The 65,576-nt window shown below is 44.0% G+C and overlaps 1 protein-coding gene across 5 annotated transcripts; it reads left to right on the top strand.

The window, feature by feature from the left end:
* Window positions 1–11,403: 11,403 nt before the first annotated feature.
* Window positions 11,404–62,066, top strand: LOC119177192 (uncharacterized). 5 transcript variants are annotated; one of them, XM_075878238.1, is made up of 8 exons: window positions 11,404–11,553; window positions 12,558–12,745; window positions 13,242–13,310; window positions 26,570–26,721; window positions 37,865–37,925; window positions 45,155–45,417; window positions 46,735–46,857; window positions 58,966–62,066. In XM_075878238.1, the coding sequence occupies exons 2-8, from the start codon at window positions 12,569–12,571 to the stop codon at window positions 59,420–59,422; spliced, it is 1,302 nt and encodes a 433-aa protein (XP_075734353.1). In that variant the 5' UTR covers window positions 11,404–11,553; window positions 12,558–12,568; the 3' UTR covers window positions 59,423–62,066. The 5 variants fall into 5 exon arrangements, with proteins under 5 accessions (XP_075734353.1, XP_075734357.1, XP_075734355.1 ...); XM_075878242.1 differs by lacking the exon at window positions 11,404–11,553 and adding an exon at window positions 11,571–11,590; XM_075878240.1 differs by lacking the exon at window positions 11,404–11,553 and adding an exon at window positions 12,193–12,264.
* The last annotated feature ends 3,510 nt before the right edge of the window (window positions 62,067–65,576 follow it).

The raw sequence follows: 65,576 nt of genomic DNA, 5'->3' as shown, positions 1-65,576 counted from the left end.
GGTTCCGCTTTGCGGTTATTACCTGTCTTAAATATACAGTTTTTTTCAACTTCAAGTGCACTACTACCTATCTCGAAGCGCTGTTCTCTTCCGAGGTTGTTGTACATTACTTTCGTTTTCTGCAGATTAATTTTAAGACTTACTTTTCTGCTCTTCTTGTCTAACTCTGTAATCATGAGTTGCAATTCGTCCCCTGAGTTACTCAGCAATGCAATGTCAGCGGCGAAGTGCAGGTTACTAAGGTGCTCTTTATTAACTCTTATGCCTAACTGTTCCCATTACATGTTGATATTAATAATAGTGTTTCATTTTGGAGCATATAGTTTTGTTTACACAGGTATGTTTTTTAACTTTAGCTTGTATTACTTGCTCAAAATATTGCAAGATCAAGTTTCTTGCCAAAAAATACAAATTATTGTAGTTGAATTCCTAATGTGCTGTGTCAGTCCCCACTCTTATCGTTCAGCATGTCCCGTATTTCGCTGGCAGGAAGGTGACCACCTTGTACGTGAGAAGTGCTTTTGTAAAGGTGTGTCATGGCCCCTATGAAGTGGAGGCACAAAAGTGTGTGGAGATTGCAGCCTTATGACTAATGCTTTCTAAATATTGCTTTAATGTTTTACATGTGTGGTCATGAAAAGTTCTATTGGAGAGCTTCGCTATTACATTAAGCTGTCATGGTGGGATTATCTATCCACCAATAAAAGGCAGCTGTCTATGATGGCAGGAGACTATTTTTGTGCTACTACTCATGCTAATAAAACAAAATTCCATGTCGCACTATTCATAAGACTGTTTGTGGTCTAACTGGCCACTTACAGCACAGTATTTTGGTTTCCAGATATGGAGCACACTACGGTTGTATGTTTAAATCCAGCTAGAACTAATAGTGGCCATTACACCAGCATAATGAGCATTTTTTTAAAACACTTGAAACTAATTCGATTCAGTGGCAGATCTCATTGTACACAATTTCTTCTTACAGCTGGTCAAACCCTTTTTTTTTTTTTGTAGTTCCTATTTCGTATTACAATGAAGTATTCTGTATTAGAGCAGTGCATGAGCCGATTTTTCCTGCCCGGGCCCGGCGTTTTTAAATACAGCTTGTACCTGGCCCGAGCCCGGCCCGTTTCAGCCAGTTATTTTTTTTAACATAATCGAGGCACTGTGCACTCTTCGGTTATTGTGAAGATACTTTCCTTACACAATATGTATTCTAGTGCATGTTTTGGAACTTCTTTCGTTGTCACGACTTTTCACTGGTATACTCAGTGTACTTTCGGTTAATTAGGCCAGTAACACTTTTCAAAATAATTGCAGGGTAATATAAAATATAATTGTACTCATAGTTGGCTCTCACGTGCTAGCAGGTCTAACCATACAATCATATTTTTGCACTTAAAAAAACTACAAACTACACTACCCCAATGAAGTGGAAAAAATGGCAGAGATTTGTAGTTGGAGTCTACATAAATTGCATGAGAGTCAGGGCTGTTGAGTAAAAGTAACAAGTCTCCTGCAAACCTAATTTATTCCGCCATGCAATAAAAAAACGTGCTCTAGCTACTTCTGGGAGGAGAACAGCAGGCTGGGCAGCGTTGCATAAGTTAAAGCTATATCGGGTGTACTCCTCGTCTGTCTCCTACGTACACTATCTTTCCGAGCTCAAAACAAGGTTATTTTTCTCATGTTTTGATCTTTGAAAGTTTTATGCCTTTGTGGAACAATATCGCTGGAGACTTTATTGGCACTCAGTGCAGTGCCGTCTACTACATGGCGTACATTCAAACAGTCCAAGAACAAACATTTCTCTGCTTCACTACCTTTCTTCATCTCTTCAGTCCGTGTTGCGGGCAATTTTCTACACACTTTACATCAAAATTTCTCCAACATTTTCTTAATATTTTCTACAGGCAGAATTTTACAGTCCGCATCATCTTTCCGAAGCCCTCCCCACAATGAATAATCCACAGTTACAATTTTCACTGTACTTTCTCAAGTGTAGGTAAGCCCTAAAATAATGTGTCTCAAAAGCTTCAACTTCAGTTCAGGACTATCTGTCTGGAGCATTACTTCTTATCAGAATATGAAACTCTGCACGATAAAAAAAATGGAAAGCCTTCAAAGTTGTGTTAGCCTCAATAACAGTTCAAATATGTGCACCAATAAAGCTGGCTCATGTTTAATTAATGATGAGTCACAATACACCCTTTCATGGCAGTCATTCAGTGGCAGTCATATTGCGGCAGTCATTCAGGCCAGTTGCCGTCTTCCGAAGTTCTCGCGTTGTCGAAGGGAGAGCTGACGCTAAAAGTGTCTGTCTTCAAGTTGGACATCGGAGAGTACTCTTTCACTCTGCTCGAAGAGGCATCATACACAACTGGGGTTCTCGCCGTACCTGTTTCGCAAATTACTTTTGACATTTTATCAGTGGCAAGTGTTTCTCTTGTGTCGCCTCAAACTTTTAAAAAAGGTTAACTGTTTCTTTCTCAAAGAGGCCCTGCAACACTTTTTGAGCATGGGCAGAAAATGGTGCTGATCAGTAGTAGAGGCTCCCAACAACACCCGAGCCAAATATTATAGTGCAGCACACGGCCTGGAATTCACAATAAATTATCAAAGTCAGCTAAAAATTTCTTTCTCTTCTTTGACAAATCACACAATAAGCCCAAAAATCACTCATAGTAAGCCCATCTATCAGCCGTTGGCTGATTTGAACATAGCGCTCGGTCGTTACAGAGATTGCCGCGGGGGGCAGTCGCTAGTCAACTAGTGCGCGTGGGATCGCACTGAAGAAGTCACGTAATCGAATAAAAAAAAGAAAAAGTGCTCAAGGTCATGAGCCGTGCGTGATGTTTTTTGTTGGCCCCTCCCATCCCTCCCTGCTTAGCTTTCAGGGCTTTCGTCGGGATGAGAGAAGAGAGAATGTGATTGCAGCATGTGACCTTGACAGATTCTTAAAAATTTTGTGGCGTTGAGCTTGTGAGGCACTACGCTTATTCAGTAAATTAACTCCATGGTTACTCAAAAAAGTGTTTCAGGGCCACTTTAAAGAAATGGCAACACTGCTATGATTCTCCACTGATTTTATTCTTAGTGTAACTTCATCGTGACCTAAAAACCATCTGGAGAGCGCAACTAAACACGACACACAAGAAGAAACAGACAAGACCATTTCGGAAATCAATTGTTTAGTTGAAACCTCTTATGTTGATGTCCCGCTTAAGCAATGTCTATCGTGCAATACCACTCGTATCGAGCTCCGAATTATGTTGTGACGAGTAAGAGAAATCTTTCTTCTCATAGACATCTGTTCGCAGAACGCAGATATGACTGTTCGAATACGAGCACTGTCCACCCTGCTCCTCGATGGGTGATGTTGCTTGGAGGGTCCACTCCATTTTCGTGTTAATGGCGATTAACGCTGTGTTATTCGACACCCAATGCACTTCGCTGTTATTTGGCATTGCTTTCCACAATCGGTCCGACCCAGTCAGAAGACTTACTTCGGGTTCACACGTGACGCTTAGGAAAACAACTGCATTCGCCAATGGCTTACCTTCTGCAATAATGACGTCATCAAGTTAATTTGTTTTTGAAGATTCGATGATGTCGCCGCAGATAAAAGGAGCAATGAAAGCTTTTATCTGCACCAAGTATGACAGTAATTACATAAATGAAAACAATTGACTTTTTAACCAATAGAAATAGCCAAGCCAGTTGAGTCAAATGGGTCGAGTCTTCTTGCGAATGGTCTGTACGGACTTTGAAATTTCGGATAGGTGATGACTGTTAATCATCTTGGAGCGATGAAATCTGGCTAATTTAGGTGACAAAACCGGAAGTGATGCCCCAAACAGCGCATTTGCCATTCATATCGAAAACACCCTCAATGAAAAGGTAATTGTTTTAGTTTGTATAAAATGTTAATTGTGTTAATAATTTAATTACTATCATAATTTAATTATTGTTGTATATAAAGGGATGCCACAAGCAGCGTGCAGATGTCTGTTTTCTGTAATTTTAAATAATATTGTACACATTTCTTGAAACACCCTGTATATGAGACCGGGCCCATGCAGGGCTCTATTCTGTATGCCAAGACTGCATAACTCAATACGATTGAGGGCCAAAACCAAATTATGTGGAAGCCACACAGGCTTTACATCTCTGAGACGTTGCATGCGTTGCTTATTGAAAGGCACGCTGTCGGGTGCCGCCATGCTTGTAGATATCTGCAGCACATATTTTAATGTTATGTCATCCATTCAAAATGAATGTTTGGGCTTTTTCACTTGAGTTTATTAGTTACCTTGTTTATTGCACACCATATTAATAGTATGAAAAATGAACGGAGGACAAGTGAATATTCGTGCTTTCAATATCTTGTGCAATGGATTTGGGTGCACGTTAAAGAACCCCAGGTGGTCGAAATTTCCAGAGCCCTCCGCTACGGCGTCTCTCATAATCATATAGTGGTTTTGGGACGTTAAACCCCACATATCAATCAATATCTTGTGCAATGGAGTACCAGCCAGCCCAAACCTTCATGCTGTTAAGTCATCAATATAGAATTCGTACAAACATGGGTGTCTCTGAAAATAGCACTTTCTAGGCATTGCAAGTGATGTTTCTATTTTTGTTTTTTCGACAATGATTTTATGAAGATAGAATATTTCCTGTGCGTACCTTTCAGTTCCATTAATGTGTGCAAGCTTCTGGAACTCAAACTGTGTCGTTCAGTCACAGTCTTAGAAACTCATTATATAAAAGCATCTTTTGGCAGCCACTACCATCACAATCATCTAATTCAAAATATAATTGGCAGAAGGATTGTTCCTTCAATCTTGTGTGCTATATCAATAATTACATGTTGCAAATGGTAACTGGATGAATGTGTTCATTAGTCATGTGTATTTTTTGTCTGTTCTAAGCAAGAGATCATTTATTCGCACCCTGTTTTTGTCATTGTGAGATTGTACGGCACTGTTTTTACTCATTATTTCATGCCATGTATTTGTACTTCCGAGTTTCTGCAAAATGTATTGTGTTTTGAGCAACCAGTACACCACGGAAGCCTTTGTTTAGCCATGGGCCACCAGAATGCTTAGAGGCCGTATATGTATGCAGCCCTGCAGCTGTATATAATCTTTGGTATTAGTAGAGCTGTGCATGTAATCCACTAGCGAAGTTCTTTATATCCAAGAGGAGTGCAAGACATAAGTTGCTAATTTCACACTTTTTGCTTGTGTCCAGTCACTTAAGAAATACTATCAAACACAGCTGATCTCTACAGGCACAGCCACACAGTGGAGAACATTTATTATGCTAAGTCTTAAATGAAAGTTGGTGATCATTAAAGAATGATTAGAAAAGTGAATCCCTTTCACTCCTTTTTTAGTTGAAATCTTTATAATAGGGCTATAGTGTAAAAAAAAAGTGCATGACTTCCTCCATGGGCAACAATAAATTTTATATGATTTCTATGAACAGTTTGTGTCTTTTTTATATTTGAAATGGTTAACACTGCTTTGAATTTTAGACTATAGTTGGTGACAACTCAAGGATGCAAGAAATGCTTCACCCAGGGCTGTAACTAGGGAGTAGTATTTACACGCCTTCACATCGACCACCAGTTGCCAAAGTTAGCCGTTCTACTCGTAAATACACCCTGTAAAATATTTCTTCGTGCAGTTTTGGTTTCACCCAAAACAGTGTAATTCACAAGCTTTTAATCCTTTTTTAAAAAAATTAGTGCTTCTGCAAGTGCCACAAACGTATAGATGATGCCCAAGTTGTCAAGATACTCTGAGCATGCTGCAGTCTTATGCTACTGTACAAGCTGCAAAATTTTCTAAGTGTGACGATGAAAAAGATAGGTTGTAGCATAACTCTGTCATATAACTGACTGCCTGTGCACAATATCTTTTAGCAACAGCATGTCCACTGGTGGAGAACTACCATGTGGTTGGACACAGCCAATGAAAAAAGATAGTTAAGCCAAGGAAAGCACAACAAACATTCATTGTTGTGTTTAACAGTAGCAAATAATTATGACCTAAATAGAGAAGTGAACAAATGAGCACCCTTTGTCAGTGGGATCAGAACCCACAACTTTAAAATTTGCACATACAAAGCTCTACCAATTGGGCCATGGCAGAGGATGCTCTATCATCCACTCTCTTGGGTGGATGATAGAGCACCATCTGCCGTGTGTAATACCTGCGAGTATTAGCCACTGTCACTTGTAGTCAAGGCGGTTAGTGTGAAACACTTTGCCATAGTATGTTGCGTGGCACGTGACCTTTGCATAGAGTAGTTTGATCAGAGTAATTATCCTCAAGAAAATGAATTCTGCTGCCACAGGCAATGGGTGATTTTCAAAGCAGCCATTAACCCTTTTAGAAAGTAGGAAAGAGATGTGATCATATACAAAGAGCTGATAAAAATAAATGCAGAGGAAAGTACAAAACTTGGTCTGCAATGACAAAATGAAAACATGCTGCGCAAGATAGTTGTTCATTCTCATTCCGTGAATGACACGGCTATCAGAATAATAGATGTGAATGTTTTGTGACAGGCACTTAACCTTGCATAAAGAAAAGCTTGCATTTAAAATAATTTAAAATAAGCCTGTGTGATATCTAGTGTTTGTATGGAATCACGGCTATCCTTTCACGTTCTGTATTCGTGTTGCTCGGATTCTGTCGCTGCCTCTGCTCTGCCCTATTAGTCCGCAAGATACTCTCAGCAACGGAAGCGATAAACGCCTCGGGGAAACCCGAAGCCATAAGCAGGGGAACTTGAGCTTTGAAGCTCGCAGAGATATTTTGGGCGCATGACCTATTTAAGGCATTCTCAAGACAGTCCTTCAGTCCTTCTTGTCTCTGTGTCGTCGTTTTGTTTTCGCGCTATAACTATCGTCATGCCATACCAACTAGCTCAAGCTGCCACACTTCTTCCTTTCACTTTAAGCGCAGAAAAAGAGGGGCTGTCTGCGACAATGAGAATGCTATTTTACATAATACGCTTGGCATCGGAGAGTGGTTGCACACATCAATATGCTGAAAACAAAACACAAAGACAAAACTAGGCATAGTTAATGGTAGTAAGAGCAAAATAGTTATTTTAACTGTACTGTGAGAAGGATGTCATCCTTATCACTGTTTATTTATGAATGCATCCCACTGCTCAGTGAATATTCACGAGAAATACATGCTTCTTCATCGTTGTGTTGAAGTATATTCTCATTATGTACAAAAAGAGTATTCCCTTTCGACAATTATAGTTGTTGCAACTACGAACAAAGGTTCACACGGCGGATAAAGCAATGTTACTGTTCTTTAGTTTCGAATGCACTGTTGGCGTGAAATCCTGGCGTGGAATAGCTCGAAGCCACACTTTTTTCTGTCTGACGCGCAGAAAAAAGCGTGGCTGTCGGACCCTTGGCATGACGTAGCACGCGGGGATAAGAGGATGTGGAGAAGCCTGAAGAATTTTAGAGGGTGTTACGATAGCTCCTCATCCTGGACAGGCCTCGGTATTGGCCTGGTGCACGACCAATGGTGGCGCTGCGAACCGCGCCTGTTGTATATGTAAGGACGGGGTTCGTGCGGTTTCGAGGCCCAGCAGCTTATAGAAACCACCGCCGTGGTAAAACTCTACAAAAAAGCAGTTCAGTTGGTTATCTTGTGTGTGGTGGCTACCGACGCTCTTCGAACAATCGGGGGTCTCCGCGTTTAACGGTCATTTTGTAAGCACATCACTTTGTTTCTTATAACTGCGGCTGATTTTCTCTACAGTAATGGTGATATACTGCTCTGTGCCTTGGTACAATCGTCCGCCCGTGAAAAGGGCGTTAGCCTTCATAACTATCGTAAGGACCCGAAGCTAACGAGGTGGATAGTCAAGCACAGTATGGGAAAGCGGACGCCTTCATCGACCATGTGCGGCAAGAACTTCGCTGACAGTGACTTTTGCTGTACCCGGCCGCGCGTACGTGCCAGTCGTCAGTATGTGTGTTTGAGCACCTTGCCAGTACTTCAGCCATATATTGCACGCAGGCTACAAGCATAGACGACTTAAGACCAAAGCACACATACGCTGCCCGAGCGCGAGCAGGAGTGCATCAGCGGGCGTACCCCTGGCGCAACTAGCGAGGAATGGCAATTTCCATCCAGACAATACGCGCGCAGGTGTGCGCCGGCGTGCACTTACCCCAAGCAGGCGGGAATAGGCGGCCGCTGCAGTCTGTCTGTTTTTGGTGCCATGAGGAAGTTGAGAAGGTCAATTTAATTTGGTTATGATCACTTCCCACACTGAACTTCCCATCCTCGTCTATTGTGATTGATGTAGCGTGGTGGGACAGCTTTGGTGACATAAGTACATAGTCGATGCATGAATGGCTGTTCTTAGCACACCATGTGAATTCACCCTCGCAGTCAGAGTGAAGGTTGGCTATTTCCTAGTTTAGTTCACGCGCTGTCGGGTCCACCAGGTCTCCATTAAAGTCCTGAAACCCGTCCAGTGCCTGCAGGTGGCCATTGAAGTCGCCCATGAGTAAAACTTCTCTGTTAGCTGCCCATTGTTGTACATCTATTGACACACATTTCATAATTCGAGCATTTCCATCATGCTGGCCATAGCTCAATGCAAGGTAGACCACACCTACTATCACGGGAATCCCTAGGATGCTACCACGGAGCCACATGTGTTCAGTGCATGGGCAGGTCAATCTTTCCCACATCGTTCCGGACCGCCACAGGATACCTATTCACCCGCCTTTGCGTGTATTCCCTTCGCGGTTGGAGCCTGACCATTCCCAGTTCGGATGGCCCCGCCGCGGTGGTATAGTGGCTAAGGTACTCGGCTGCTGACCCACAGGTCGCGGGTTCGAATCCCGGCTGCATTTCAGATTGAGGCGGAAATGTTGTAGGCACCTGTGCTCAGATTTGGGTGCACGTTAAAGAACCCCAGGTGGTCGAAATCTCCGGAGCCCTCCACTACAGCGTCTCTCATAATCATATGGTGGTTTTGGGACGTTAAACCCCACATATCAACCAATCAATCAGTTCGGATGTACAGGGGGTTCCTACAGCCCACGAAAGTGCGTCTCTGCTAGCGCATAAAGTTTCATTCTTTCACTTTCTAGCATTGCATATAGCTCTTCCCACTTGCTCGGCTTTCTTGCGCCATGTACATTGAGGAGACCCACGTTGGTTTCTCTTACACGTAGGCTTGTTCGTGCCCGTCGTATTGTAGGTCCAACCGGCTGGAGTCCTAAAAAACACAAAGCCTGTGTCTCAGGCGTGTGCTCAGTTCCTCAGCAGCGCCGACCTTGTGGAACAAGCTGTGCACCCCCCACCCCCCTGTCGGCGCTCGTGTGGTGCTTAGAAACTCCACCTGTTGGCGCAGTCCGTCACAGACCTTCCTGAGCTTCTCGTTCCACAGCTTGCATTTGCTCAGCATTACGTCATTGCAGTATTCCGGTTCAGGAACACCGTATACAATGAAGCGATGCTCTCGCCTGCCCCATCTGCATCCTGGCCTTGATCCCCTGTATTAAAATATCTGGGGAGGCATCACAGCCCACGATATCGCTGCGTCCGCAATTTACGACCACAACTGCCTCTGGTGCGTTCCAAATGTCCACGGCAGCACCCATTTCATCCATCACATTCTGGAGGGTGGCATCCTTCCATGTGCATAAAAAGTAGCAGTGGTGCCACTTGACGGCATCCGCGTGAAAGCTGACGACGGAGCCCAGCCGGTCATGCCACTAGATCATAATCTAGTTCACTATTCGCCGCCAAATCGGGCTATAGGTGGCAGCACTGCCCCGCGAAAATGTGGATAGGCGGTCGGACACGCAGCGACGCTTCGTTGCGTGTGGTCTGAGCCGATTGTCGGCAGATAAAATGCGTTGACTACAGTTTACTGTTAATATCTACGCTCTCCACTACTGAATCGGTGCACGACTCCTATGCAACGTTAACATTACCCGCGAGTTAAACGCATTCTACCTTTCAAAGTGATGCTCGCTCTTAGTTGTCTCTTTTTACGCTTTCACACTAAATCACGCATTTGCTGTGTTGTTTGTTCGTGGTTAGCTTGTGTTCTGCCTGTTATGCACTGCTGTAGTGTGACTGAACTACTTATTTTCATCTTTGTCATCTACATACTACAGAAAGGTGAGAAAGGAGGACCGTAGAAAGCCTGCATATCTGTGCGATTCATTGAGTACCACCATTCGCACCTTATGTGCATATGATTTTCTTTCCAATTTGTTCACCTTGAAATGTGGGATGGTCGATAAATCTAATCAAGAAAGCTTAGTGGCAGACGGCGCTTTGAGCTACACTGCGTTAACCACGTGTATGCGCAGGTTCTTGCACCAGTAAAAATCTTATATAAGAGTTCAGCAGAAAGCTTTCATCGATGAACTACGTGCATGAGGGTGCTACGACGAAGTCCTGGTTAATAGGACAAGCATGTTTTTTTTTTTTTTTCAGGCGAAAATTCCTTCTGTCGGTCAATAACAATGCCACACAAACACTGAAAACAACAAAGTAAAAAAAAAGATGAAATTTTCAGTGAAATTATACGACATCATATATGGGGTGTGCCGTATGAATTAATTTTCAACGTCTGGGCTCTTTAAAGCGTTCTTAAATCTAAGCACACGGTTGCACACGGTAACTCTGTATTCAGTACAGTGTAAGTATACCGAAGTCTCACAGTTTGTGATAGTAATATTTCTATGTAGTGGTACCACGGCCATGTAAACACAACTAAGGCTCCTCGCGTGATCGATAAACTACAGTGCTGTAGCTGTATACCTTACAACAGCGTGCAAATGCATGACCTAGAGCCTTTTTTCTTTTTTTTTACTACCGAGTTGCTATAAAATGTTGCATTCACCCAGAATGTAATAGTCCTCATGTTTGGAAGGATGCCAAGAGAATTTTGCGATGTGCTAGAAACAGAAACCAGCACCCACTCTGAAATTATTCTGGTGAATGGAGAGTACAACGACAATACAACACTCTAGAAAGTTGCACTTGCCGATCTTATTAATAAGCATAAGCAGCCCAGAGAGACCAAATGCTTTCGTACGTCGGTCAAGGCATACGTAAAAACAGTTACATTCGCCCTGACATGACCGGACAAACCACACTTTGAGAACGTGCATGACGTACGCGCACATAGAAACACGACGTGGCTAGCAGACAACGCAAGGAGCAGTCCACACTTCGCCATTTCGGCCAGTTGCCGCCAGGCGGCGATTCTGCTCGAACTTGCGTAGAGTCACTAGAAAAACTCAAATCTTGCGGCCAACAACCAACCTGCCAGCTAGTCAGGTGACCCTGACGTCAAGTGAAAAGCACGCCAACAAACTTCGGGCGCTTTTTATTCGCCGCGCACGCCATGATCACTCCAGGCTCGCCGCTCGAACGCGCTTGAGAGCTTGAATTCGCGCGGCGCTTTGGACACTCCCCCTATTCTAGGTCACTCTACCCATGCGCTGCCTTCCGAGGTCTCCCGATTAGTGAGGTAGGCATGCTGGCCGCGCTACGCTTCGTCTGCAGCGGTTAGTGTGAAATTGTCTGCATCATTATTGTACGAAACTCCATGTTCTTACTGTCCGTGCCAGTCACGCCATTCATGACATTTCTTCTGAACCATGAGAGACGCAACTGTATTCGTCGGTCAATTTTGGTATCAAAGCTAGGGCAGCGAATTGACCATCGTGGCTTTCGTTATTACAAAACGACAAGTCATGAAAGTTAGAAGGTTATATATGCAGACTATAAAATATATAAACCAAATGTGAGTGCATTTTGTCTAAATCACCGTGGTCGGTCGAAACTCGCTCCTCCGCTGGCTTTTTTTTTTTTTTTTGACTCGCAAATCTCAAAGGCTATGCTTTTATGTATACCAAGCACCAAATTCAGTGTCCACAGGGGTTTGCGCCTCAAAACGCTCGTGCCACCCGGGGGCAGCTGACGCGGCCTTTCAGGAGTCAAAAATACGGCACAGTCACTACTTTTTTTAGACACGCCACTGTGTATGTCATAAATAAAAAAAACGGCTGTGACTTTTTAATTTATTTTATCTCACATCTTAGTTGGTAGAGAAAAAAAGAGATAAAAACACTTATTGTGTAAAACTGTGGCTGAAAAGTATCGAAAGAATTTGCGGAAAAAGCAACACTGTGTGGCATGTATCAACATCCTATTCATTTTTATAAAGCAACCCCTACTGGTAGGTGTTCTGTGGCAACCCGAAGTATTCGACGAACGTAAATTTAATGATCTCTGTGGCCTAAATGAACGTTGTTGCCGGTGATTAACCTGTGCTTCATTCCGTATCTGTTCGTATTACCCGTATAAACTTTAGTGTAGCAGGAATGAGTGTGCGATGTAGCTTCGTGGTTTCCTTTTCTCTGTCTTTTTTTTTTTTTTGCTAGCCCTAAGTGATCAGTGATGAAAAACTGTTTCGTGACGAATACTTATGTGCGATATTTGGTTAATTATTCTATGTAATGCGTTTCGCAGGCTGAACTAGCATGGCTCCCGGTGGACCTGCGGAGAAAAAGAATAATGTCCTTCCATTATGGGGCAACGACAAAACCATGAACCTGAACAATTTGATACTCACGAACATACTGTCGTCGCCGTACTTCAAAGTAAACCTTTACAAGTTGAAGACGTACCATGAAGTTGTGGATGAAATTTATTACAATGTAAGTTATGTATCTTTTCTTTTGTTTGATCTGTTAAATGTTTAACTAATTTCGTTCACGATAATCTGAATCACGTAGTGTGGCCACATTTATTTATGCGTGATCATAAGCAAGTGTGGTCATAGCAGTGGCGGATCCAGAGCCCCCCCCCCCCCCCCCCTTCCAAAAGCCTGTCAGCACCCCCTCCCCCTCTATTCAGTGCTTGCCGTCCACCTGCTATCACCAATTAGAACAAATGAGTGGGGTCCCTTTGAGCACACGTTAACAGTATTTATGCTATGTTCTTGTGCTAGTAAAATAAAAACATAATGACCAAGCCCCCCCCCCCCCCCTCTCTGGTGTTCTTTTAAGCAACCGTTTCCCCTTAAGATGAGTGGCTGAATCTGCCCCTGGATCGTAGATAAGCCTTCAGCTTTGATAGCAATTGTAATTGTCTATGTTTGCAATTTGAACCGTACAAGCGTCGTTTATTTTGTTCACTGAAACTTATACTTAGGTACAGCACTTGGAACCATGGGAAAGAGGGAGCAGAAAGACATCGGGCCAGACTGGCATGTGCGGAGGGGTAAGATTTGTGCTATTTGACAGCCTGCCTGCCTTCCTTTTGAAGCCTTGTAGCGCCCCACCACGGTGGTCTAGTGGCTAAGGTACTCGGCTGCTGACCCGCCAGTCGTGGTATCAAATTCCGGCTGTGGCAGTTGTATTTTTGACGGAGGTGTAAATGCTGTAGGCTCGCGTGTTCAGATTTGGGTGCACATTAAAGAACTCCGGTCGGTCGAAGTTTCCGGAGCCCTCCACTATGGTGTCTCTCAAAATCAAATAGTGGTTTTGGGTCGTTAAACTACATACATCTATCGTCAATCGAAGTTTTGTAACACCAGTGGACTAGACTTCATGTTGTCGCGATCTACTGCTGACGGTTGTCTGGACGCTATAGAAAGAATTCGTTGACAGTAAAGCAATCAAAATAAGCTTAAAGCACAGATCAGGGTAATCGTGTAGCTTACTACTAGTAGCTTATCTATACAGCAAAAAAAAAAAAAAACTCACAGTGGTGTTGAGATGATAATTTGCTGCAAGAGTTGCTCATTTTCCCCAATCAGTGTGCAGCAGATGCATGGACTGACCACATGTGCGCCAGCCTTTCATTAGAAGCTACTCGCGTTCCATCAAATTTGGGCCATAATTCTTTTGCTGTAGACATAGAAGGAGTTATTCTTGCTCATTGTACCGATATTGAAGGTTTTGGAAACGGGCCGTGTATAGTTGCACTCAGTATGACTCAAGCTGGGAGCGTCCAGCCTCTCCAATATCACCCATAGCTTCCACTAGCCTTTATTTCTATAAGGAGATGCTGTACTGAACCTGTTTATCGGGCTCCAAGCTAATGAGTGCGTTCTATCTATTAGTATTTGTGTGAAATAGGGATTAGACAGTACTACTGTGGTAGTGTGAAATATGAAGTGGGTAATGCCATATTGTGTCTTCAAATGAGTAATTAGAACATGTGAAAGAATAATATCAGTGCTTATGCTGCAGTGTCTCTGCTACAGAAGTCATGATAAGTAAAAAAATACAGCTTGAAATTGATTACTAAGTCGCAAGCACTTACCAGTTCAAGTTGCTTGCCATAGTCAACCGCTGAGTTTTTGAACTCGCTCAAGTATTTGTACATTTTCACGGCACTACCACAAGCCCCACATAGTCAATGTACAAGAGCATCGGAACTTTTGGATGCTGAAATTGTTCCGTGTCCACTTTTTTTCTGACTTTCTGCTGAAATTGCAGGTGCAAAATGCCATTGCAGCTGGCACCACTGCCACTTTAATCAATTCGTAGGCTCAAACTAGCTTTCCTTAAGTACATCTGTTTGAAGCCGCGGCAGGTTTCGAAAGTTAGCTGTGCTGCAATTTCAAGGTGCTATGGTGGCGAAGCACACAGATTATCTGAAGGCACCACTGACATGGTGCACTGTGGTAATACCTTCATGGATAAGCATTGAAAGACATGAAATCACGATGGCAACAACCATGCCAGTATGATTTAAAGGGGTTGTGAAACGTTTTCTGAAAACCTTCAACTATGTGTGTGTTCAAAATCTTGGTTGTCCATTCAGTACAATACCTTGACACGCTTCATCGTGGAGGCTCATTTAATAACTATAAAAGCACGTGATTACCCTCAACAGTACAGCTGACACCACACAAAGTGAACCGATGAAAAGTCTCGTTGACAATACATGGTGACGCTGCAATATTTGCTGGGCCATAGATGACTGATTCGATTCGGGTCCCCTGCGAGTCATAGTTGACCGAGGTTCATAGCATTGTACAGAACGTTGTTTCCACTTTGATAAGTTGTGTGGCATTGTCTGAGGATGCACATGGTTGGCATGCATAGTACTAAGCTGCAAAAAACATGTCGTAAGACACACCCTAACTCAACCAGTGAGAAAAACTGGAATGCCGCACCAAGCCAGCAAAGGCAACCGGGAAGGGAGGAATGCACAAGTGATAGTCCACATGTACTTAATAATTTATTAAACCTTTAAAGTACTTATACAAGGCATTACATGAAGGTGTGTGTGTGGGGGGGAGGGGGGGGGTCAGTAAATAGATAACCTGCTGCAGTGGTCTAGTGGCTAAGGCACTGCACTGCTAACCTGCAGGTCAGGGGATCGAATCCCGGCTGTGGCGGCTGCATTTTTGGGGGAAGTGAAAATGCTGTAGACTCGTGTGCTCAAATTTGGGTGCACGTTAAAGAACCCCAGGTGGTCGAAATCTCCGAAGCCCTCCACTACGGCCTCTCTCATAATCATATGGTAGTTTTGAGACGTTAGACCCTACATATTAACATTATTAGTAAATAGATTTCATAAGGACATGTCATGATACAAATGCAGTGCACAAGGGAGATGCAATTTAAAAAAGAAGTTTTGTGAATTTGTATGCCAGGGCAGTGCAATTTTTTTATGTATATGTAGGCTTTTATGCAGATTTCAAATATGTAATTAGTTTTGTGGTAAGTTGCACAGTTTTCATTTTGGACAAACTTTTTATGCCATTAAACTTTTGTAGTTCTGAGTCATCAATGTCTCATATTGCTCCTCATTATCTGTAGAATGCAAATAACTATCAAGAAAGTGTGTATAAAGGCTGTTTCACATGCCGCGATCGCAGCAAAAAAAATCGTTTCGTTCAGTCCAATCGCTCTGTTCGCAACTGCCGCTAATGGCGGTTTCATTTCACATGGACCACGAACACTCCGCGATTTTCGCTCTGCGACTGGGGCGGCAAGAAACGTTTGTTGCCACTGTTCTTTGTGGCAAACACTGTAAAATTTTTCAAATATAATGTAACACTGTGCGTTATGATATTATTAAGTTTCAATGAAGAGCTACAAAGTGCACTTGTGTTTCGTCATTCAAGAACACTGTCCAATCTAACTCAATTTTAAAATGCGCAACAGCTGCCTTTACTAAAACAAACACGTTGATGCAATTTCGACAGCTTGCCTGGCCCGGCCCCATTTCGACCAGTATCGACCAGAAATTGCTCTGCTGCTGTGATCAGAGCGAGTAATTTTCAACATATTGGTAGCTCACCGCAGACCGCTGCGGCAAAAACTAAATGTCCCCCCCCCCCCCCCTTTTTTTTTTTTGCTGCGAGCGAATTCGCAGACTGAAAATCGCTACTTTTTGGGTAATGTGAAACGGCCTCAAGGCATTTTAATGGACAAGGCAAATTGTAATATGAGAATGTTTTAGAGTTATCTGCCCATACTAATTGCTCACTTTGGTCTGGTAATAGTTAGGCAGGTGATATCAAGTTTTAAAAGAGATATTTCCGCCCTTTACGTAGTAATATCTGGGTAATAATTCAACTTGATCTGGCTATCAGAAGTATCAAAAATATGATGTCCAGAAGTTGGCCAAAAAAGATCTTGAGAAAAACTCGTCTTAAAGTTACAAATCAAAGCTCATCGATGTGGCAAAGATATGTTTTTTAAAATGATTTCTTTCATTATGAGAGCTTGGCAATCTGTGTTTTTTTGAGCAGGTGCCTTTAGTGAACTTTTAATGCGAAAGGCAATGACAAGCAGCAAGGGGATAATTTTCAGGGGACTCTAAACAATGAGCTCTGTTTAGTTTTTAGTAGTCACCTTGTGCTCTTTAAAAGTTATTTTAACCTACTTTGAGTTTAATTATAGTCCTCAGGTTTTTTTTTTATTATGAAATTGGAAAAACCAAACTTGTGAAAGCAAATGATAAATATATATGTAAGTTTTGAAAAAAAAAGAAAAAACTTGTTTTTCAACTTGCATCTCCGTTTCAAAAAATAACAGGGAAGCAAATATACATAGCATAGTGTTGAACATCAAGGTAAAGCATATTATGATAGTCTACTGTTATATTTAGCTGGTTGCAAGATGCAAGCACCATTGAATACTAGGTTAAAAATTTAAAATATATTTAAAAAACTTTTTTGAAGAGAAAGAGCTTTCTGAAACAATTGGTATGTGCGAGGGTCAGCTGAAAAGAGAAGACAGCAACACCGAATTTGACTGGGTTGCACTCTTAGAACAACATTCATGAAGACTGTTTCAATGTTCACTGGCTGATGGCAAGAAGGATTTGTTAAATGCTTGGGTTTAGTCAAGAAGACGAAGTACTTGAAAACAGATCACTTGGTGTACTTGCATAGTATGCAACTCTGTGTGCAAAACCTGCTGTGCTGTGGTATTATTTATTTTCTAGGTTCCTATAAATGTATTATTTTAGAGCAAAAGAAAGCTAACACCGTGTTCATAACTTCTAGCACGACGTCACACGTCGGTGCTTATGGGTGCCGGGGGTGCAGCGTGGTCGCTTAGGAGCCAAAGAAAACTGCGATTGCAAGTCATTGATACACTAAAGAATTGGAGGACGTTTGAGACTTGCCTTCAAGAGTAGGTCACGATAACATAATCAGGCCTCGTGCGCATCGCCTTCTGAACTGCCCCGTCGCAGTGGTCTAGTGGCAAAGCTACTCGGCTGCTGACCCGCAGGGATCGGGATCGAGAGATCGAATCCCGGCTGCGGTGGCTGCATTTTCGATGGAGGCGAAAATGCTGTAGGTTCGTGTGCTCAGATTTGGGTGCACGTTAAAGAACCCCAAGTGGGCAAAATTTTTTTAGCCCTCCACTACGGAGTGTCTCATAATGATGTGGTGGTTTTGGGATGTTAAACCCCACATATCAATCATTAGTCAGCCTTCTGTACTGCTAACCTGCTTGGTTCTCGGTCCATGCCTCAACCGTGCTATTAAGAAACGAATGACAGTGCACGTAATGTTGGCCGCTTCAAAAATATCACTGAATGCCTCTTGCAAGCACAGTTCTTAAGTGCCCACTATGCCATAATTTCCTTTGCGAGTCAGCGAGGGCATCCACCGAGATGCACCAGTCGCGTGTTGCCCTACGTATATGTTCACTTGATGGTTCTGCGGCTGATAATAATTAAATATGTCTGAGCTCTTTGTAATGAGTGGGCCTTTAAAACACCTACTCGTTACTCAATACCTTTTGATGCCTGGCACGATTCTATGCTTCTGCCATGCAATACTTGATGTATTAAAAGACTTCTTCTACTACATGACATTCGTGTTTTTTTTCTAAAGCAATTTCAACAAATGTCGTGACCCTGTGGTAGAACACCTGATTATCATGCGGACGCCCTGGGTTCGAGCCTCATGGATAGCATTAATTTTATTTGCATCTTTCTCAATTTTTCGGTCATGGACAAGGCGATGATCTTTCGCTCAAAAATGACGACGTCACACCAACACCTACTGCGGAATTTCTGCTAAACGAGCGCTTTAATGCTATCACGTTGATATTTCCCCAAAATATTTTGCAATCAGCATGTCTAATTCCGATAAAAGCAGGGAAAATTAGAAGCAGGCAGCTTCGTTTTTTCCATGGCCCCTTTAATTGCTGATAGATGGAGAGTGGGAGGATGTGTAACTGCTGATAACTCTATTACAAAAACATTTTCAACTATCTGCATAGTAGGACATGTGGCCTTGCACAGTTGTAAGCGTACCACACACTCTAATTGGGCGACAACCCAGACATGCTGCACTGCTGCTCATTGCTACTTCTTTGTATAAGAGCACTACATGCACTGCACAAATAAAGCTCAGTGACTTCCTTGTCATGAGTAGTTCCGGACAGTCATACCAGAGAGGCCACGCTTCGTGTGCGGTGCGTGTGATCGGTTTCGATATCTTCCTTAAAAGGGTACCGACACAAAAAAAATTTTGGCCTCATGTTTAATGGCTGCAATGTTTAGTTGGCCTGTTTGTCATAGCATAGCACATCGTTTGCTGCAGCATGTGACAGACAGGCCCCTTTTTATCGACCAGTTTCAATTTTGATTTAATAGAGCTCCAAACAACAACAAGCCGTCGAGTGCAACTACTGTCATCTAGCATGTGCCGCTCTTGACCACATCAGCACACAGAACTGCGACGCGCTTCTAAACGGTCTGCATCAAGAATTCCTTTCGAATACGAAACAGAACTGCAGTATTGCCAAACACGAAACTTCCAACGCGTGGCCACGCACTCATGACCAACTACACAGAAGTATAGACTGCTAGAACCAACGCGGCAAAAGGGTGGCTGTGACGTCATCAACTTATTTTATTTACTGCAGCGTGGTGACGTGAGTGAATTAAAGGGGCCTCTTTGGATAGTGTCAATACCTGCAGTTTTCAAACTTGAAAATACTGTAAAATACATTCCAAGCTTTATTCGCTATTAATATTTTGCAGACGATTTATGCATGTTCATGGAAATCGATCCCGTAGGCTGTTTTGGCCACGAAATTTCGTGTCGGTACCTTTTTAATTATAGGGGACCGTAACACCTTTTTAGCTTGGTCAGAAAATGCTGTTGATCAGTAGTCTTGGCTGGTGCAAACATGCCAGCCTAATATTATAGTGTAGCACCTTGACTGCAATTGACAACTCATTCTCAAAGTCAGCTAGAAATTGTTCCAGCTTCTCTCGGCAAGCGATGCCGTAAACCCAAAGTCCTCGTCAATTGGCTGATTTGAGCTTTGTGAGCTGCATAGTTACCATGGCCACTGGGGGATGCCGCCACGTGCCCGTGCGTCTTCCCAGCCACAATGAAAAATGAAATTAAAGAAAATGCTCATGGTCATGATGTGCACTGGCAAACATACACATCTTGCCCCCTTGTCAACCCTCCTGTGTACAAGCTTTCTGTGTGCTCGCCGGTACGAAACGAATATTAAGGGCGCTTGACGCTTGCGACAAATTTCTGTGATTCCCTCCGTACTTGACAGATTGTCGAAACTTTTGCGGAAGCCGATTCGTGAGGCAGTAAGCTCTCTTAATGAGGCTATTTGATAAATGCTTAAAAAGGTATTGTAAACCCTTTTAAAATTTGATAATGACAGTTTCAATTTAATTTTACCCTTTGCGATTTCTGAAAAAAATGTTTATGCCATAAACTGTCATGCACTACAACTTTGTAATATAAACAACTACACTGAAGTCGGAGAGTTAAAAGTTAATGGGTTGTTAACTAACCACATAGGCCTTATTTTAGCTCCAATAATATATTTCTGCCCCGACATGGAATTCGTGAGAATTCTTGTGCGAAAACAACTGGAGTCTTGTCATAGAATTTTTAATTAAAAATTTCTATTGTCTTAAAAAAAAGAAGCACCCTGTGTAAAGCTGAGCACTTGGGCAGACCTTCAGTCTGGCCATCGTAAGGGAACAGGGTAAGCCCTATTTCTGTGAGATCAGGCTATAGGTGGCAGCGCTATCCCCGCGCTAGTGTGGGTAGGCAGTCGGCGGTGCGTATGCACGGAGCGGTGCTTCGTTGCATGCGGTCTGAGCCGATTGTCCGGGGATAAAATGAGTTTTTGACAGTTTTGCCATTAACATCTACGCTCTTCTCTACTGAATCAGTGTACGACGCCTATGCAACGTTAACATTACCCTCGAGTAAAGTGCTTTCTGCCTTTCATAGTAATGCTCGCCGTGGGTGATTTTCCTCCCGCTTTCGCACTAAATCATGCCTTTGCTGTGTTGTTTGTACGAGGTCAACTTGTGCTCTGCCTGCTATGCACTGCTGTAGCGTGACTGAACTACTTATTTACATTTTTGTCATCTGCATACTACAAAAAAGAGAGAAAAAAAAATTGCAGAAAGCCCGTATATCTGTGCGATTCGTTGAGTACTACCGTTCGCATCTTATACGCATGATTCTTTTCTATCATTCTGTTCATCATGAAATGTGGGACAGTCGATAAGGCTAGTCAGGAAAGCTTAGTGGCTGTCGGCGCTCTGTGCTAAACTGCATTTACTACATGTACGCACGTGTTCTTGCACCAGTAAAAATCTTATATGATTTCAGCAGAAAGCTTTCATCGATGGATTATGTGCATGACGTGGCTACAACAAAGACCTGGTTATTTGGATAAGCATGTTAGTTATCACTGCCTTCTGTCGGTCAATAACAATGCCACACAAATGCTGAAAACAATGTAAAAAGGATAAAATTTTCAGTCTGAATTTTTCAGTCAGAATGCAGTCTGAATTTTCAACGTCTGGGCTCTTTAAAGTGTTCTTAAATCTAAGAACACGGTTGCATACGGTAGCTTTGTTAACACTTTCGCGACCGCGAGAAATTTGGCCGTTCTTGGGTAGTCCAGAAAACCTTAATAATTTAGGGCACCCAATGTTACTTTTGGTAATATTTATGGTGTCAAATTGTACAGCTAAATGTTATCTTTCAAACACGGTCAGTTTGAAACCACAATAAATTTAACAGTAGTATGTAAAAAATCGTGAAATGAAAAACATTGTAAACATGAACAAAGAAATTTAATAGAACAATCAACACTGCTCTGAGCAGGCTAAGCATATAAAAAAACAAAATATACATTTAAGCCCTAAGAGCACACACAATTATCCTGTAAATATAAGCGCTGTGAATACAGAGGTTGTTGCGTACATAAAATAACATTACACGGAGTGTCTTTCATGCCACCGTGCGGAGCAGTTCTGCGATGCGGTAAGACGCAGGTTTGCTACGCATGTTTCACGGAAAACACTTGCTTTCTGTTTAACTTTTCTTTGGTCATAGCATAATTTGCAGCTCCTGATATATATATATATATGTATATATATATATATATATATATATTGGCTGGTGCCGTTTAGCCCTGAGGAGCACTTCGTGTAGGAGCATCAAAATGGACTGTGGGACCTCCAAGAACCGTCTCTCTCGCTGTACGTTGGCTTCTGAAAAAAATGCGTCCAAGCATATTTATTTGTGCTTTTGCATAGCTCTCCAATAACTTGAACAGTAAAAAACAAAAAGTCGACAGCGCTCACGAAGCGCCGCGCGACGCTACGCAACGCAGTTCCAAGGTTTACTCCCGGCTATCTCCGCGCACAAAACTGCAGTCTCTGCGCTGCCGCCGGCAATTTTCGCCCGAAGGAAGTGGGCGCTCTGCAGATAAGAGCCCTAACCATCAGAACATGCTGGGTCCCAAGTCATGTTGGGATACCCGGAAACGAAAAAGCAGATAAGTATGCTTCCCAGGCAGCCCATAAAACAGTGACAAAAGTGAAAATTCCCCTTAAAGATATCCAGAGAACAATTCGCCTGGCTCTACTAGCAAAATGGCAAAAGCAATGGGACACCTGCATGAACAATAAGCTCCACCTGCTGAAACTCACACTCGGGGAATGGAAGACCTGCCGTCACCAGCAACGGTTTATTGAAGTTGTATTATGCCGACTTCGCATTGGTTACACACACTTGACACACAACTTCTTACTCGTAAAGGAAGAACAACCAACGTGTGAAAAATGTCAAGAAGCGTTAACACTTATGCACATCCTAATCACATGTCCTACCATTGAAACACAGAGACGAAAACATTTCAGCAAGCTATACAAACAACACGTACCTTTACACCCTCCTTTGTTCCTAGAAGATGACCCTCTAGTACCTCTGCCTGACTTGCTAAACTTTCTGAAAGAATGTAATCTGTTAAATAAGCTTTAAAATCTCATCTTTTCATTGTCCATTCCTGAAAGTCTTGTGTCTGGCGCAGCATAGCCTTAGCTGCTTTTGCGCCATAAAAACCAAATTAACTTAACCTAACCATCAGAACACTTCAGATCAACTTAACCGGCGCATGCTGGCAATAACGCGGCCCGAGAACAAAGCTAAACTCACCGTTAGACGGCCACTGATGTTCCGGGGCGGTTGGCGAACTCTCGTCGTCCGCGCAGAAATCAAAAGTGTCGATGTCGTTTTCCGGGCCTGTGCTGTTGTCGTCATTTGAATATTCCATTCCAGATGCACGAGAATCCTCCAAAATTCGCCGTTTTCATCAAGCGGTCACACGCGGTGTCAACGCCATGATTGAAACTATGCACGCTCACTCGCGCCCATGGAAAGGGGCTTTAAAATCACCTTACGGTTAAAAAAGGGAAACGAAAGCAAAACTGATATAATACTTTTTCTTTTACACGTTAGATAGCGCAAGGGGTCTAAAACTGTTTAAAACAGGGCAAATATTGAAGTTGTAAACATCGGAAACATAATATAGACGGGGATAGGCGCGAAAGTGTCAAGTACAGTGTAAGTACGAAAGTCTCACAGTTTATGTGATAGTAATATTTTTATGTGGTGTTACCACGGCCACATAAACACGACTAAGGCTCCACGCATGATCGATAAACTACTGTGCATTAGCTGTATACCTATCAACCGTGCGCAAGTGCATGACCTAGAGCCAGTTTTTTTTAACAGCCGAGTCGCTATAAAACGCTGCATTCACACAGCATTTAATAGTTCTCATGTTTGGGAGGATGCCAGAAGCATTTTGCAAAGTGCTTGAAACAGAAAGTGCCACCCACTGGGAAATTATTCTGATGAATGGAGGGTAAAATGACAATAAACAGCATTCTGGAAAGTTTCACTTGCCGATCTTATTACGTGCATTAGGAGCCGAGCAAGACGAAATGCTTTCGTACGTTGTTTCAGGCCTACGTGAAAACAGTTACACTCGCATTGACATGGCCAAACAAACCACATTTCCAGAACATGCATGACATTGGCACACATAGAAACACAACTTGGCTAGCAGACGATGCAAGGAGGAATCCACACTTCACCGTTTCGGCCAGTTTCCGCCAGGTGGTGACTCTGCTCGATCTCGCGACCAATACCTGCTATGTATTTTAGGCAAAGTTTATGTACCTTTGTCTCCATAACCATAAAAGCTATAGTAATTATTTTACTATCATTGTGATCATGAGCCATTCCTATTTTTACTAAAGCAGATTTAGCACTGAAAATTGTAATGCTCATTTTTTGCGAATTTTTTACTTTAAGTACCTAATTATACTCGATAATAGCTATTAGATGTTGTGTTGCACAAGAGCACTTCACACAACAATAATTCTGCTTCAGCATATTCCCTGTTACGTTATCTAAATACTGGCTGGAATCTATGATTCTAGATATTGTGGTTGCTGAGAAAAATGAACATGTACGAGAAAAGCTTGTTTTGAGGTGATTGCATTTAAAGTTGAAAATTGCATTATTCGGAGAGTTCAATGAGATAGCAGCAAATTGAAGAACTTGTTCAATATGCACTAGCCAGAAACCCATCACCTATATCATTTTTTCTTTTTGTGTTAAAACGTCTTGCCTGGCGAGCCTCATTAGTCGCCTGCTATACAGCTGTGTCAACACAGTACTGTCGACGCAGGTCAAGGGTACGCAGGCCGTGCACTGTGTAGTGCCCTGGCAAAATTACAAAACAATGCAGCACATTCACATGGGCTATATTACCATCATTTAAAGTGAACACAGCATCAAGAGTGCATATTTTCAGTGTTTGGTGCCAAGGGCAAACATTCTTTTTTCTTTAGCGTGCTACCAAGCGTCAATCCGACGACTCGTTATGGTTTTGCCTTTTCCCATGGAGCTATTTAGCAAGTAATTTTGGATGAACTAATTTTACATAATTTGGCTTAACAGCCTCAATAACAGATGCTGGAAAGTGTTCTTTATGAACAAATGGTTCACCATTCAACTGGGCTTTGTTGAACTTACACCAAGTTTCGGCATACTTGGAGCAAAGGCCATAGGCCTTGGGATTGATTTGTATCCTTTGATGCCATGGGAAAATATCTGGACCGGACAACTTTTCGAGTGTCCTCCAAGCTGGCTCTATTTCATTTAACGGCCCAGTGATAATAGTCTTGGTGCTTGCTAATGATGACACCACTAAGACGTCCCCAACCAGCTTCTCAACAGAAAGCTTGGTGCCACTGCTTTGTTTTGTTTTTCGCAGTTCTGGGCTTGTTATTTTCTGAATGTCCCAAATGTACTCCAGTTAGGAAACTGTAACTTCTCCCTATGGCTATGATGCTTGAACCGCAAGGAATCCATAGCTACGGAAGGCCACCGCACAAGTTTTGAAATCTGCCGTTTTTAGAGAATAGAGATCGTACTAAGACAGACAAATGACTGATGCTGGTTCAGAAAAGGTTGCAGATTTCAAATAATGTAAAAAAAGAAAGATTTAAAAAAATATTTTTCTCTCCTGTCTGCTTAAAGTGACTGATCTTTATTTGCACACTATTTGCACTGAGCCAAAAACAGCGCGTACTGACGTGTATGTCCACTGTCGTCTGTACGTGATCAACTCTGAAAAGAGTTAAAAAATTCTGTCTTTATCTCACTTTATTCTCTTTTGTGTTGTGTAGACCAACTAAAACGACATTTCGTAGTGTGCTGGGTGCGAGGGCACCGTGCGATCCAAGGATATGTACTGGCTGACCAGCTTCATTGTTCACATTTTAAATCAATCATTGTTCAATTTAAAGCAATCATTGTTCACATTTTTAAAGAATGTAAACAGTTTTCACGTAATATTTTCAGGCATCTCCGTAGTAAGACCTCTCTGAGGAGAGGTTGCTATTGTGTTGATACATTAAAATGGCACCTGCCTCGCGAACCTTGGAAACAAGGGCTATTTACGAGGCATTCGTGCTCATGCCATATACCTCATTACAGTATTAATTTAATTGAATTCTTCATTTGCAGGCGTAAAATGCAGAAATACCAAAACTGGTTGGACATCTCGCCACAGGCTAGTTGTGGGTCCAATGAAAAAAAAAAAAAAAAAAGACTTCTATGCACAAGAGGAAGGTACAGAAATATGTACTGTGAAATGTGTAAATAGAATACAGCAATCTCTTCCATTCATTCGTGTTACACGCATTTCATGTCACCCTCATGATTTTAAATACTTATCTATGTTTCATCTGCCTAATAGCGTGGAGTTTTAGGCCTGTATACAGCCACGTAACAGCTCCATAGTATGCATCTTCAACATATCACCGCAAACCACGCATCAAGCCATTTTAATGTAATTTCTTGTGGGGCTCTTTGGCCAGGTATTGCCCTTGCGCCAATAAAGACCATATATCATCATAAAAAAAGCCCGAGTTGATTCGAATTTGACTTGCTCGCAATTCAAAGGCAAATGAGCACCAGAGAAATTTTTTCCTGTAAAATTACGACAAATTTCAGCAGGACATAACTTATATATGTGTGTGTACACTTTTTGTTGTTGTTGTTTTGTATTGGGACTCCAATCATCTAAGGTTTTCCTAGCGACTCTGAAATGATAGTGCTTTGTAAGGAGCCATAGAATCGGGGGCCAAACACAGAGCACTGTGGACATGTTTAATATAACATTACTTTTACGCAGGTACGGGGAGTTGGAGCAGGCGGGATTGTGTCCACCGCATTCTGCATCCTCTACAAGCTGTTCACCCTTAAGTTAACTCGCAAGCAATTGGTTGGCCTATTGAACCATTGTGATTCCCCTTACATCCGTGCACTCGGGTTCATGTACATCAGGTATGCTATTTATTAGTTTGAGGAGTGAGAGCTCTAGACATCAAGGAGCTTTGCTGTTTCTGTTTTTGCCATAACTCTCGGTAAAGCATTTATTGTCTGCTGTATGGAAGGTTTTTCTCACTGTAAACGGCAGTTTCGAACATCAATTGTTACTGATACATGCAAGATTTCATCATAGGTCACCATAGAGTCTAGGCTGGCTTTCAGGAGTCGAAGTTTCTAATGGAACCACACGTCTTTTGTATTAGAGGTATTCAATGCTTATACAAAAAGGGATTCGGCTATCACTGTGAAGTAAAGCCTCATAAAAAACTAATAGTTGATATGTTTTCCATGGACATTGTAGGGATTAGTATAGCTGTTTTCTTCAGCACCTCATTTAAACGTTTGCTGTCTAGTACTTGCTCTGTGTATATACAAGAAGGCAAAAGTGCTATTATTTTATTTTTATTTGGATACATGAGTGTGTAGCTGTAAAAGAAGTCTAGGGAAGCATGGTGTACATGGATATTTGCATATTTTTTGGTTTTTGTTTTATTCATGTTGAACCTGTAGGATGCCATGAGGTTCGCTGTTCTTATTAGCAGGGGTGAGACAGCTGTGCATATTGCACATTTTTTATACATTTCCGCTTTCTTGCGCCAAGCTGCTCTAAAAGCATAAAACTTGCAAAAAATTACACCGAACTGCTTCAAAGCAGCCTCGAAAGCTAGAGCTTTGATGCCAACCTCAGCTTCAGTGGAGAAAAAACCGCCGAGATTAACTAATAAGATGCACCCAATTTTTTTTTTTTTTTCCAATTTGCACCTTTCTGGTGATGAAGGCTCCTATGATGCCGCCATATTCTCCTTTAAACTATTGCAAATATACGTGACCCCGCAAACATGTGCTGCCGTGCATCGAGCGTGCTGCTTCTACTAGCTAGGCTGCGTGTTCTGGTGCCACTATCGGCTAGTGAAAACCATATTCTCCTTTAAACTATTGCAAATATACGTGACCCCGCAAACATGTGCTGCCGTGCATCGAGCGTGCTGCTTCTACTAGCTAGGCTGCGTGTTCTTGTGCCACTATCGGCTAGTGAAAACCACCGAGCTGAGTGGCAAGCTTAGCGGAGTTGACTCTCAGGTTTTTTGTTATGCGTAGCGCGTTCCTCTAATCACTGCGGTTTTCATGTCGACGCTTCTCTGTGCGGTCACCTACGAGTGCGTGTTTGCCGTAAGCGAGTAACTGTAAATCTGGAGTCATTTCCCTGCAACCGAAGCGTCTCCTCGATGCTCTGGTGCGTGCACATTGGTTATTAAAATGGGTTTTATTAGTGGCAAAAGGTGTGCAACCCATTCCGGTTTATGCCTATTAGCTTCTAATCTATTTAGACAAGCGAGTTCTCATTGCATTTTGCATTTAGAAAAGGCCATCGCACGCGAAATACGCACATCGGTGTCTGCAGGAAAAGAGAAACACTTGGTTACATGTGAAGCCGTGGGGACAGAACGCGGGTTCAAACAATTGTAAATGATATTAATGGGCATCTCAGCCCTTTATTCATGATTTATGACGCATCGGCGATCACTTGGCACAGTTTTCATGAATGGTGATTTGCCACTGCTCTGTTTTGTTATCAAAACTCGCCACGAGCGCTTTAAGAGGCGTCACTGCATGCATGCCTGCCCTGGGCTACACAAGCTTTAGACTTATCTCGATTAGTGTTTCGGTCAGCGGCAGTGTGACTTTGTTTCTTTCTTTTCTTCTTTCTTTGCAATAAAACCTGCCTCTCTATGTTAGGTGGTTCATTTGCGTGGACAGGGATTTTCTTACCTGCGCGAGCGCTTACGCGAGTCACGGAGCAGAGCGGGCAGCAATCGTAAGTCGATTTATTATCGGGAGTTCTACATCGATGGTGATGACCTGTAGATATTAAAAAATAAATAGAACTGGCCAACGTGTGCCATATTAATTACACATGGTTGCTCACGTGGAGAGGCGTTATCAGTAACATTCGCTTATCATCATCAGCCTCACTACGTCCACTGCAGGAGAAAGGCCTCTCCCATGTTCCGCCAGTCAACTCTGCCCTGTGTTTGCTGCTGCCAATTTATACCCGCAAAATTCTTAATCTCATCTGCCCACCTAACCTTCTGTCTCCCCCTAACCCGCTTACCTTCTCTAGGAATCGCCCCGTCACTGTAGTCTAGTGGCTAAGGTACTCGGTTGCTGACCCGCAGGTCACGGGATCAAATCCCGGCTGTGGCGGCTGCATTTTCGATGGAGGCGGAAATGTTGTAAGCCTGTGTACTCAGATTTGGGTGCACGGTAAAGAACCCCAGGTGGTCGAATTTTCCGGAGCCCTTCACTACCGCGTCTCTCGTAATCATACGGTGGTTTTGGGACGTTAAACCCCACAAATCAATCAATCAATCAATTAATTCTCTAGAAATCCAGTTATTTACCCTTAATGACTAGCGGTTATCCTGTCTATGTGCTACATGCCCGGCCCATGTCTATTTCCTCTTCTTGATTTTAACTATTATATCCTTAATCCCGGTTTTTTCTCTAATCCACTCTGCTCTTTTCTTGTCTCTTATAGTTACACCTTCCATTTTCTTTTCCATTGCTCGCTGTGTCGTCCTCAATACAAGCTGAACCCTCTTTGTAAGTCTTCAGGTTTCTGCTTTGAGCTAAGTACCGGCAAGATGCAGCTGTTATATTGTGAGCGCGACAAGCGAATGACTCTTTATTCTCTTTGATATCATCATCACCTGTACATCTTCTTTATCTGAAAATATCATCACCAGCGTAATTTAGCCCGAGCCTGGCTGAATAAACCGGTTCCTCACAAGTGGTGGACTGTGCTTTTCGTTCCCTCAAGTCCTCTCGCCCGTTCTCGCTGGAGCTCCGCTCGGGTCGTCGCATACAACCCCCTGCCATGGCAGCCCAAGAAAACCCTGGCCCATCCAACGTCGCTGTCCTACTGCAGCCACCGCCACCCGCTCCGCCCAACAACATTTGCCTGCGTTATCCACCTGTGTTTTCCGGTCTCCGAGGCGATGATGTCGAGGACTGGATCAAGAACTACGACCTTGTCAGCGATTTGAACAGGTGGGACAATCCACAGAAGTTGCGCAGCGCCCCATTTTACTTGTCTGATGTTGCGAAAACTTGGTTCTGGCACCACCACCCGGATCTTCCCGACTTGGACACTTTCAGCAAATTCGTCAGGTATTTGGTGCCCCTGCAGTTCGCACTGAGGCAGCAAAGAAGAAACTCGCTGAACGCACGCAGCTGCCGGGTGAATCTTACACCTCTTATATTGAGGATGTCCTTGCACTGTGCAAGCGCGTTAACACCGGCATGTCTCAGAACGACCAAATACGCCACATTATTAAAGGCATTAACACCGTCGCCTTTAACGCCCTCGCCACGCAAAATCCTGCCACCACCCAGGACGTGATAACCATCTGTCAGCAACTTGACGAGTTTCAGTCTCTTCGCCTTTGCTACGATGCCACCGACGTTCGTTTGCCTGCACCCCTCGACTTGCGTGCGCTTATTCGCGACATCGTTCGTGAAGAGCTGCACGGGCGCTGCTCTTCCTGTGCTGCGGAAGTTACTTTCCCTTCTGAAAAAGATAGCTTGCGAGACCTGATTAAACAAGAGATCGCATCGCGTGGGACGTGTTCCAACAGTCCCTGCGTGCGCCAGACGCGCACGTACGCCGAAGTTGCCGCGCTCTCTGCTGCACCCACCGTTTCTGTGCCTACAACAGCAGACCATACAACTGTGGCTTCGTTATCACCGCCAGTGCGTGCACCACCTTACTACGCATCTCGGCGCCCACCTCGACCAATCTGTTACTACTGCGGCTATCGAGGACATATCGCTCGATTTTGTCGAAGGCGCCAACAAGACGAGCAACGCGGCTACGCTCCCGAAGAACATCGAAGCTTCCGTCCGACCATGAACTACCTACGACCACCCTCCCGATTGTCCTATTACCGTTCACAGTCACCTACTTACCATACGGACATGCTGGGAATTTCCGTACGTCGCGCCGCAGGTCGCCTTCGCCAGGTCGCCGTTCAGTGTCGCCTCTACGGCCCGCCTCCCATTCCACGAATGCCCACGCGGAAAACTCCCCAATGCAGTTTTAGGAGGGGAAACTGCATCCCTTGGACAGCTAACAATTCCTCTAGAGCGGCCATCAAATTTGATAGTGTTTGTAGAAGGTGTACGTGTTGAGGCTCTTGTAGACACTGGCGCTGCCGTTTCGATTATTCGTGCTTTTTGTTCCCGCCTTCGAAAGGTCACCACACCTTATGGCGGCCCATCTCTACGTGCGGCGACCAACGCTCTCATTCGTCCACTTGCACAGTGTACCGTTCGTGTCTGCATAGAAAGCATTCATCAGCACATTGTTTTCGCGGTATTTCGTGAGTGCGCCCATGCTCTCATTCTTGGGTGGGATTTCTTGTCTTCTGCGTCCGCTTTCATATCATGTCATCAGCGCCTCCTGCATCTAAATGCCACTGACTCTTCTCCGCTTGAACACGATGGACGCATCCGCCTTGTCACCAAGTCAGATTATGTACTTCGGCCATACATCGAAGAAATTATAAGTGTTAATTGCACCGACATTGTGGATGGCGATGTACTAATTCTCCCTTACGGTCATACCCTACGTAGGGGCATTGTGATCACACCATGGCTTATTCGCTTCTTCGATGGGTCTACGTACCTAACCGCCATAAATCAAACGCCCGAGTGTGTACTGCTCCCCTGTGGCTCAACAGTATCTTGCGCGGTCGACAGCGAGCCTGTTGCGATTGTTACTCTTCCGAACAACAACCACAACGGTGTTCCGAAGTCACAATCACTGCCATTCAATGCCTCTGCCACACCTGTGTCCGCAACAATAAGCAATGACTTAACACCTGATCAAACTGAAGATTTGCTCGCCCTGTTAAATAGACACCGTTCTCTATTTGACGTCAACTCGCCCGCCCTCAACATGACTACCACCGCTACTCACAGCATCCAGGCTGACGGCTCTCGTATTGTACATCGGCGTCCATATCGCGTGTCTCAGGCAGAACGCAACATCGAGGAAAACGTCTCGGACATGCTACGACGCAACATCATACGTCCTTCCTCGAGTCCCTGGTCATCCCCAGTTGTTCTCGTTCAAAAGAAAGATGGGACAGTGCGTTTCTGCGTCGATTACCGTGCGCTAAACAAAATAACGTGCAAAGATGTTTATCCCCTCCCTCGGATTGACGATGCACTGGATTCATTACAGGGCGCAGAGTATTTTTCTAGCCTCGACCTTAGGTCAGGCTACTGGCAGATACCAATGTCAGAGTCTGATAAAGAGAAGACCGCCTTTTCAACGCCAGATGGGTTGTACGAGTTCAATGTGATGCCTTTTGGACTCTGTAATGCGCCCGCCACCTTCGAACGCATGATAGACGGCGTATTGCGTGGTTTGAAATGGAAAACATGTCTGTGCTATCTCGATGATACAGTAGTGTTTTCATCCACGTTCTCGCAGCATCTACAATGTCTTGACGAAGTCCTCACATGCCTTGCAAAAGCCGGTCTACAGCTTAACACCAAGAAATGTACCTTTGCTAGCAAGACAGTCAAGGTTCTCGGCCACCTTGTAAGCAAAGAAGGAATTCGGCCCGACCCCGAGAAGCTTGCCGCTGTCCTCGATTTTTCTCGTCCACTACGTCAAAAGGACCTGCGCAGCTTTCTTGGGTTATCTTCTTACTTCCGACGCTTCATACGTGGTTTCGCGGAAATTGCGTCTCCACTCCATCAACTCCTCGCAAAGAACGTCCCCTTCATTTGGTCCGGAGACTGCGAAAGCGCTTTCACGGCATTGAAGCAAGCCCTCACGTCGGATCCGGTATTGTGCCACTTCGATTCCACCGCACCCACCATCCTTCACACCGACGCAAGTAGTCATGGTCTTGGTGCGGTACTCTTGCAGCGTGACAAAAACTCACGCGAACGCGTCGTTGCTTACGCAAGTCGTGCTCTTACCGCTCCAGAAAAGAACTACACTATCACCGAGCAGGAGTGCCTTGCTGTTGTTTGGGCAGTGCAAAGATTCCGACCATATCTTTACGGCCGTCATTTTACCGTCGTGACCGACCATAACGCCCTATGCTGGCTTTCATCGCTGAAAAACTTATCGGGTCGGCTCGGTCGCTGGGCGCTTCGCTTGCAGGAGTATGATTTCGATGTCGCCAACAGATCTGGGAAGAAGCATCAAGATGCTGATGCTCTATCGCGCTGTCTTTTGCCCAGCGGAAGCCACTCATCATCGATACTCCAAAACGACAGCACCTCTCCAATCGCAGTGCTAAGTTCATCACCTGCCACCCTATCCGTCCTTGTTTCACAACAACGTGTCGACCCATACTGCCGCACCATTGTTGACCGCTTGACCGGCTCTACTACTCCTCCAAACGCCAGACTCCGTCGACAACTTAAACAATTTAAGCTTGTCGGTGATGCTTTATGTCGCTACATTTACCACATCGATGGCAACAAGTGGGTACCCGTCATCCCACGTTCTCTGCAACGTGAAGTTCTGGAAGCCTTTCATGATGATCCAACCGCCGCTCATCTAGGCTATCACAAGACTTACGACAAAATACGAAGTCATTGTTTTTGGCCTGGCCTCTCTTCAGCCGTCGCTAAGTACGTCGCCTCCTGTGTCCATTGCCAACGGCGAAAACGACCGACAACTGCTCCGGCTGGCTTAATGCAACCTCTTCCTTGTCCCGCCTCGCCTGTTGAAGTCGTTGGAATCGACTTGTATGGCCCTCTTCCTATATCATCCAATGGGAATCGCTGGATTGTCACGGCCGTCAGCCACCTTACCCGCTACGCAGAAACAGCTTCTATACCATCTAGGACTGCCACTGAGATCGCAGATTTCTTTCTTCGCCACATCTTTTTGCGTCATGGAGCTCCACGCATTCTCCTCAGTGATCGTGGCAAAGTCTTCCTATCTTCCATTGTCGAGCAAGTTTTGCGTGCCTCGAACACTGTTCACAAGACCACTTCTAGCTACCACCTGCAGACCAACGGATTGACTGAACGGTTTCATCGGACCCTATCGGACATGATCGCCATGTACGTTCACCCCAGCCACACGAACTGGGATGCAATTCTACCCTTCGTGACATTCGCCTATAATATGGCTGCTCAACGCACTACCGGCTTTTCTCCATTTTTTCTCGTCCATGGTCGCTCGCCGAGTTTCACTCTGGATGTCTCTTTCCTTTCGGCCCCTGCACCCTCGACGGCTCCTTTCTCTGAAGAATTCCTATCTCGTCTCGCACACTGCCGTCACCAGGCCCGTGTTAACATCGGCCTCTCTCAAGACACTCGAAAATCTCGCTGCGACTCGTCTCGCTGTGTTGTGAGTTTTTCCCCTGGTGACGAAGTTCTTCTATGGACTCCACTACGCGTCCCCGGCCTATGCGACAAATTCATCAGCCGCTTCATTGGGCCGTACACGGTGGTCGAACAGACATCTCCTGTCAATTACCGCGTTTCTCCTCTTAGCGCTAGTCCTGATCATCGTTGCCGAGGAACAGAGATAGTACACGTATCTCGTTTAAAGCCTTATGCGCGACGCATGTCATAATACTGTCAAGCGACCAGGCGGCCGCTTTCACCGCGCGGGGGAATTAGTGTGAGCGCGACAAGCGAATGACTCTTTATTCTCTTTGATATCATCATCACCTGTACATCTTCTTTATCTGAAAATATCATCACCAGCGTCATTTAGCTCGAGCCTGGCTGAATAAACCGGTTCCTCACAATATATCTTCCTCTTGAGGGATAGTGCCAATCTACCTGTCATGACTTGAGAGTGGTTGCCAAGTGTGCTCCACCCCATTCTTATTCTTCTAGTTACTTCAGTCTCGTGGTTCTGCTCTGCGGTTATTATCTGTCCTAAATGGACGTAGTTCTTTACTCAAATGCACTATTGCCTATCTCGAAGCGCTGTTCTCTTCCGAGGTTGTTGTACATTACTTTCGTTTCTGCAGATTAATTTCAAGACCTACTTTTCTGCTCTCCTTGGCTAACTCCGTAATCATGAGTTGTGATTAGTCCGCTGAGTTACTCAGCAATGCCAGCAGCAAAGTGCAGGTTACTAAGGTACTCTCTATTAACTCTTATGCCTAACTGTTCCCATTCTAGGCCTCAGAAAACCTCCTGTAAACACGCGGTAAATAGCATTGGGGAAATTGTATCCCACTGCCTTTGCACCCTTCTTGATTGGTATTCTGTTGGTTTCTTTATTAAGCACTGTGGTAGCAGTTGATCCCCTATAGATTTCTTCCAGGGTATTTATATATGCTTCGTCAACGCCCTGATTCCACAGTGTCTGCATGACTGCTAATATTTCTACCGAGTCAAACGCCTTCTTGTAATCTATGAAGGCTATGTACCCTCGCTGTTGGTAGAAGGTATTCAAAATCCATAAATTATTGCATTCTGCAAATCTACTAGTAGCTCCCTTCTGTCAATTCTAGTATTGACATTCTAGTATTCTAGTTTTTTTCCGGTTGAGCGAGTTCATAAATCGCATGCGCGTTAGAATCGAGTACGAAAAAAAAAAAATGAGTACGGTCGTGCTATTGCCATCGGCATTCCGTAATGGCCGCCCCCTACGTGCGTCGGCATGGCGCGTCGGCCATTTTTGCCTATATGTTTCCCATGTGCGGCACTTCGTACGTGCGCTGAGGAGTTCGTCATCTTGGTGTGAATTAGCATCGACGGCATGGAAGGGCCGACTCCAAAAACTCGACGAGTGCACCACGGTGCCGCTTTTAAAAGAAAAGTCATCGCGTGTGCCGAAACTGACGTAAATCGGGCTGCATCGCGGTCGTTTGGAGTTTCCGAAACATGCGTGCGGGACTGGCAGAAACAAAAGCAGAAGATTGTCAATAGCGAAGCTTCACGCAAAGGCTTCAGTAGACCACAGCAAGGTCGGTTTCCGCAAATTAAAGAGCTGCTCTGCGAGTATGTGCTTGAGCAGCGAGCGGCACGGTGGCCCATGACGACAGAACTGCTCCAAGTGCGGGCTATGCAATTAGCCTTAGAAAAAGGTCTAATGTGGAGCCAGTTTAAAGCGAGCAGGTGCTGGCTAACTAACTTTATGAAGAAGGGGCATATGCGAAAAGTTTTGTGGAGGAGTACGATGAAAAGCTTCACAGTTTTTGGAGGTTCGTCTTAAAGTTGCGGCACAACAACGGCTACCTGCTTGGGCGAATCGGGAATGTCGATCAGACGCCTCTTTACTTCAACATGCCTGGCACCACAACTGTCGAGAAGAAGGGGGCGAAGCAAGTTTGCGTGCTGACATCGGTCCACGGTAAAACTACAGTGACGGCAATGCTCTGTTACACGTCAGATGGGCAGAAGCTTCGTTGTACCTCATATTTAAATGGAAGACGCTCTTGAAAGGAGTCGTTTTTTCGAGTGATGTGATCGTGCGGGCCAGCGAGAAAAATGGGTGCGCGTTGTAATCGATGTCTTAAGGTTTTTTTTTTTTTTTTTTAGTCGTGGAAATTGGGTGCGCGTTACAATTGAGGGCGCGGTAGAATCGAGTAAATACGGTAATCTCCTACTGTCTTGTCTCCAGCCTGTTTCTTCCCTACTTTTGCATTGAAGTCTCCCATCAGTATAGTATACTGTGTTTTTACCTTACTCATTACCGATTCCGCGTCGTCATAGAAGCTTTTAACTGATACGTCATCATGGCTGAAAATAGGCGCATAAACCTGTAATACCTTCATCTTGTATCTCTTATTGAGTTTAATTACGATACCTACCACCCTTTCAATAATGCTATAGTATTCCTCTATGTTGCCAGCTATGTTTCTGTGGATAAAGAGCCCCACTCCCAGTTCTCTTCATTCAGCCAAAGCCAGGTAGCAAAGGACGTGCCTGTTCTGTAGCACTGTGGCCTCATCTGTCGTCCTAACCTCACTGAGCCCTATTACATCCCATTTAATGCCCTCTAGCTCCTCGAATAGGACAGCTAGACTTGCCTCACTAGATTAGGTTCTAGCGTTAAACGTTGCGAATTTCAGGTTCCAATGGCGGCCTGTCTGGATCCAGAGATTCTTAGCACCCTCTGCTGCGTTGCAGATCTGACGGCCGCCATGGTCAGTTCCTTCGCAGCCGTTGGGGATTGAGGCCCATGAGTTAATTCACATATGCATGTGGGAGGTAGTGGCCAGATACTGTGCCAAGGTGGCCAATCCTTCTCTGGTGAGGAAGTGCGTTACCAGCGGTGGTCACCAGTGAGGCTGCACCCCAGGCCTCTTAATGCAGTTACATCACCACGCGAACTTTTTTTTAATCCGGTTGGGAACTATGCTGCACCGGGATTCGAACCAAGGACCTCTTGCATGCGAGGCTGATGTTCTAACCACTACGCCATCACTGCCATCACTTAGTGCCACACTTATAACTTAGTGCCAAACGCACACGCTTTACGAGATAGTCAGTGCGGTGAGGTTTCTTGGCTCTCGCGCTGCACTTTTGAAGGGGGTCGGTCCCACACGAGGTGGCTGTGAACGGCAGTGCAGCATGCTTTTGTTGCCTGTTAAAAGCTCTTGGCGCTATCATGTGACATGTGAGGCTTTTCTTTAAGTGAACGAACACTGTTACGTAAGCAAGATTCTTGTGCAATCACAATTTTCGAACTTCTTTTTGAGTGTGATTCATATTTTAAAATGTTTACAGGGAACCTAGTTTTAAACAAAACCTTCTTTAAATATTATTTCACATGTTACGGGGGCTAGGTAGGTCGCGTATGCAAAAAGGTAGTGCAGTTCATACCTAGCGATAATCTCATTAAAAACTTCCCTCAAAATCTGTTTCAGTGTTATGTGTATTATAAGCCAATGCACTGGTGCCCCCACGTTGCTAGAAATTTTTATTTTCAAGCTCTCAAGACGACATATTAAATGCCGCCAACTGGTCCAAAGCAAGGTTCTGCTCCAAAAATGAAATTTTGCTGCTTCAAAAGCTGCTCCCAATTTAGTTTTAGCTGTCTCACCCCTGTTATTAGAGAAATCTTGCTGTGTACTTAAAACAGCCTTTATTTTAGGTTCACACAGCCACCGGCAGACCTTATTGATTGGTATGAACCATACCTCGATGATGAAGAGGTATGTACATGCATTGTAAATATGGCCTTTTTTGGTTTTGCTGGCTCCTAACAAATTCACTAGAACTTATTGTGTGACATCTGTCGCAAACCTTACTGCTGCCTCAACAAAACACCCTTGCTACTCCCTGGGGAAGTATGCTACAATCAGAGATACAAAATGCATTGTGTGTTTCACCAATATATAAAAAAGTCAGATTTCTCATTAAATACTCTTTTCTGCATACAGATTTTTTTGCAGTTCACCACACCTCAAAGGTAAAAATTTAATTGCATTCTTTGGCATGAAAGAATGCTTATCGCTTAAAGCCTGCTCCCCCAGGTGGTCTTTACTCTAATGGATTTTTGTAATGTAGTACATATATTGAACAAAAGTCAACTGCTCCCCTTTCCTCCCTTTTCTCTTCTTTTTTTCTGCTGTTGCTGCTGCTGGTACTATTATTAATCTCGAGTTATTTGCTGAGACTGTGTGGCATTGGTAACGTCATTATGATTGAAAAACGTTATAAAATTCAGAAAAAAAATGTATTCCTGAAAAACATCACATGTTCTATAATACTAGCTTGCACTTGCAAAGAAAAAGTCATTACTATTATTATGTGCACGCCACTTAAACAAATAATTTGCATTCTCACTGTTTTTTGTTGTACAGCACTGATTACTTCTAGTGGCATTCTGTTGTTTCTGCAACAGTACGCTGTTTCTTGGCTTATTTAAAACGCACAGCTTTTTGTAACATGCAGTAGTGTCTCATTGATGGACATCTTGCACACTCATTCAAAAATTTCATAATAAAGTTGAAGTGTTGAGGCAGCAGATATGGATTTAAAGAAATTTACTCATATCTGGAAAGGCTCAGCACAATCATTGACTTATGTTTCGTACGCTCAATGTACTGCAGAAATATGTAAACAAAAGCATTCGGAAGGAAGAAGACGGATTTCTTACAGGGCTTTGCCGTACACTTTTGTTCAGTCTTGAACTTCTTCAGTTCGAGATCTTGCTGCATTTTACATGCCTGCTGTCATGGCTGAGCTCATCCTCGTTAATTCAAACTCACATAATTCAAATTGTCAGATAATTCAAACTGGCATATTAGTTCTAGCAATGTGACATGTATATGAATGGTGTAAAACTCTCCTTAATTCGAATTTGAAATGCAGGCCACTGTTGATTCAAACTAGGCTGCCCATCTGTGCAACCCAAAGTGAACAAGAAAGTATGGTGCATCACTTCTCGCTACAACTTTGCAAACCAGTAACCATGGGCTTGTTCCATGATAACTGGAATACACCTTGTTCGAAGCAGCTGGTGGAAATCGTGTGGCTGCACTTCACGTGCTGCTGTGTGACATCATCGCATACACTTACAGGGGCGTGGTCTCTTTCCTTCTTTCATGGGTGCAGATGCAGCCACTCTTTCAGAACTTCATTGCTTCACACAACCCCCCCCCCCCCTCCGCTAGACTCAGTCATGATATCATCAGCAAATAAAATTCTGGAGGCGAAAGGCATGATCTACAGTAATCTTTGTATAAAATTCTGTTGGCACCACAGTTGCTTGCATGACCACCACAGTGAAAATAAAAAGACAGCACTACAAGACCATGGGGAGGATGGACAAGAGTTCACACCAACACAGTGCAGCCGAGCACAGTCATACATTGCAGCCTTACAGCCAATAAGAGGGCCAGCCAACTTGGGAGTTACGCTCCTCCTTGCAGCAAGCAAAAGATGATAAAGGGCTTCCATCATATGTTGATGCTAGTGGTCATGGCTCTTGGGATCATAACCTCATGAATTGTGCAATATAACATTTATGGTGACAAACATTTTGAATGTAGAACACATTGTGTTTTAATTGGTTCAATTAACATTTTTGTATTCTTAAATTTATGTCAACCATGACCACATCATTTAGATTCTACTGTTAAAGTTTCTGACTGCAAGTTGGTGATAATGTGGGGACATAAGCTGTGCCGAAGTTTTTAGCTGTGGGAAAAATTGCGTTTGTTTGCTGGTGAAACTTTTCCTTTTTGTGCTCGTTCAGAAAAACCACTGAAGTACTTAGTTGTGAGGAAGATCTTTAAAAGCATTACATAGTTTTATGTCATGTATATAAATGGGAAAATGGGGTCAAGCCTAATATTTAGATCCATTCATTATCATGTGACTCCTTTTATGAAAGATAAAACCGGGTACTAATCCTATCTTCTGAGCAGCCACCTCATGTTGCTTGATTTATGCCAGAAAAGGTATCTCTAGTCGCAGTTTGTAGGAAATGTGTCGCAATATGACAGGCAACTAGTACCCAAGCTACTTGCAACATGCCAGTTGGCTTTTCGTTCTTGTGCTGCAATATTTTGCACATATGACAGCTGCATCACAAGTCGTGGCTCGGATATTAAAATTGTTTTGTGGAAGAGTCGACACATAGCCATTTATGGAGATTTTGTTTTTAATTGCAAATGTATTTAATTGCATTTACTTTTTGCTTTTAACTTTCGGTCTCAGGGTTTCACAGCTTGCAACACTCACTAGTCAAAACAGGCACTGTGCATGGCCCCTCTGGTGGTGTTTGCCCAGCTCAATCAGCAGCAGCAGCAGCAGTGCCGATGTTGCATGCGTAGGCTCTTTTAGGCTCACCGTGCAAGCACACTTGCCTGAACAAGCTGAAACGGAGGCAAGTCCACCTGGATGGTGGTGGCTGCGCCAGCCAAGCAAGGCAGCCCTGCAGTAAAAGTAACAATCCCCCCTTTGCGGCGAGTGTAGCTGCTGCTCTTTATGTACCTCTGCCTCTTTTTTCAGTGGTTCCGGGCTGGCTGCGCCCGCACACCCACCCGTGCCTTGCGCTCGAAATCGGGCAAGTACCTGGTGGGGAGGCAACACAGCAGTACAGTATTTTTTTTAGCAATGGGGTATGATGAAAGGCAGCGAAACAGAGTATTGATAGGCAATTTAGAAGATTTTGCTTGATTAGGTAGAGGATGCATGTGTATGGAATAAGGAAGGGTTTTATGTATCCTTTGGTAGCCAGTGGTGTTGTTGTTGCAGGTTTTTGAGCATTCTGCTAGCCTGGCCTGTGGGCCTTGTGTTTCGATATAGTGACCTGAAAGGATGCGTATGCACGAGGATTGTTACCTGGCAAATTTTCCACGAAGTTGGCAATTACTACATTTTAGATTGATTCATGATTCTGTTATAGAGCCTCTGATGCTTCACTTATTTCATTTCTGGGTATAGTTTTAACGTACATTAGATGCATAGTTGTTGCAGTTCTCATAACATCTGCTTTATGCAAATGTGGAATAATTTGTAAGTAATGAGAGGTGAAGCACCCATTTTCAATAGATTGAGGTGTGTGGCTTGGTGCTATGCTGGTTGTTAAAAATGTTTGTTGTTATGTCTTTTTGTTCATCTTGCCTCTGGATTTTTTGTTCTATGAACAATACTTGCGTTGATAGGCTTGTGTAAACTTACATTTTTGAAGTGACTCTCTAGCTGATTGTAGAACATAACTAGCTCCTGTCCCCTTTTTAGGGCTTGTTCCCTCATAGGTTCTTCAAGAACGCATTACTTTTGCATGAATGAGAACTGAAAGGGAATGTTGTGATTTGTTTAACAGCAGAAGAAAAAGTTCCGGAGCCCTCCACTATGGCGTTTCTCATAATCATATCATGGTTTTAGGACGTTAAACCCCACAAATCATCAGCAGAATAAAAAGTAATAAATAAAATAGCAATTTCTTGGGGGGTTGCCACTTTCTTAGGGATTTCATTGTATAGGTGACATACATTAGTGTCTCACGCTCCCTCATTTGCAAAGGTACACAGGGTTTTCACTTTAGTTATGGTAGCACTGATCTTTCAGTTTTCAGTGGGAGCTTATTGTGAAGGAAGCATGTTGGTCATATTCTTGTGAGCTCTTAAAATTGTTGGTGAAGTACACATGTAATTGCTAATGTGCAGTGTTTCATTGTTGGGGGTCTGGTTATCTATATGCAAACTGCAGTAAGCATCATAGATATGGTTTGATTCAACAATCAGATTATAACTATCCAGAAAGCTATTTTGACAAAGAATTGCAGGAATGTAGAGGAATAACAGTGGTGCTATAGTAACTTGCAGGAGCAAAGTACCCTTAGCACCTTGCATGCAGTTGGTGAGTTCGATTTTTCGCATTGCATTACGTGGAGCGTGAACGCGCTGTTTCATATCTGTACCTTCAGCCATTTTTATAGTCATTGTAAACACATTGGGCTGTATTTCATTTGACTGTAGGGCAAAGGGCTGCCTTCAAAAGCATTGGAGTTTGCTGTTTCTTTACTTACTGAACCAAAACTTGCTAGCAGCGTACAAACATAATGCATGAAATTTCTGGCTGCCATCAAAAGCATTGGAGTTTGCTGTTTCTTTACTTACTGAACCTAAACTTGCTAGTAGTGTACAAACATAGTGCATGAAATTTCTGGCTAAGGAAATGAGGAGTTCAGGAAAAAAAGAAAACAATGCAGGAGTTTGTGTATATCAAGCTCATACCCTAATGGTTATATTTTTAAATAATCATGCACTAATATGGCATTTGTATGGATGTTTTTTTCTTTCTAACCATTTCTGAAATTCCAACTCCTTTTAACTGTGATAGCATTTGTGATGAGGACACCTCTTATTCATCTCACATGAACCAAAGTATAACACATCATTAATGGATAGCATGATTCTCTATTGATGAAACATTTTCGAGTTTTGCAGTAGGAGCATTATTGATATGCATAGTAATAGTACAGTGTATACGCGCTGAAAAGAGATGATGCTTTGAGACATGAACGACACATCATTATGTGACAAGTGTTTCATGTTTGCAATCATTACTTTTTTGAAGTCGTATTACAGGGTCCCCTCATAAATGATATACAGTACACTCGCGATAATTCAGACTCTTGTAATTCATACTTTAGGTTAATTCAAACAAAGTTCAATTTTTCGGTTGGCCCTTTCTTTTTTTTTCAATGTATTTAAAAGCCTCTTAATGTGATAAGCCACTCAAAAACAAAAATTTTTTTAGGGGCCGGCAGAGTTGAAATAATTTTTTCTTCAAAACCAGCATGTCTTATTTAATTTACCCAGTTATTTACAGTGCAAAATATTGAATATTTATTTATTGGGAGGTAATCTTTGTCAAAAATTGCATTAAAAGTGCTAGCCATGCCAGCTGTGATAAATGACTAATGGGTGGCTTTATTCAGTAAAGCTTTGACATTTGTGTAACTAATGGCTGGAGCTATACAGTGAACTAGAATAAATATTATGCAGTGAATATCAAGGAAGTAATGCTAAAAACAAAAAAAAAACGGGAAAAAAGAGCCAATTTAGACTGAACCTGTTGGTGAATTCAGCTGTGAACTGAAAAATACTCGATGGATTTCTTTAGTTCACTGCACAGATATATACGTTGTAAATCATTGTGCAAAATTTCAGTTCAACGTATACGCTGGGAAATACGTTATGAAAGTTTGCATCGCAACATTTGGAACAAATTGTTATTTTCAGAAAAACGTAAACAAAGATTTCCAAGCTTGTAAAAAGGGTCACAATGACCACAGCACCACTACGCTAAGTCTGTTAAGTGCAATGCCTTATAATGGCTCACAGCAGAGTGCACCCGGTAGACTGACCATACTGTGGCTGCTCAGGCATGGACGGTGTTAGTACGTGAATATTCTTGCACCATTCTCCGTTCAATGGGCCAAGTAGAGCACATCCATAGGACCTATAGAAACTAGAGAATGTACTTAACGCATGCATCGAATCTCTGTTACTCCTTTAAATCTTGACAGATTCAAGATATTTTTTGCAGTAATTGGTTTTTTTTAGCAATAATAACTAATACTGAGTTTATTTTATGATGACTTGGAAAAATAGTTCAGGAGCCCTTTAGCAACATTCTTTGCCTTGAATTTTGCTACCAGAAGAAAGTCATGCTTATTTTCATCCATTAAAGGCACACTAAAAAGCAAAACGATTTTTCGCACACTAGTAAAGTACATTTTCACAATCTCAAGAACACCACTCCTACTGTGACACAATGCTTGGTAAGTGTGAAAACGCGTGAAAATAAAAGTGAGTAAAAACGCCACCTTGAGATTCCCGCACCAAACACTGTGACGTCATAAATTTTGAAGGTGTCTAGTGGGTCCTAAGTAGCTTCTAAACGATAAAGATGAAGTGCATTGTCATCTGGGTACCTTAGACCTAGCATACAAAGTTTCAAATGTCCTGAAAATGCGAAAAATACATTTTCACATTTTCGATGTCACATACCGAAATTTGTGTGAAATTTAAAAGTGAAACTTCAATCTTGATTTTTTGCTAATAATGTATTTATGATAGTGGAACATATGGCATTAGAGTTGCAGAGTGCTGTTTCTCAACTTAAACCAAATCGTTGTTTCTCTTTAGTTTCCCTTTAAGTGCAATTATGGGTTCTTTATAGAAACCTTTTATGGATTTCGAACACTTCAAGTCACGATAGAGAAAGGGTAGAGGGGGCACACATATTGCCAGTACGTCCTTCTTGTGTAGTACACGTCACTATTAGCCTCTACAGCTCTGTTGTGTTCAAAAATTATAGCAGTAGCTCTGTTACCCTTAGTCATAAGGTATTTTGAGGATTATGTTCTAAGATTCTAACCCCGAAATTCTTTTCTCTAGTGTAATTTAGCATACCAGTTATTAAAAACTAGTTAACTAGGTACATTCCTGCTTTTCCTTTTTCTCCTGTTCCTTGCTTCCTGAAATCATAATGACATTCTAGAATCAGGCAAACAGGCTCTTCTCACATGTTATTTGTTTCCTGTAATTCTTGCAACCTTTTGAGTGAGGGTTTTCATGTTCTTGCATTTTATTGAAAATTATGCTCTTGACTTTTTACTTTGTCATGGTTTGGGCAGGGATTATGGGTGGTAGTTGTTTATTGTGCAAGATATGACAAAAGCTTATTCATTTTTCTATTAATAAGAAACAAGTGTAAAAAATAAAAAGTTCCTGCTGACTGCACTGTGTCATACATTCTGTTCTGTTAAACGTTGCCACATGTAACTCGGCGAGAGTCACACACCACACGGCTCGTGCATACGACAACCTTTCTGTCAAAGGTGCTGCCTGCTTTTTGCTCATGTGTTTGTTGCTAGCCAGACTTCGATGCTGACCGTGCAGTGGGAATTCTCTTGCAGGAGCTAGATGTGAAAGCAGGTGGTGGCCAGGTTCTGCGCATTGGGGACATGCTACACCACATGCTCACCAAGCTGGAATGGTTTGCCACCTTGTTTCCTCGAATACCAGTGCCCATTCAGAAGGAGATTGAACAGAGGCTTTCTTTGCGCCCACCCACATTGGCCCCAGCAGCACATGCATCAAGTGAGGAGCCAGTGGCCACTGAACCAGAAACAGCTGCTGCAAATGAAAGAGCACTGTCACCAGAACCAAGGCGTAGGAGGTATGCAGGGCGTGCTGAATATTGCTCTTAAAAATATTTTGTGGGTATAGATTCTAGTTAAACTGTGCTGCATGCTTGTGTAGTTACCCTCTGAGGGTAAATATTGTTTCGTAGGTCGAACCCCACTGGGCAAAGTTAAAAATGTTTGAGTGTTACCGATATAAACAAAAACAAGTTCTCTCTCTCACTTTGTGTTTTTAAGGTCCTAGGTGACAAATGTGTTTTTCGTAGGTGTAGAAGCTGCGTTACTATGCATAATTTCAGCATATTTATAATTTCATAGTGTTTGCATTCGCTTCTTTGCCAAAGAGCAGTGAACTTGGGGGGGAAAAAAAAGGACGTTCAAGATGATCCAGATCAAAGCAGCAGCCTCCACCATTTGGCCCTTACCATCACATTGTGCCAAATGCACACGGGGAATGGGTCGCTTTGCGTGTGGAAAGTTTCGTTAGTCACGTCATGCCATGTTCAAGCTCCAATATGAGAGTAGGAAGATTCTGATAGCAATAGTGGGTCTCTATTATGCATGTTGAATCCTTGTACTTCTAGCTGTGCTGACTATTATGCCCTCAACCTTTGCATGTTACTTTACCAAGCACTGTGAGGGGATTGAACATTGAATTGGCACATCACTTTTAAATAATTATAATAGCAAAAGACTTGCTGCAGTAATGTTCGGTTATGTTAGCACTTTTCAACTCGTTTCGTTCTTCTCTCGTATAACCGCACTGTTTTTTACAATGAATCCATGCCAACAAGCCCAAGTTTTTACCATTCTAAACTTTTCAAGAGTTTTGTGCATTCTTGCTTGACATAGCACAATTTGTTGTTCAGCAATGCCCATATTGATGACCTGGAAAGACCAAACAGTGAATCTGGGAAAGAGTGCTCTGAAGTAGGGGCCCCGGAAGGCGGGGGGGGGGGGGGGGGGGGCTGTGTAGAACACGAAAGAAATGCCAGAAGTACTATGCTGCTTTTATTTTTGTTTTCATTGCCTTGTACTGTTATCTTCAGCTTGCATTTACTTCTCTCTCATGTCAGCATGCTATGTTGCCATGTACAGCCACCCTTATGTCTTTCAGGTCTAGCAGTCAGGAAATGGGCCAGTTTTGTTGGTGCATTTGTTTGTAACACTGTTTCATGCTCTCAGACCAAAAAAAAAAAATGTGTATCGGAGTGGGTATACTTGCACTTAAACATCCAATATTGTCTGTCGTTTGAATGAATGTTTCCGTGTTTAGTGAATAAATGGCTAAGCATCTGGATTGTCATGAGTGTGAAAATTCTGAACTTACTTTATTGCATCTTATGGTCAAGGAGCCCCTACACACGTGAATCTCCCAGTGACCGTGAAGTACCAAGAGCCTCTAGCTGGGATCGAGATCGTCAGAGATCGCGGAGAAGCAGAAGCAGAGAGCGCCACCAGGAGCGACATCATAGGCAAGTTCATTGTTATCACTATAGGTCGGATTTATAGGAACTAAAAAACCGGGTTTCAGGCACCAAAAACAGGCAGGCAAAACACTGTTTTAGGCTCCCAAAATCGTAAATATAGGCACGATAAACTTTGCCAAAATTCAAAATTTTGAAGAAATACCTATGGGATCTGTGTTTATGACTGGAAAGCAAACGAAAATGCTTCAGTTTATGATGGTACAAAGGCATAATAGTTAAGCATAAGTTATGGGCAGTACCAGCGCACAAACTCACGGGACGAAGAGAAGACACAAACAAGCGCTTGTTTGTGTCTCTTCTCTTCGTCCCGTGAGTTTGTGCGCTGGTACTGCCCATAATGTATCACCAACTAGCCCAACTATCAGTCCTGCTTCAGTTAAGCATAGCCATGTATTTTTTTCCCGCAGGGTTCACAGAATACGGTCTCTCCATTTCTAGTCCAGCATGTTGAGTTAAGTGTCCATCGTCAAATAGACATGCTTCTGAGCATCTGTCTTTTCAGCATGGCTGATAAGGGCTTCACAGGTGCAAATAGCCAGAGCCCAATAGGCCAGAAGGATTTTTTTGCCTCATATTAACTTGGTCTAACCGCACAGGCTCAATTTTTCTTCTGTGTGTAAATACCTTGAAGGGCCTTTACGCAGGTTTGAAAATTTTGAGAAGCAAAAAGGAATACATGCACTGTGCGCTGATGATCTCATCTTTCGAGATTTGCAGTGCTACCGTATTTACTCGATTCTACCGCGACCTCGATTGTAACGCGCACCCGATTTCCACCGCGAAAAAGAAAAAAAAAAAGTAAGACATCGATTGCAACGCGCACCCATTTTTCTCGCTGGCCCGCACGATCACACCACTCGAAAAAACGACTCCTTTCGGGAGCGTCTTCCATTTAAATATGAGGTACGGGCGAAGCTTGTGCCCATCTGACATGTAACAGAGCATTGCCGTCACTGTAGTTTTACCGTGGACCGATGTCAGCACGCGAACTTGCTTCGACCCCTTCTTCTCGACGGTTGTGGTGCCAGGCATGTCGAAGTAAAGAGGCGTCTGATCGGCATTCCCGATTTGCCCAAGCAGGTAGCCGTTGTTGCGCCGCAAGTTTAGGACGAACCTCTGAAAACTGTAAAGCTTTTCATCGTACTCCTCCGCAAAACTTTGCGCATATGCATGTTCTCCTTCGGAGGGAAAAGCCTTTCCTCTTCATAAAGTTAGTTAGCCAGCACCTGCTCGCTTTAAACTGGCTCTGCATTAGCCCTTTTTCTAAGACTAATTGCATAGCCCGCACTAGGAGCAGTTCTGTCGTCACGGGCCGCTGTGCCGCTCGCTGCTCAAGCACATACTCGCCGAGACTCTTTAATTTGCGGAAAGCGACCCTGCTGTGGTCCACTGAAGCCTTTGCGTGAAGCTTTGCTGTCGACAGTCTTCTGCTTTTGTTTCCGCCGGTCACGCACGCACGTTTCGGAAACTCCGAACAACCGCAATGCGGCCCAATTTCCGTCCGTTTCTGCACACGCGATGACTTTTCTTTTAAAAGCGGCATCGTGGTGCATTCGAGTTTTTGGAGTTGGCCCTTCCACGCCGTCGATGCTTATGCACTACTAGATGACGAACTCCTCAGCACACGTACGAAGTGCCGGACATGTGAAACACATAGGCAGAAATGGCCGACGCGCCATGCCGACGCACGTAGGGGGCGGCCATTTTGGATTTGCCGATGGCAATAGATTGACCGTAATTTTTTTGTTCGTACTCGATTCTAACGCGCATGCAATTTATGAACTCGCTTAACCGGAAAAAAGGTGCGTGTTAGATTCGAGTTATTACGGTATGTGCGCCATAAGGAGGTGAAATGTTAGTCTGAACGCTGCTTGACCTTCATCTCATAAGGGTGCACTCCAACATGGTGTATGTGATGAAATGGTCTTGTGTACGTCAAAGTAGTACCTGACATTGCGAGAACTATCCGAGATGTATGTAATTTGTGCAATCTGTTGCCTGAATAGAAGGTTAACAGAAATATTAAAACAAACAGACGGAAGCTATGCATGTTTTTTTATTTAACTTCGTATATAGCGATAATGTGAGACCAAGCTGCCTCTATTTCGTTTGCGTTGGTGTTCTCGCCATTATCGCATTGTGCCAGTGCCAGCATTCAAAATGCTTGGCGTGTTTTTGGTGCATCGTCCCTTAGAAGAGTTGCAGCGGTGTGATGCTGTGTATTGTGGTATGGATACGTCATCCATGGCAGCCTTTTCAAACGTGTGCGCATAGAGGGATCCATCCTACAGAAACAGGCAGTACAATACAGAGAACATCAAAACGACAGAACAGCGCTTGCATGCATGGCCTGACATGTACCTTACGTGCGAATGACATGTTGATGCGTCCGCGTCGTGTGATCCTCCAGCTCCAAGTTGCTCCGATACCAAAAAGGGCAGGGTAGGAATTGGGCAGGCGAAGTCTACATTGAGTGAATGGAGAAGGTTTTAAGCTCACCTCCTCACATCATGCTTTTGCAGCTTGTAATGAGCCAGTTAAAAATTCTACTGATACAAAGCTTTTTATTGGGCACTCAACAAGTTCCTTTGTATAAATAAAATTTTTTATGTGACCTAGTGAAGTGCCATTCAAGAAGTAAATGACAAACAAAACAAAAACAACATGAATATTGTTTTTTTTATCTGCACTTCACTTTCCCCTGATGACACTCCATGGTTTCGCATTCGTTCTTCATCATCCTGCCACTGCACAGAAGCACCTCCTGCTCCCTACACTAGCAAGCAAGCGCTGGAGAGATGCCGAGAAGACGACGCGACGCAGATAAATACATGTGTAGAGGCTAATCAACCTTTCTATTGACTAAGAGGCCTTGTAGGCTTGACAGTGCTGAAAGTAGGTTGCACGCCACAGTGTTATGAAAGCTCAATTTCGCGGTTAACATGAACACCGTACTCAAGCCATACTTGAAATGAAAATTTGAGGTTGAATGAAGTTTATATAGGCACCGATTTGGAAAACAGGCATTTATGGGCACTTATAGGAATTAAGGCACCAATGTCGAAAAATAGACATTGATAGACACTATAAAAACACTATAAAAGCTCTTCCTACCTTGGCTACGCAGCTTTCCCGATCACCAGCAGTGGCAGCCGCTCTGTGCCGGTCATGTTAGCAGCCAGAAGAACTATCACGCGCTCTTTACTTCGTTTTCCACTGATGCACGGGTCCCTCTTAAATGCGATTGCCTTGTCAGGCAGAGCATTATAGAACAGCGCTGTCTCGTCAGCGTTGAAAATGTTGCACGGCTTGTACGTGGAAAGGCACGCGGATAGTCCAGACCGCCAGCCCTGCACAACACTTTCGTCAACCGCACCTCTTTCACCACACACGTTGCAGAACACCAGCCCAGCCTTCTGACGCATTGAAGGAGTCAATGTTCATGGTCACCATGAACTTCTCTGCTTGTGCGCAGATAAGGGGGCCACTCAAGGGCAAACGCGCATCGCGCGAAATGGCAATCCAGCGCAACAGCGCATCTTCAAGCTTGGGATGCACTGACGTTCGAAGCCTCTAGTTCGCCAAACATGTCCCCGTCATACGCTTGCATAATCTGCTTTTCGTTCCTTACGTAAGTGCTCAGCGTGCTTTTCTTCACACTGAATTTTTTCTTCTTGAGATGCTCCTGCTTGCAACGGCTTCAATATTTTCACCTTCACAGCGAAATCCTTTGCTTCGTACTTCGCCCTCTCTTCGCTGCGGAAGTTGGGGCGGTTGGGGCCGCAGGAGACAGAAGGGAAGCAATCCCAGCATCGCTCGGGCGGTGGTCACGCGCGCATGCACAAAGTAGACAGCACAAACACACAAAAAAATGCACAGTGATCAAAATAAAATAAAAACTGATGAACTTTTCAAAAGACAACAAATAGTAAGACTGTAGATGGCAGAGATCACGTAAAGATAAATAATTTAAAACACACTAGAGGTGAGCAATCCAACTCAACCGTCACGCAAACGTGTTCGACGCGCAAGAAAAAAGAAAAGGCAAATCTATGCCCGTTGCTGATGACAGTAGCGATGCACTGCCTTCCATTTGGGTTGTTTAATCCACCATGTGTGTGTGTTTTTTTTTTTTTTTTTGTGCCTCCGAGATGTGTACTACCCATGGACGAAGTTTTGAATCTCAGAGGCCGCAATCCAATCCCAAAGTTGTATAGGTGCGCCGTTACAGTGTACTAGAATATGGGGTAGTGTGTTCAGGCACCCTCTTTCGCCATGCATGGCGTGAAGCGGCGCACGTGGACAAAAAACCGGTTCTCAAGGCGGCGCTGCCGTAGCATGGGCTGGCAGGATTGTCAGCTCCACGCCGCTCTGCCTGGTAGGTGTTCTGTGGCTCTGCCTTTTTGAATGCTGTTCAGTGACTCGTTGCTTGTGTTCACGCCTGCATAACGAAAGTTTTTCTGGCAATGTTTTTGCTGGCCACGCGACAGTGAGGCGATGCCGAGTCATCGGCGGCAACGACACTGCCTTGCACCTAGGTGCGAAACAGGGTATACGTTTGGAAAAAAGGTGAGCAGCCGTCGCTTTACACTGCACCCAAGGACGAAGGACGGAGGAAGGTTCGGAAACAGAATTTACATCGAAAGGATGGTACCCTGAACGAAAGCTGCTCTGTATGTGACTGCTCACTGCAGTATGCGTGCTTGTAAATAAAGGGTTTCTTCTTACATGACGATAGTTATAGCGCGAGAACAAAACGACGACACAGAGACAAGAAGTACACGAGCGCTAACTTCCAACTGAGTTTATTGTGCAGAGCGGAAAAATATATAGAGGAGACAGTAACCATGTGACAAAAACCATATGACACAAATAGCGAAACATGAGTAAGGGAAAAACAAAAAACAAAAGCACAGAAAAAGGCAAAGAAAAGTCTATAAGGACACGAAACCGAAAAGTAAAGGTAATATAACTTCTTGCGCGCACCAAAACCTTCGAGAAACCTTAGTTCCTTCTCGGACAGAGACACGGAGGGCTTGCTTGCTAATGCAAGACACCTGTTCGCGTGCCATCTGCGCGGCCTCGACAATGACTCGGGTGCGCTCATCTTTGTGCTTGTACAGCGTCGCTGTGTCCTTGAAAAGGGGCACACAGTTGCACTCAGTGCAGTGCTAAGCAAGAAAGCCATCTTTCCCATTTCTAACATTGTTAGCGTGTTCTGTCGGTCGATCGTTCAGACACCTTCCGGTCGTTTCGACATAACAAGCACCGCATGAAAAGGGTGTCCTATAGACAACTTCCCAAGAGCATGCCGCATACCTGTTTCTATGCTGAACTCTGCATTCCGTTGATGACTGCGTTTTCAGGGGGTTTGTAGATTTGGTGAGGCTGATTAATTTGAACGGTGCAAAGTACAGGACACGAACGTCAACTCGTTTTCCGATTTTCTTGAGCCTGTGTGATATCAGGTGTTTGTATGAAATCACGGCTATCCTTTCATGCTCTGTATTCGTGTTGCTCGGATTCTGTCGCTGCCTCTGCTCTGCCTTATTAGTCCGCAGGATAGTCTCAGCAACGAAAGCAATAAACGCCTCGGGGAAACCTGATGCTTTAAGCCGGGAAACTTGAGCTTTGAAGCTTGCAGACAAGTTGTGGGCGCACGACCTATTTAAGGGGAGATGCTACTCGAAAAACGATTTTCTTTTAATAAGAGTCTGAATTTTAGACAAATTGGCATGCTAATAGAGTTTTTTCTCCTCTTTTCAAATATGTCATTTATTTTCATGTAGATTGCTTGGTTTTCTTTCTCCAGGCCGGATACTGCAAAATTATGGCCATTGTTATGCAACAATTCTGACCTATAAAAATTTGAGATAAAGCATGCAGATATAGCTGACTATGATCCTTTGGAACTGTAGAGTGCAAAAAACTATATAAATTTGTGTGTAAAAAGGTGAAATACAATAACAAAATAGAAAAATTTACTATGGCTCTACTTGCCAAGGGCTTTCACTGTTATGTAATTTTTGAAAAACATAATCAAGCAGCACTGACAATCTGGATAGATTCTTGCACTCTATGGGCCTTCATCATGCTATGTGCAAAATTTCATAGAGGTATGACAATTCTAAGTATACGAACTAACGTGTATAAGAAGCACAGATCACACAAAACTGCAAAAGGAGAAAAACGCATTTGAAAGTTTGAAACCTTTTTTTTTTTTTTTTTTTTACCACAGAGTTGTTAGAAATGCATAATCTTTGGCCATAATGTTCAACAGAACTTTGAAAAGCACTGCAAGTTACTAGAACTGTCCTGCAGCATAGGTTGTGCCCTCACGGTCCTTGCGAGCACTCTCTTCTAGCCGTGCCCTTTTTACTCCACGACGACGGTGGGCCCTTGCTTCTGCTGTCAGACGCTCGGACATTCTCTTGATGCGCCTCGCATCGCGGGAGTCACTGAAAGTAACCCGACCTCTAGATGGCAGTATGTTGAGCTCTTCCAGGATGTGCTCGAAAGTAGCATGACCCTTGTTGAACCAAAGGATTACCATAGCTGCGGCAGTCTCGACAACCGTTCGGGAGACAAACTTAGTCTTGGGGCAAAGTAGCCAAATTTTGCTGTTCAGGGATTCCGATGCGTTCTGGTGTTCTGGTTTTTTCCCTTTGATGCATGGAGCAGGGAGTTTCTAATCCGTTAGCCGCTTATAAATGGGCAAAACAGCCAATCCCTGTGCTTTTGTCAGGAGAGGTGTGTGGCGTGGTGCAGGTTCACCAAGTGCTTCAGTGCGTTGATGTTTGCACCACGACTCTGTTTCTGCAGGGCAAAACTTGTGGCTGCCAGCATTGTCAGTAGAGCATGAGTGGAAGTACGAAGCCCATACTGCAGTGTACATATCCCGTACACTCCCCCTGTTGCCTGTTATGGCAATCTGATAGTATGTTTGGAGCTTCTGAATGGCTGGCTCTTTCATTTTCTGCCCTCGTGGTAATGGCACATGCAGCTTCCGTAGCGCGGTGCCAAGTCTCTTGGCCACATGATTAGTGCAGTCTTCTTTTTCTATATTGACAGCACCATAGACTTTTGACTCTGCAACTGCACTATATGCTTTGCTGTCACCGTCACTCAAGAATGTCATGAAATGCAGTGGGGTGTCATAAGTCAATGTTCTCTGCCAAATGCGCATTGGGGTGTCATAAGTCAATGTTCTCTGCCAAATGCGCATTGCAGCCTCCGTTTCCATGGCATGGGAGGAACAGTCAGCATTTTTTTCACTGACTGGGCCATGGAATGTCTGCCACACTTCCTCTTCTGGGCCCATATCCTTGTGCCTACTGCATGTCAGGCAGTAATTTGATATGACCTCGAAGTCTAAGCAGAGGCCAGTATCTAAGGAGATAACTGCACCAATCCTGTTGTGGCTTTTGTGGCCCCTCTTCTGCCAAGTGCCGTCGAACATAACAGCCACATCAGTTTCGCCTGCTATTTCTTTCGTCAACTCTCTGGATCGGCGCAAGTTTTCACTCACAGCTGCCATGGCAGCAGTGTGCACCTTCTTTGCTATCGTAAAAAAATCCTCGTTGGTGCATTGGCTTTGGGAGTCCAATATTGGAGCAAAATCTCGACAATTGCTCATGCCCAATGCCGACAGCGCGTGCAGCCACCACCGCCTTCACATTTACAGCGAAACTATCTCGGGAGCTCCCACTGTCGTACCGTTGGCTCACTCGGCTGCTGTCGTCCGCCGTAACACTCAGTGGTGTATAGGAGCACGAAAGAACAGTCGCTGAGCATTCGCTGTTTTCGCAATGAAGTTCGAGGAGCGACGAAAGTCCCTTGCGCTTCTCTGCCGGCTCCCGAACGGCAAGTTTTTGAATACCGCAAGCAGGGCATGCCGCACCTGCCACGAGTGTCGTCAGCAAGACGGTGTCGCACAAAACTGTCGTGGCACAAACCTCATCGCGCTGTCTTCCGTCTTTTTCGAAGAAGCCAAGCTTCTTTTCCGAAGCGCTGACGAAAGAAAGCGCAGCGTCAATCCCTTCATCGCAGTCACTGTCGCTCGCGCACTCGTCGATGCCGCCGTCTGGCCTAGCACACGTAGGCGCGTTCTCGTTCGTCGCCGTCGTTCGGGGCGCTTTACGCCGCCTTCCCTTGAACTTGTGCTTCGTTCGAAACTTCTGCGGTCTCGCGTTGCACTTTTTCGGGCTTGTCATCGCGGAAATATGCATAGATGCGCAGAAAAGCAGACGGACCAAATGCCGATGGCCGCCACCAACACAGCTGACAATGACTTGGTAGCCAATGGCGATGCGGCTTAGGGTGCCGCGCGTTTCAAACCGCTCAAACCACGTGATAAAAAGGCCTCTTTTTTTTTTTTTTTTTTTTTTGCCCATTTACGAAACTGGCGGTCGTCGGAGCTGTAAGAAGAAGGCCGGACGCAACTTTCCCAACCGATCGCGATGGCGGGTGGCACTGCGACGGGGAGCAGCGCGTAGTCAAAGATGGCCAATATCGGCGCAAATTCACGAAATTTTGAGCCACCGCGATGCCTTCATACACATTTTTTTTGCATTTTGCGGTTCGAATTTAGTTTTGAAATTTTAACAGATGAAAGAAGGTTTGAAGATTACAATGCAATAAAAATCAGAAATACGAGAAATTTCGCTGAAAACGCGATTTTTCGACTCGCATCTCCCCTTAAGGCAACCTATTTAAAGCATGCCATACCAACTAGCCCAAGCTGCCACACCACTTCTTACAGTCTGACAGTGGTGCCAAGTGATGTTTCGTTTTTACTGTACAGTGCAATATCCCGGCCATAGCAGCAGTATTTCGGCAGGTGCCTAATCATTTAGAAGACCCAAGATTGTCAAAATTAGTCCCAAGTCTTCAGCCACAGCGTACCTCTCAATCAAATGGACATTTTGTCACCTTAGCAACATAATTAAAACCCCATGATGCAACTACCGACAAGAACAGTGCCACGCGCATAACGAAGTCGGAGCTGTCGCAGTGAGCAGACTACGACTCGATATAGCAGTAATATAACAAGAGACTTACGGGTTTATAGATGCTCCTTCGATATCTCAATCTTGCTAATTTTTTTTTTCACCAACCGAGCTTTAAAAACTGCAGGCAGTTTCCCCAGGGATGGCTGCTTCGCCGTCGTTTGTTAATACCTGCATTGGGACCGTGTGTTGCAGCTTTGACATTTCGTTTTTTTTTTTTTTTTTTAATGCCGTGCGAACAAACCTATTAAAAAGCTTTTCGTGGACATGTCAGCAATTAAACACAAGACTATAAGCGCGCAGTATGCAAGCGCATATCACGGGATCGAATCCCGGCCGCGGCGGCTGCATGTTTGGCGGAGGCGCAAATACTGAGGTGCTTGTACCTAGACTTAGGTGCACGTTAAGCACCCCAGGTGGTCGAATTTCCGGAGCACTCCTCTACGGCGTCTCTCAGAATCATATGGTGGTTTTGGGACGTTAAACCCCTGCTACTACTAATATCAAAGCACAGAAGTGCATGAAAAGCAAAGCGTGAGGTGACAGGATGGATGGATGAATGGGTGGATGGATGGATAGATATGGCTGTACCCTTTAGATTGGGCGGTGGCTAGTGCCACCAAGCCGTAATACTTAACCAAAAACTAGATTTATTTTTTTTCCCTTTAAGTAGTGAGGTTGAGTATTCGTACTTTGCAGTGAAGGGTTTAATTTTCACTCGTGCCTTGACTTTAGCTGCCATTCAAATAACCTCCTTCTAGTTAATTCTATCCGCTTAAAGAAAGTCTATTTTGCCCTCCCTGTCCCTAAACCCCAGTGCTTTGAAAAACTCTGCGTCACCATCCTGAACTATACGGTGAAGCCCTTTACAGAACATTATCAAGTGTTCGGCAGTCTTCTTCTTCCTCTCCACACGCACTGCATACTGTGTCTACCCCTTCATATTTGGCCCGATATGTCTCAGTTCGCAATACTCCCATCCTGGCCTCAAACAGTAGAGAACTACCCCGAGTATTATCATAGATCCTTTCCTTGGCAATATCCTGCTTAAAAGTTCGATGATCTCTAGTGTGGACCTCTTAATCATGCCGATTCTCCACAGATCAGTCTCGGCTTCCTTCACCTTCTTCTTAACCGATAATTCTTTTTGGTTTGGCCCCCTGCTGTTTTCTAAATATTTACCAGTCAATTTTCTGGTTCGCTTCCTCCATTTTATATCGACATTCTTTATGTACAAGTATCTGAATACCTTCCTAGCCCAACGCTCCTCCCCCATTTCTCGCAATCGCTTCTCAAATTTTATTTTGCTGCTAGCAAGATAAAGCAGCCCATGCTAAGGTGGCGCCATCTCGCGGCTGTCGATACCAACTGCATTAGCGACGGCTCCCCCCTGAACACACTACCCAATATTCTAGAACACTATAGCGCCGTCGATTTCGCCGGCAGAATAGGCTGCTGTTTCCCAGTCGTGACTCGACCGTGGTCGGGCGTTCGAATTAACCGAAGTGCGGCCAAATTTGTCCAAATTAATGAGAATTTTCAGTCATAGAAGAATGTACATTTTGGACGGGACCAGATGCCATGGCTGAATTAACGGGGGTCGAATTAATGAGATTTTACCGTACATTTCTTTGGTGGCTTATACAAAATAGATAAGGCATGAACACAGAATAAGATAATAAATTCGCCTTCAGTGCGAGGAGGGAAAAGCTGAATTTAAGCTTATTAGCACATGCATAGCAAGGTATCGAGTTTAATTCCTGATGACATCTCATTGATGACCTCGGTGCAAAGTTAGTTATATACCGTAATTACTTGAATCTAACGTGCACCTTTTTTCCGGTTAAGAGAGTTCATAAATTGCATGCGGGTTAGAATCGAGTACGAAAAAAAAAATGAATATGGTCATTCTATTGCCATCGCCACTTACAAAATGGCCACCCCCTACGTGCGTCGGCATGGCACGTCGGTCATTTCTGTCTATGTGTTTCCCATGTGCGGCACTTCATACGTGTGCTGAGGAGTTCGTCATCTTGTAATACATTAGCATCGACGGCATGGTAGGGCCGACTCCAAAAACTCGACGATTGCACCACAATGCTGCTTCTAAAAGAAAAGTCATCGCGTGTGCCGAAACGGACAGAAATCGGGCCGCATCGCGGTCATTCGGAGTTCCCAAAACGTGCGTGCGGGACTGGCGGAAACAAAAGCAGAATATTGTCGACAACAAAGATTCACGCAAAGGCTTCAGTGGACCACAGCAGGGTCGGTTTCTGCTCGGCGAGTATGTGATTAAGCAGTGAGCAGCACAGCGGCCCGTGACGACAGAACTGCTCCAAGTGCAGACTATGTAGTTAGCCTTAGAAAAAGGGCTAATGCAGAGCCAGTTTAAAGCGAGCAGGTGCTGGCTAACTAACTTTATGAAGAGGAAAGGCTTTTCCCTCCGAAGGCGAACGGGCTTATGCCGGAAGTTGCCGAAGGAGTACGAAGAAAAGCTTCAGAGTCTTCAGAGGTTCCTCCTAAACTTGCGGCACAACAACGGCTAACTGCTTGGGCAAATCAGGAATGCCGATCAGGCGCCTCTTTACTTCGACATGCCTGGCACCACAACCGTCGAGGAGAAGGGGTCGAAGCAAGTTCGTGTACTGACATCGGGCCACGGTAAAACTAGAGTGACAGCAATGCTTCGTTGCACGTCAGATAGGCATAAGCTTCCCCCGTACTTCATATTTAAACGGAAGACGCTCTCAAAAAGAGTCGTTTTCCCGAGTGGTGTGATCAAGCGGGCCAACGAGAAAAATGGGTGCGCGTTGCAATCGATGTCTTAGTTTTCTTTTTTGTCGTGGAAACCGGGCACGCGTTACAATCGAGGGCGCGGTAGAATCGAGTAAATACGGTACGTTGTCATTTGAGTAACTGAACAACCTGGCAATGCAGGGTAGAAAGTTTCGCAGTATTCTCAAACAGCCACTATTAAAGCTAATGAGAACCATTGCCCATGATGGGCTTATTTGTGGAGTTACTGTAAGTGTGTAGCGAACATTTTCTTCCTTCACTTGTTTCAATCTTGTTTCAATCTTTTTAGGAGCCGAAGTCCACGAGATGCAAGACTACACCACAGCTATGAGCGGCAACGTGATGAAAAATGGCGTGAAGAATGGCCACGTGAGGAAAGGGTTCGGGATGAAAGATCTCGTGACGACAGGTCCCGTGAGGACAGATCACGTGATGACAGGTTCCGCGATGATAGACGAGATGACAGGTCCCGTGAGGATAAACTGCGCGATGACCGGTTCCGTGAGGAAAGGTCACGAGATGATGGATCGCGTAGTGACAGGTCACGTGAAGACAAGTCTCGAGATGATCGCATGCGAGATGATAAGTTGGAACGCCGTAAAGAAAGCACAAGCCACCGTCATCGTTCCAGCCCCGAACACAGTAGACATAAAGATCGCTCCCGAGAGCATACCTCCCACGATCACCGAACATCATCGCGGAGGGAGCGTTCCTTTTCACCCGTGGCCAGGAATCATCACAAATAAATCTGTTTGTGCTTTGCTTGCCTCCCTCCCCCTTTTTTTTTTTCACTGCAGAATTTTGGCTGCTTGAAAGTCTTTGGCTATTCATACATTATTTTTCCTTTTATTGTTTCATTTCTCGTGCAACATACTGCTCTAAATGTGTTGTAGTGGTTTATAGTAAATCGATTGATGTTATTGTTTTATTTTAAATATCCTGAGTTTGAACAAAGGTAATGTCTGTAATAGTCATGGAGGAAGGAAAGCGTAGGAGAGGCCCTCGCAATGAAAGCTGCAGAGCAAAAAGTGAGGCGGAAGTCACGTGCTTTTGCACGGGGGTTGTGGGAATAGCTTGGCACGCCAGCGTCTCATGCCTGCATCACCGTCTGCATCACCACTCGTATGACCGTGTTGCTGATTGCCGGCTGGAGTTGTGAATGTGCATTTTTATGCAGCTATTGCACTTCAAAGATTTGTGGCGCCAAGGGCTATGTTTTCCAGCAAGACCTGGTCACAATTTTGCCACAAACAAGGGGGAATTCCCGGCCTAGCCCCTGTCGCCGAAAAAAAAATAAAAAACGTGATCAACTAAAATGTGTACCTGTGAAAAAAACAAGACATTTTCACCGCAATACAGTATTGACATGCAGGAAGCATGTCGCCTGCTTGTAGCTGCGCCAGCACGTCATGATGTGACCATTCACCCATTCTTTTTGGTTAAAAAATTATAAACAGACAGTGTGATGAAATTCGCGACGTGTTTTGGCTGAAAAACATCACTATTGATGCTTTCGGCCCGAGTTTTCAAAGTAGGTGTTGCAGGCAAGAACTCCGCCAGCAGTGCAAGTGCTCAATTCGATAAAGCGACCGGCACTTGGAGGTTCGCATACATCACAGATTTCTCCAGACAGACCTTTATTAATTTCTTCAAATTCCCAGAAAGAATAATTAAATCGTGACGCACTGACGTTGCGCCCGAAATCTGCTCGTGCGGCTCTCCTCCCTTTCACTGGCGCCCATTGCAAATGCGCAAGCCACCGTAGCGTGCCCACCATTGTGAGGAGGAGTCCTCTACTCTTCCCTACTTCCGGCTTCACAAAATATGACGTAACCACCTCTTCTCAGTACATTCCTTCCTCCATGGTAATAGTGAACTTGTCTGGGAACATGTAGCATCATCAACTGCCAAGAAGGTACAGTGTTGAATCTAATGTCTAAATGCCGATGCTTTGTAACATGGTTTTGTATTCATATTCAGTTGGAACATGCAGACAATTTTGTTGTGTACTTTAAAGGAAAAAAAAGTGTATTTAGATTCAGCCTAATGCAGTGTGGTCATTCTTAATCTCGTAATATAGAAGATTTTTTTCTGTACACTGTAGGGCTGATAACCTTGTGTGAGAACATGCAAATGTTTGTGCCCTACACAAGACTTCAGCCATTTTATTTTTTGTTTTGTGATAAGTAATCAGGCCTGTTCAGATTTTTTCTGTAACCTTTAGGGCTGATAAGTTTGTGTGAGAACATGCAAATGTTTGCGCCCTACACTAGACTTCAGCCATTTTATTTTTTGTTTTGTAATAAGTAATCAGGTCTGTTCAGATTTTTTCTGTAACCTTTAGGGCTGATAAGTTTGTGTGAGAACATGCAAATGTTTGCGCCCTACACTAGACTTCAGCCATTTTATTTTTCGTTTTGTGATAAGTGGTCAGACCTGTTCAGAAGATTTTTTTTCTGTATACTGTGGGGCTGATAAGCTTGTGTGAGAACATGCAAATGTTTGTGCCCTACACAAGACTTTAGCCATTTTATTTTTTGTTTTGTGATAAGTGGTCAGGCCTGTTCATCACAGCTCATGGATGCTTATAAAGAGTATGTACAATTTGGTTAGTATGATGTATATGTGGCAGACAGTTGTAAGTAATTTTGTAAAAATAAGCAGTTCTTCTTGGCATCACATTTCATTTCTTGGCATCACATTTAATTTCACTTGGAGCTGTTTCATTGAAATCACCTAATGTATAGAAGTCATATCCATTGACTGTTAGACATGTGTGCCCCTGAGACTTATTCTGCTCTTCAGCAATTAATGCATTATAGCTGACTTATGGCTTTCTTGAAAAATGGTTCTTAAATTTGTTGATATGTTATATTTTTAGGCAAAAGGAAATGCAGCTGATTTTGTTTTCATTCATGTTGATCATTACTTACATCAAGAAACTGTCTTTTTATTTCTAGTGTCTTGTTTTCGTGTCTCGTAGTTTCCTACCAATTTCTCTCTGTGGATGAGGTTCTCACCAAGCTGCCTTTGAAACATGCACTTCATGTGGAAATATGCTGCAAATACGAAGTTCGTTTTGGTTACTCTATTCACCTCTGCTATGGCTGTGTCTTCACTATCTGTTACTTCTAAGCTTATGTATGTCTTGGGGTTTGTATTCATCTGTTTTCAGATAAAGCCTGTTCTTACCATTGATATCGCCCTATATATACACTTTCAAGGAAAAGTTTGCAGAGCGAGACATTTTTTAAAAAGCTACATTAGTAACATTACCACTTTGGAGATATGGCCTCCATAGCAGTTCTTGCGGCCTATGCAGTTATTTGAAAAACCAGTAGCATTACATAACACAACACCAACAAAGCAGAAAATAAAATTTGCTGTGAAGCCCGTGTCTTGTAAACTTTTGTAGCTGGGTGTATATCTAATATATCTCTCTGTGATAAGTGAATCCAACAGACAATTAGGCCAAGGAAAGCATAGGGTACATAGTCTTCAGCTGTATGGTAGTAATCATTACGAAACTGGAAGCAAGTAAAACTGACAAAAGAAATTGCCATTTTTTGTCAGTGAGATCTGAAGGCAATACCTTTGAATTTTGCATCCGATGCTCTACCAATTGAGATACGGTGGAAAATGCTTTCCCATCCACTTCGTTGGGCATATCTGTGTGTGTAATTCCTGGGGATTTCAGCCAGTGCCCCTTGTGGCTAAGGTGGCAAGTATGAGATTTTTTGCCAGAGGGCATCATTTGGCACATGACACCCTCCGGCTTCATTCATTTGGTTGTCGAACGAACAAGCAATCTATTGAAAGAAACCCTTGTTCTGCACGATAATGTTCCTAGCAATTACACACAAGGTGCTCAGCTATAGGCACCACACTACTTCGCACACGCTTGTTCATTGCAAGCACTTTGATATATCATTTCACTTGAAATCAAGCTAGTGCATCACTGTAAAAAAAAAAGCAGGAAAAAATTACGAAGAAAAGTGCACACTCTATACATGCATCACCATCATTCTTTATGCCATGCCCAGTGCATACCTGCCAACTTTCCCAAATGGTCCGGGAGACTCCCGAATTTCGACCTAATCTTTCGATTGTACGAATGCTATCTCGAATCTCCCGAAATGGGGTCGCCACGTAAGCAAAGGCTTTTTTTTTTTTTTAATGGCGTGTGTACGTCAACCTTACCTGCTGCAATAGTTGCGGCGCTGCGGAAGAGCACTCTCTACTGCACATCTAGTTCACTGTAACCACACCGCAGGGTACCGCTAAGTATATTCTAGGCACTCAAGAACCGCGCATCTGGGCGAAGAGACCCGCTCACCACCGTACCGAAAGAAAGCGAAGGGAAAGGTACTGGAACTATGGCATCTGTCTGCCCTGGCCCTCGCATTTCGCACGCTAAGCCTTTATGCCGCTTGCATGCCTAAGCGTCAGTTGCTTTACGTGGTTTTGGTGGTTGTGTTTCCCCGAGTTCAGATATGGAAGGTCGATGGTGGTGTCAAAAGCAAATAATTACTTGCAAGTGTGTCTGGACTCAAACACAACTGATTTTTCATGCTTTTTGACTTGGCAGAAAGGTATCAAGTACATATTCTGTACCACGTGCGCCTCTGATGTGTTTTGCACGGCAGCAAGGCCAACGTATCTCTTCACAGGAGCATCGGAACTATGTTCGTGCTGCTAAAGGGCAGGACAACATTGGAAGTTTCTTCCAAAAGAGCTGCGAAGACAATGTGATGCACGCAGACTCCCTATTCGCGAGATTTCATGTGAAACACGACTTGATGCTAAGCGTAAGTGATCACGCTGGACTGTTGTTTCGAAAAATGTTCCCCTAGTGTGCGGATGCGAAGTATTACTGGTGCAGACGTATGGTAAATGGCTGTAGATTACGAAAATACAATGTATGGAGGCTCTGAAACGCCATGCTTTTGTAGTTGCAGAGTACATAAGCAGCAATAGCGTGTCGCAAATGTCTGTCTCGATAATTTCCGACATGCAAAAATAAACTCTAGCGCCAGTTTTCCGAATTTTCATGCTGCTTAGTTGGTGGGTATGGCAGTGATGCAAATGCTTGTCTATTTACCAAGTGTCGGTGCAAGTGAGTGTGATTTGGTATAGCCAACCAAATTTCACACCTAAAATCGATCAAGTTTCTGGGATTTTTGTGTCAGAATCATAGTTATGCTGTATGTCATGCGTTAGTGGTGGACTACACTTGCTTTACCCATCGTGATGCAAGAAGGCATCCATGCCCCTTTTCATGATGCATTCTCAGCAGCCGTGATTAGTGGCTGTATTTTGTTCTAGACATGTATCATATACTACAATACCTGCCTAGCACGAACTTGGAAATTGTTATTACGAACTATGTCAGATTTTCTTACACTACGCTTTAATTGCACAGTTAGGCCCCGACCGATCTACCGTCGTCCGGTGTTCACTCTCTCTGTCACTACATCGTGTCAGAAGTGGGATGCGGGTGATTTAGAGACAGACTAGGACGCGTCACGATTTGAATTTAGCTGCGCTCAACTGCATCGGTCGCCAAAGCGTCAGTCTGTGCCGAGCCATGAATGACACCAGCGCTGCGACGACGTCACCCACGGTGGGCTCGGCTACTGGCTCCAACGCAGCCTCTCCGCCATATCCGACAGGACATGCACAGCTGCATTCACCACCACCGTTCGACTTTGAAAATTTCGGTTCCTGGCCAACGTTTCTTCTACAGTTTGAAAACTGCTACTAACACAGGACTATTAGCCTGGTGCGCGACCAATGGCGGCGGTGCGAACCGCGCTTGTATTACGTCAGTTCTAGGATTCGCGTGCTTTCGAGGCGCGGCGCCGCAGAGACACTAACGTCGTAGTAAAACTCAACAAAGAAGCAGTTCAATTGGTTATCTCGTGTGTGATGACTATCGATGCTGTTCTAATGCCCATGGGTGTCCACTTTCAATGCTCATTTTAAAAGCCGAGCGTTTTGTTTCTTAAAACTGCGGCTTTTTGTCTCCACGGCGAGTTCTGCATCTGCAATGAAGTACTGCTCTTTGTCTTTATATGATCACCTACCGTGAATAGGACGTGAGCTTTCGCAACTATCCTAAGGACCCGAAGCTAAGGAAGAAGTGCATTGTCAAACTCGGAAAGGGAAAGCGCCCCACTCCTTCATCGACTGTGTGCAGCAAGCACATCGCTGACAGTGACTTTTGCTATACCCACCCTACGCGCCACTCATTGCTAAGCTTGCGCCTCGCCAGTGCTTCAGTCATTCATTGCACGCAAGCTAGAAGCTTAGGCGACTTGCACCAGGTGAGGTGCCGTCCCAAAACCTCCGGCGAAGCCCCAAGACACGGAGCCGCGGCCTCTGAATAGCCTCGGGTAAGCGCACCTCGCGAGCACAGCTGAGTGGCGCAGGACATCTGAGACAGCCGCATTATTTGGTTGGTGTACGTGTGTACGACTGTACAGTGTCAATTTTTATAAAAGGGAACGCGTGGCCTGCGCGCTTCGGCGGCTGCTGGCAGCGCGTTCAAGCGGGAGCGAGAGCAACCGCAGTCCCTTTTCGCGTCATTCCGCGGCGAGCAAAACAACCGTTCGTTGCTGATATGGAACCAGCCGCAAGATTGCAACCCCTCCTCCTTAAAGGCGATTACGCGACCTTGAAGAAGAGAGGGGTTGCAATCTTGCCGTTCTATATCAGCAATAATTGCTTGTTTTGCTCGCCTCGAGATGACGCGAAAAAAGACTGTAGTTGTAGGGTTCCTCGATGCGCACACCCCCTTCGCCGCCTTGGAGAGTGAAGACCACCACGTTGTCTGCTACGGAGTCCGCCATTACGATGCCTTCTCCGCAAGCCACGACGGCCAGCCAACGAGTGTTCCGC

This window comes from Rhipicephalus microplus, chromosome X, assembly GCF_043290135.1.
Source record: "Rhipicephalus microplus isolate Deutch F79 chromosome X, USDA_Rmic, whole genome shotgun sequence".
Classification (NCBI taxonomy): domain Eukaryota; kingdom Metazoa; phylum Arthropoda; class Arachnida; order Ixodida; family Ixodidae; genus Rhipicephalus; species Rhipicephalus microplus.
The sequence above is the reverse complement of the archived record's forward strand: the minus strand, read 5'-3'. Positions and strand labels throughout refer to the sequence as shown.

Coding starts and splice junctions, on each gene's coding strand:
- LOC119177192 (XM_075878238.1), top strand. CDS start 12,569: ATGGCTCCCGGTGGACCTGCGGAGAAAAAGAATAATGTCCTTCCATTA. Junction 12,746..13,241: donor TGGATGAAATTTATTACAAT/GTAAGTTATGTA, acceptor ACTTATACTTAG/GTACAGCACTTGGAACCATG. Junction 45,418..46,734: donor CCAGAACCAAGGCGTAGGAG/GTATGCAGGGCG, acceptor CTTATGGTCAAG/GAGCCCCTACACACGTGAAT.